General features: G+C 45.8%; 1 protein-coding gene across 1 annotated transcript; it reads left to right on the top strand.

Annotated features, from left to right (window-relative positions):
- The first annotated feature begins 7,680 nt into the window (after positions 1-7,680).
- Positions 7,681-58,653, top strand: HDGFL2 (HDGF like 2). Its single transcript, XM_070744257.1, is given in 17 exon segments — positions 7,681-7,852; positions 30,210-30,286; positions 30,390-30,528; positions 32,347-32,538; positions 39,254-39,379; positions 40,366-40,437; positions 42,123-42,270; positions 42,273-42,293; positions 43,341-43,419; positions 45,668-45,947; positions 46,964-47,046; positions 49,741-49,808; positions 51,123-51,193; positions 52,400-52,501; positions 54,957-55,167; positions 57,264-57,396; positions 58,166-58,653. Coding segments are annotated over 17 exon segments (1,968 nt in total). The 5' UTR covers positions 7,681-7,780; the 3' UTR covers positions 58,260-58,653.
- The last annotated feature ends 3,516 nt before the right edge of the window (positions 58,654-62,169 follow it).

The following is a 62,169-nucleotide window of genomic DNA, read 5'->3' as shown; positions in this document are numbered from 1 at the left end:
GTATTGTTCTTTTTTAATGTATATATTTTAATAAACATTATTTTTAAAAAAAACATTTTTGGGGGAGGGGCATATTTCCCCCTTTCCATACTTCTTTCTTTTCCCGTTTTACTTTTACATATTTGGTGAAATGTAATCCAAGATGGCAAACATACATAATATTCCTCCTTCCTCCTATTTTCCCCATAATAACGACAACCCTGTGCAGTAGGACGGGCTCAGAGAGAGGGACTAGTCCAAAGTCATCCAGCTGGCTTTCATGCCTCAAGCACAGTGGTGGGTTGTAAATCATTTTGCCACCCAATTTGCACATGTGTCCACCCCTGGGAGGTGGGTGGAGACTAACGCCGCCAGCACTACAGGTTCTAAGAACCGGTCTCACCTGAGAGCAACCCACTGCTGCTCAAGCAGGACTAGAATCCTATTTCCCAGGCCAGTACCTTAACCACTACACACAGTCCTTAACTTACAACAGTTAATTTAGTGACCGTTAACAGTTTCAAGGGCACTGAAAAATATGACTTATGAACATTTGTCATGGTTGCTACCTTTGCAGCATCTCCATGGTCGCAGGATCAAAATTCAAACATTTGGCAACTACAGTAGTTCATATTTATGACCTTTGCTGTGTCCCAGGGTCACAACAGCGACAAGCAAGGTCGTAAAATGGGGCAAAGCTTACCTAACAACTATCTCGCTTGGGAACATAAATTTTGGGCTCAGCTGTAGTCGGAAATCAAGGACTTACCTTCCCCTCGTCAAGGTGGGAAGCCAGATTCTCTAAACAACGGGGTTACTAACTTGTCAACTGCACTGTTTCACTGAACATCTGTGACAATAAAAGTCATTAAATGGCACAAATCTCACTTAACCAATGTTCCACTTAACAACAGAAACTTTGGGCTCAATTGTGGTAATAAATGCAGGACTACCTGTACATCAATTTTTCCTTTCCTTCCCAATTCGGCTACTGTTTAACAGAATAACAGAGTTGGAAGGGACCTTGGAGGTCTTCTAATCCAACCCCCTGCTTAGGCAGGAAACCCTACAGCACTTCAGACAAATTGTTATCTAATCCCTTCTTTAAAAATTCCAGTGTTGGAGTACACAATCTCTGGAGGCAAGCTGTTCCACTGATTAATTGTTCTAATTGTCAGGAAATTTCTCCTTCCTTCTAAGTTGCTTCTCTCCTTTATTAGTTTCCACCCATTGCTTCTTTACCTGCTCTCAGGTGCTTTGGAGAATAGTTTGACTCCTTCTTCTTTATTTATTATTTATTTATTTATTGGATTTGTATGCCGCCCCTCTCCGTAGACTCGGGGCGGCTAACAACAGTAATAAAAACAGCATATAACAATCCAATATTAAAACAGTTAAAAACCCTTATTATAAAACCAAACATACATACAGACATACCATGCATAAAATTGTAAAGGCCTAGGGGGGAAGAGTATCTCAGTTCCCCCATGCCTGGCGGCAGAGATGGGTTTTAAGAAGCTTACGAAAGGCAAGGAGGATGGGGACAATTCTAATCTCTGGGGGGAGTTGGTTCCAGAGGGCCAGGGCCGCCACAGAGAAGGCTCTTCTCCTCGGTCCTGCCAAGCAACATTGTTTAGTTGATGGGACCCGGAGAAGACCCACTCTGTGGGACCTAACTGATCGCTGGGATTCGTGCAGCAGAAGGCGGTCCCCGAGATATTGGAAGACTTGCATCATATCTCCCCAATCCTTCTTTTCATTAAACTAGACATTCCCAGTTCCTGCAACCGTTCTTCATATGTTTTAGCCTCCAGTCCCCTAACATAGTAGGATCTTAGCTTATAGTTTTAATTAATTAGATTTATATGCACATTATTTTTGTATTGTACCCGGTGAGAGCCCTGAGTTCTCAGACAAGGGTAGCATAGAAGTCAAATAAATAAATAAATAAATAAATAAATTGATTAATAGATTAATAGATTAATAGATTAATAGATTAATAGATTAATAGATTAATAGATTAATAGATTAATAGATTAATAGATTAATAGATTAATAGATTAATAGATTAATAATAATAATAATAATAATAATAATAATAATAATAATAATAATAATAATAATAATAATCTTTGTTGCTTTCTCTGCACTTTTTCTGGAATCTCAATATACTTTTTGCATTGTGGTGATCAAAACTGAATGTAGTATTCCAAGTGTGGCCTTACCAAGGTCTTATAAAGTGGTACTAACGCTTTGCATGATCTTGATTCTATCCCTCTGTTAATGCAGCCTAGAACTGTGATGGCTTTTTTGGCAGCTGCTGCACACGGCTGGCTCATATTTAGATGGCTGTCCACTAGGACTCCAAGATCCCTCTCGCAGTTACTACTGTTGAACAAGGTACCACATATACTATACCTGTGCATTTTGTTTTTCTTGCCTAAATGTAGAAGTTTAGTTTCCCGTTGCTAAGTTTTAAAGAGGCACAAATAGGAAGTGGGGCAGCAGGAATCTATGTGTCCATATGCCAGTCCCCCGAGGGGCCTTGTTTGATGCCCACCTGGCATGAGATCCGAGCTTAGCTGTTGCAATTCAAGTGCCAGAGAGACAGGCTCATCCCACAAACAGCAGTTTATTTAATTAGGCCGTTTTCATCCTGAGGGAAGAGGAAGTCAGGAAACCGGTTGGGTAATGCCAAAGTCAACTGTTTCCCAGGCTTAGCTGGGCTTTGTTCTTCCTCCCTTTTGTCACCTCCTGGGTAAACAAAGGGAAATGTCCTTTTCGCAGCCCTGAGCAAGTTTGCTGTGGGTGTGGAGGCCACCAGGAGAAGCCATTATCAACTTTGCACCCTTGGGGTTCATGAACAGCAAGCCCGTTCTTGCTACAGACATTGGTCAGACCCATATCATTCATGGGCCAGGATTACCGGGATGAATAGAATAGAATAGAATAGTTTATTGGCCAAGTGTGATTGGACACATAAGGAATTTAGTGCATTTGCTCTCAGTGTACATAAAGATAAATAAAATACATTAATCCTGAATCATGATACAAGATTTAGTGATAGAATACCCTACGAGATTAGACTTTCAATCTTGGGCCTTGAAAGTTTAGAACTAAGATGAGATCTAAGTATTGCCCACAAGATCATATGCTGCAACGTCCTGCCTGTCGGCGACTACTTCAGCTTCAACCACAACAACACAAGAGCACACAACAGATTTAAACTTAATATTAACCGCTCCAAACTTGACTGTAAACAATATTACTTCAGTAACCGAGTTGTCGAAGTGTGGAACTCATTACCGGACTCCATAGTGTCATCCCCAAACCCCCAACACTTTACCCTTAGATTATCTACGTTGACCAATCCAGATTCCTAAGAGGTCAGTAAGGGGCGAGTACAAGTGCACAAGAGTGCCTTCCGTCCCCTGTCCTATTGCTCTCCTATATTTCCTATACCTTTCTTCTATTCCTATATCTCTTCTTCTATTCTTTCATTGATAAGTTCTATTACTATATCTTCTTTTCTATTATTTCTTAGATATATTTTACTATGAGTATCTCCTCTATAACCTTCTTCATGTATTTTACTATGTGTATATAGATATATACCCACTAAAACCCTCATTGTGTATTGGACAAAATAAATAAATAAATAAATAAATAAATAAATAAATAAATAAATAAATAAAAATTAATAAGCAATCAAATCATACTAGGAAACAAATAAAACAATTTATATTGAAAGATACCGGTAACATGGTAGAGATAGGTACTAGGAAGGATGAGAAGAAGGATAGTAATGCAGTCTTAGTAAATTATTTGAGAGTGTTGGGGGAATTAGTTGTTTAGCAGTGATGGTGTTTGGGAAAAACTGTCCTTGTGCCTAATTCTTCTGGTGTGCAGAGCCCTATAAGCGTAGTTTTGAAGGTAGATGTTGGGGGCCATGAATTAACAACTATCATGGCAAAACCATATGAATGGTATATATGCATGTTATCTTGATTGCTTAATTATGGGTTTTTTAATCAGGGTTTTATAGTTTCAGTTTGAATATTTGACTTCTTTCTATTGTTTTTGTATTTTTATTTATTTATTTATTTATTTATCTATTTATCTATCTATCTACTTATTCATTCATTCATTCATTCATTCATTCATTCATTTATTAGATTTGTATGCTGCCCCTCTCCGTAGACTCGGGGCGGCTCACAGCAATAATAAACAATAGATAACAAATCTAATAATTTAAGAGAAACACTAAAAAACCCATTATTAAAAGCAAACATATCATACATAAACTGTATAGGCCCGGGGGAGATGTTTCAATTCCTCCATGCGTGACGGCAGAGGTGGGTTTTAAGGAGTTTACGAAAGGCGAGGAGGGTGGGGGCAGTTCTAATCTCTGGGGGGAGCTGGTTCCAGAGGGTCGGGGCCGCCACAGAGAAGGCTCTTTCCCTGGGTCCCGCCAAACGGCATTGTTTAGTTGACGGGACCCGGAGAAGGCCAACTCTGTGGGACCTAACCAGTCGCTGGGATTCATGCGGCAGAAGGCGGTCACGGAGATATTCTGGCCCGATGCCATGAAGGGCTTTATAGGTCATAACCAACACTTTGAATTGTGACCGGAAACGGATCGGCAGCCAATGCAGACTGCGGAGTGTTTGTGTAACATGGGCGTATTTAGGAAAGCCCATGATTGCTCTCACAGCTGCATTCTGCACGATCTGAAGTTTCCGAATACTCTTCAAAGGTAGCCCCATGTAGAGAGCATTACAGTAGTCGAACCTCGAGGTGATGAGGGCATGAGTGACTGTAAGCAGTGAGTCCCAGTCCAGATAGGGCCACAACTGGTATATACTAAAGCACTGTGGAGTGCTTAGTGGAGTTTGGCCCCACACTCCCTGAAGTTACCAGGTTGCGGAAGACAAGGCCTACATGCCCCACTTGGGGCAGAAAAGGTAGACTTCTCAGACTGGCCTGCCTTGCAGGGGTGTTGTGCACAGGGGGGCAGAAGATGCCCGCCCTGTTGCCTCCGTGGGATACACCCCTTCCTTACAACTGATTGTGCCAATTTGTGTGCCATAAGATTGGGGTCAAACCTTAGCAGCTGCTCAGATAAAGGTTGTCCTTGACGTACGACCACAATTTATGTTGTTGTGAGACATTTGTTAAGGGAGCTTTGCCCCATTTTATGACTTTCGTTGTGAAGTGAATCACTGTTTAGTGACAGGATTAAGTGAATCTGGCTTCCACATTGACTTTGAGTATGAATATGGACATGAAGGAAATGTATACAAATGAATGGGGACAGTGGGACAGGGACATTGGCACACTGGTGCGCTTATGCACAACCTCTTTATGGGCCTTTGAGGAATGGGGTAGGCAGTAGACAACTGTCCACAGTTGAAGGCTGAAGATGTGGAGGTTTTAGGATGCAACAACAGAGTCAGGTAGAGCATCAGATCGTGCAGAATGCAGCTGCGAGAGCAATCGTGGGCTTTCCAAAGTATGCCCATGTCACACCAACACTCCGCAGTCTGCACTGGTTGCTGATCAATTTCCGGTCACAATTCAAAGTGTTGGTTTTGACCTATAAAACCCTTCATGGGATCGGACCAGAATATCTCCGGGACCGCCTTCTGCCGCACGAATCCCAGCAACCGATTAGAGTTGGCCTTCTCCGGGTCCTGTCAACTAAACAATGTCGTCTGGTGGGTCCCAGGGGAAGAGCCTTCTCTGTGGCGGCCCCAATCCTCTGGAACCAGCTCCCCCCTGAGATTAGAATTGCCCCCACCCTCCTTGCCTTTCGTAAACTCCTTAAAACCCACCTCTGCCGTCAAGCATGGGGAAACTGAAATAACTTCCCCAGGCCTATATTGTTTATGTATGGGGTGTTGTGTGCATGTTTTTAAAGTATGGGTTTTTAGTTTAAATTATTAGATTTGTATTACATTGTTTTGCCACTTGTTGTGAGCTGCCACGAGTCTACGGAGAGGGGCGGCATACAAATTTAATAAATTAATAATAATAATAATAATAATAATAATAATAATAATAGTAATAATCTGAAGCGTTGACCACTCTGTTGCTGAACTCATATTTCCTGCAACTGAGTTTGGAGCGGTTTAACCTTGAGTTTGCATCGATTGTTTGCCCGTGTATTATTGAGGTTGAGGCTGAAGAAGTTGTTGACAGGTAAGATGTTGTAGCAGACAATTTTATGTACTATGCTTAGATCAAACCCCAGGCGGTACAGTTCCAGATTGTCCAAGCCCAAAAATGGCTAATGCCTGGTGGCATGAAGGATTCTACTGTGAGTAGAGGAGTGGAGGACTTTTATCTTGAAATACCTCTGGACCTGCTCAGCTGTATCAATGTCCGATATAGTGTGGATTCCAGGCAGACGAGCTGTATTCTAGAATTGGTCTGGCAAAGGTTTTGCATGCCCTAGTTAGCAAGGCACAGTTGCTGGAGAAGCTTTGCAAAATTAAGTTAACAATTCTTAACCTTTTTGGCAATGCTGTTACAATGAGCTTTGGGGCTTAGATCATTTGAGATGAGTACCCCTAGGTCCTTGACAGAGCGAGGGTCATCTATGAGGTCGTATCCGCCCAGTTTGTATTTGGTATTCTGATTTTGATTGTCAATGTGTAGGACAGAGCATTTGTCGGTTGAGATTTGGAGTTGCCAAACATACGACCATTCTGACACACGATCAGGGTCGTTTTGTAGGGCAGCAGCATTGTTAGTGGTGTTAAACAACTTTACATTGTCAGCAAAAAGGACGCAGCTGCTTTTAATATGATCCGCATAGGTTGTTGATGTAAAAAGCAGAAAGAGTCTGAATCCTACAATGTTGCCTTGGAGGACAGCGCTATTAGCTGGTGGATTTGATGAGGGTTCTCCCTATTTTGAGTACTTGTTTCCTGTTTGACAGGAACAAGGCTATCCATTTATGCAGGGGGCCGGAAATGGTGTTAAGAACATAGGTTTAACAGTAGTTTGTCATTTACCACTGAATCAAAGGCTTTGGCAGAAGTCTATGCAAATTGCCTCTATTGCTTTTCCCTGGTCAAGATATGTGGTCCAAATGTTTATGCAGTGTAGGAGTTGCAGATTATAGGACATTTTTTAATTAGGTGTAGGTTGTTCATCTCTTTAAGCGGGGGGGGGGGGATTGGATTGCTTGTCAGGTCACGAAAAGGGATCACATGACCCCCCTGGACACTGCAGCCCTCATAAAATAGGAGTCAGGCCCAATTTTGGTCACATGATCCAACAGGAGGGTGCAATGGTCATTAAGTGGGGCAAAATGGCCATAACTCTCTTTTTTCAGTGCCCTTGCAACTTTGAACGGTCACTAAAGAGTTTTCAGTCGTGGACCACCTGTAGAGCTCATTGCCTCCTTGCAAAAAGTGAGCATGTGCAGAGTTTCCCTCAAGTCGGCCCGCCCCCTCCGTGCCTCTCTCCTTAAGCCCCTCCCTGCCGCTCTCCCCCGCCTCTTCTAGCCAATCCCGTCTTCGTTTCCCCGCAATCTGCTCCCGCCCCGCCTTTCGTTTCCTTCCACGAGCCTCGATTGGTCGGGCGGTCAGGGGAGCGCGAGGCCGCGCGTGCCGCCACCCCGCCGGCCAATCCGGGGTGGCGTCGGCGTCCAAAAGACACCCGGGTCGGGCCAATGAGGCGCCGCCGGGCGCGCGTCCCGCCTCCCTCCCCTCTACAGGCCGGCGGCCACGCCCCTCCCGGTTGCCTGGCGAAGCCTGAGGCCTGGGCCGGGGCCTGCTCGCCCGTTGCCGCGATGCCGCACGGCTTCAAAGCCGGAGACTTGGTGTTCGCCAAGATGAAGGGCTACCCGCACTGGCCGGCTAGGGTGAGCGAGAAAGCCGCGAGGGGGGGGGGAAGCGCGGAGGGGGGGCGTGCGGGTGGGGGGGCATGGGAAGAGCCGTCGCCTAGCAACCGCGCCCTCCCCCCTCCCTCGTGACGGGGGGCGTCTCCCCTCACCCCCCACGTGACTCCATCCGGTGGGGGGAACCCCCTCTGCTGCACGGGGGGCTTCATCCTTGGGGGGGCTCTGTTAGGAGTGGGGAGGGGGGAGCTCTGGGGGCTCTGCACCCCCTCCCACCCCCACCAGGGGGCTTGGCAGCAGGAGGGGGTCCACCCCCCTTTGTAAACGTGCAGGGTTCCCTTCTTATAAATCCCCTGCGAAGCGTGCACACGTTTCGTGGGGGGGGGGGGCTGGGGGTTGCAAGAGTCAAGTCGTGCAAATGCAACCCTGCCATCCTTTCGGCGTGTCGCTGGGTCGTGTATCCGTGCAAGGATGGGGGGGGGGGGGAAGCCCCCGTGGGTGTACATGCAGGTGCAGGATACCATTGCTTGCTCTTGTATAGCTGCGAGAGGGCTCTTCCACTTGTCCTTGCCATTGTGGGTATACTTGTGTAGTTTATAGGTGCTTTGCAAGGTTTTAAAGATAATTTTTAAATTAATTATTTCTATTCTACAGTTCGGGGAGAGGGGTGGCATATGTCCAATATGGACATTATATGCCAATATATCTACCATTGGACTTATTGGACTTATATACCAATATATCTACAAAATATACCAATACAGTGATAACTCGTCTTTCGAGATACAAACCCGAGGTTTAAGATTGTTTTGCCTTCTTCCAAACTATTTTCACCTTACAAACCCAAGCCACCGCCACTGGGATGTCCCGCCTCCGGACTTCTGTTGGCAGCAAAGTGCCCGTTTTTGCGCTGCTGGGATTCCCCTGAGGCTCCCCTCCATGGGAAACACCACCTCCGGTCTTCTTTGTTTTTGCGATACTGCAGAGGAATCCCCGCAACGCAAAAACGGGCGCTTCACTGGCAACAGAAGTCCGGAGGTGGGGTTTCCCGGCGAGGGGAGCCTCAGCGAAATCGCAGCATCACCAAAAACGGATGTCCGGAGGTGGGGTTTTGAGGACTTCCGTGTTTTTGCGAAGCCCCACCTCCGGACTTCCATTGCCAGCGAAGCACCCTTTTTTGCGCTGCTGGGAATTCCCCTGCTGGGATTCCCCTGCAGCATCACAAAAACACAGAAGTCCGGAGGTGGGGTTTCCCATGGCGGGGAGCCTCAGGGTAATCCCAGCAGTGCAAAAATGGGTGCTTCGGCTGGCAAAAAGGGTGAGTTTTGGGCTTGCATGCGTTAATCGCTTTTCCATTGATTCCTATGGGAAACATTGTTTCGTCTTACAAACTTTTCACCTTACAAACCTCGTCCCGAAACCAATTAGGTTCATAAGATGAGGTATCACTGTATATCTTATTGGACTCATATGCCAATACAGTATATCTATGAAAACACACAAACACACACACATACGTATATATATATGTATATGTACATTATACATATACATACATAGACACACACATACGTATATATATATGTGTGTGCTCATGCTCACACACATGTATATATGTTTTTTCCCTTGGTACAAATGAGAGGAGGAGAACTTGTGGCATAGAGGTTAAAGCTATGCCTTACAGGCAGACTCCCCAGATTCAAATCCTGGTAAGAGTATGGCTAGCTGATGAGAGCCAAATAGTTTGAAACAGATCTATGCTAATCACTCTTCCTTTTCACTATCAGCAAAAATATGTTATAGATACATATATATAGATATACATATATACACATATACATATATAAACTACAAAAATATGATCTCTCTCTCTCTACATATACAGTACTGTATATATATATATATGTAGATTGTTCTGAGTTCAGGTTTTAACCAGTGTAATATTTTGAGTGTCTATGCGACCTTTCGGTGAAATCACATTCACCATCATCATATTTTGGCCTCATCAGCTAGCCATACCCTCACTGGGACTTGAACCTGCAACCTTTGCCTTGTAAGGCAGAGAATTAACCTCTAGGCTACAGTATCCAATCCCTTCAGCTCTGCACCAGGGAAGGGTTACATATTTTTGTGTCGAATCACCCTGGTGTATTGAAGGAACATCACAGCTCCTTTATATATATGTATACAGTATATATATGTGTGTGTATGTGTATGTATGTGTGTGTGTCACATGTTTTTGCTGAATTTGAAAATTAAAGGAGACATGTATAGTATGTATGTATGTATAAACTATTGCATTGGCATCCTTCAGTCTTGAAAGACCATGATATCATGCTCTGGATTCCCCAGAACATGAAGCCTGGGGAGGTTAGTATATCTCAGAGATGTGGAGAGTGGCGATCTGCTGCTTGGGTAACAGTCTATATATAGACTGTTAAAGACAGAGCCCCAGGTTCAAATCCCAGTAGGAGTGTGGCTACCTGATGAGGGCAAATAAGCCTGTGTGTGCTTGTTTATGTATAGGGGCTTTGTGTGTTTATTTATTTTTTATTTCGATTTCTAGGCCGGAGACTGAGGGCGACTTTTTATATAAAAAGTAAATACATAGACATAGCATATTAGAAATCGAAGTTAAAACAAGACTAATTCAAAACCTAAAACCCATTAAACATACTAAAGTCCAATTTAAGTGTGTTGTGCATGCTTAACATGCAACACATTTCGCATGTCTCTGTAGTTTATAGGTGCTTTGCATATATGTTTCTGTCTGTATATATATTATACACACACATATACACATACACAGAGAGCAAGAGGGAATATGAGAATGAGAATACTGTATTCTTTATATTTGTCAACAGGCAGTGGTTTATATGTGTACAGGATTACTAACTTATTAATTACAGTGATTCACTTAACAACTGAGGCAGGAAAGGGAATAAAATGTTGTTAAAACACATTACACAAATATCTCACATAACAACGGAAATTTTGGACTTGGTTGTGGTCGCAAATCCAGGAATACCTGTATGTATGTGCATTAAAGCCAATGTGTAGCCATTAAGTGAGTTTATTTTATTTATTTATTTATTTATTTATTTATTTATTAGATTTGTATGCCGCCCCTCTCCGTAGACTCGGGGTGGCTACAACAATTATTATTATTATTATTTATTAGATTTGTATGCCGCCCCTCTCCGTAGACTCGGGGTGGCTACAACAATTATTATTATTATTATTTATTAGATTTGTATGCCGCCCCTCTCCGTAGACTCGGGGCGGCTCACAACAATAACAAGAACAATGTAAAAAACAAATCTAATAATTTAAAAGACACTAAAAACCCCATTATTAAAAACAAGCATACACACAAACATACCATGGATAAACTGTATAGGCACGGGGGAGATGTGTCAGTTCCCCCATGCCTGACGGCAGAGATGGGTCTTAAGAACTTTATGAAAAGCAAGGAGGGTGGGGGCAGTTCTGATCTCCAGGGGGAGCTGGTTCCAGAGGGTTGGGGCCGCCACAGAGAAGGCTCTTCTCCTGGGTCCCGCCAAACGACATTGTTTAGTCGACGGGACCCCGGAGAAGGCCAACTCTGTGGGACCTAACCGGTCGCTGGGATTCGTGCGGCAGAAGGCGGTCCCGGAGATATTCTGGTCCGATGCCATGAAGGGCTTTATAGGTCGTAACAAACACAGGCACTGGCACATCACTTCCACTGCTTTGTTGACTGGACATGGGGTGGAGATGTATAACTGGGTATCATCCGCATACTGATGATACCTCACCCCATGCCTCTGGGGTTCTAGTCCTGCCTTAGGCATGAAAGCAACTGGGGAGATTTGAGCCAATCTTGGCTTGCCTATAAAGTAGTGAAGCCAGGATTAGACTATCTACAGTATACTGTGTAGACACACACACACAAAATATATACAGTGTATGTGTATACAGAGGACCAGGGGAGACATGATAGTAGCCTTCCAATATTTCAGGGGTTGCCATAAAGAATAGGGAGTCAAACTATTCTCCAAAGCACCTGGGGGTAAAACAAGAAGCAATGGGTGGAAACTAAACGAGAGAAGCAACCTGGAATTAAGGAGAAATTTCCTAACGGTGAGAACAGTTAATCAACGGAACTGCTTGCCACCAGAAGTTGTGAATGCTCCAACACTGGAAATTTCTAAGAAGATGTTGGACAACCATTTGCCTGAAGTGATGTTGGATTTCCTGCCTAAGCAAGGAGTTGGACTAGAAGACCTTCGAGGTCCTCTTCCAACTCTTTTTTCTGGTCTTAGAATATATATGATGTCCAGTACTTAATAATAGCTGTAGGTTCCTTCTGCCCCAGTATCAGGCCAGTGTTGACCCTCACGAAATGTCAAAGGCTCCTGCTTGAGCGTGGAAGAGTTACCTGCCTCTGTGTCCATGGGTAGTGTAGTCCATGGCGTTGTTATCAAAGAATTGTTGACTTTCTCTTGCATTACCCTATGATTTAATCAAGAGGAGCTAGGCTTGAGGGTTTGGGTCAGTGATGGGTGGGTTTATTTATTTATTTATTTATTCGATTTTTATGGCGTTCCTACAGGTATGGTCAGGTATGCAGAACTGGTAGAAAAATTTTGATATTTTTTTTTCTTTTTTCCCCTTTCTGGGCTCTGGGTATGTTTTTTCTATCACAGTTAATGAGGTTGAATGTATATAATTTTAGAAGAGCTCTCTCTCTCTCTCTCTCTGTGTACATACACAATACACATACACTTTATATAGTAGATAATGTATATTTTTGTGTGCCTGTGTGTAATGTGTATGTACACATATGGCATATATACATAGAATTAAATACTACTATATTTTGGATGTTTAGTAATAGTACAGTGGTACCTCTACTTATGAACTTAATTCGTTCCGTGACTGGGTTCTTAAGTAGAAAAGTTTGTAAGAAGAAGCAATTTTTCCCATAGGAATCAATGTAAAAGTAAATAATGTGTGCGATTGGGGAAACCACAGGGAGGGTGGAGGCCCTGTTTCCTCCCAGGAGATTCCTAGAGAGGCCCCATGGAGGCTTCTCCCCGCCTTTCCCGGTTACACTTTTGGAGACTTGGGTTTGTAAGTGGAAAATGGTTCTTGAGAAGAGGCAAAAAAAAAAATCTTGAACACGAGGTTCTTATCTCGAATAGTTCGTAAGTAGAGGCGTTCTTAGGTAGAGGTACCACTGTAAATAGATAGAGAAGAACCGAGGTAGCGCAGCAGGTAGAATGCAATACTGCAGGCCACTAAGGCATAGAAATCCATTAATTAATTAATGAACGAATTAATTAATTAATTAATTATTGGATTTCTACGCCGCTCCTTTCCGAAGACTTGGGGCGGCTTACAACATATAAAAAAACCTGGAAGCCGGGCCGTCACCGCCGAAGGAGGCTTGAGCCTCCCGGTCCTCCCCGCCCCTTCGCTGTACGTGTCATCCTGGGTGAAGCGCTGGGGGGAGGGACTCAGGAAGGTCCTCCTGCTCCCCCCACGCAGTCGAAAACACAATGGAGGTCTGCGGCCGGCGGCGGCTTGAGTCTCCCTTTGCTCCATGCCGCTTCACCCTGCCTGTCGTCCTAGGCGAAGCGCTGGGAGGAGGGTGTCAGGAAGGTCCTCCTGCTCCGCCCCCCAACCGAAAACCCAAAGGCGGTTTGCTGCTGCCCGCTTGAGCCAGGATGACAGGCAGGGCAAAGTGGCGTGGAGCAATGGGAAGCTGAAGCCACCGGCGGTTTGAGCCTCCCTTTGCTGCACGCCGCTTCGCCCTGCCTGTTGTCCAGCGGCAGCAGCGGCCCAACTTTTTGTTTTCAGCTGGGGGGGGGGAAGGAGAGCTGGCCTGACACCCGGCCCCCCAGCGCTTCGCTTTCTGCCGGCCAGAAGGAGGAGGAAGGGGGGCATCTTGGCCAGCCGCTGGAAAGCCAAGAGAAAATCCCAGGCGCTTCAGCTGGCAGTCAGGAGGCGGGGAATCTCGGCGGGGGCAGGAATCGAATGGGAAATCCCATCGGGTGTAGTCACAAGGCAGGGGAATCCCTGCATCAGTAAGAGAGCCCAGGGACCTGGGCTCGTGTTCGTAAGACGGAAAGGGTTTTTAATACGAGGCAAAGAAATCTTAACCCCCGGGTTCGTATCTCGAAAAGTTTGTATGACGAGGGGTTCGTAAGACAAGGTATCACTGTATTGATCAAATTGAACGGGTCCAAAGATGGGCTACAAGAAGGGTGGAAGGTCTTAAGCATAAAACGTATCAGGAAAGACTTGATGAACTCAATCTGTATAGTCTGGAGGACAGAAGGGAAAGGGGGGACATGATCGAAGCATTTAAATAAGTTAAAGGATTAAATAAGGTTCAGGAGGGAAGTGTTTTTAATAGGAAAGTGAACACAAGAACAAGGGGACACAATCTGAAGTTAGATGGGGGAAAGATCAGAAGCAACGTGAGAAAATATTTTACTGAAAGAGTCATAGATGCTTGGAACAAACTTCCAGCAGACGTGGTTGGTAAATCCACAGTCACTGAATTTAAACATCCCTGGGATAAACATATATCCATCCTAAGATAAAATACAGGAAATAGTATAAGGGCAGTCTAGATTAGTGTTTCCCAACCTTGGCAACTTGAAGATACTTGGACTTCAACTCCCAGAATTCCCCAGCCAGCGAACGCTGGCTGGGGAATTCTGGGAGTTGAAGTCCAAATATCTTCAAGTAGCCAAGCTTGGGAAACACTGGTCTAGATGGACCAGGAGGTCTTTTTCTGCCCTCAATGTTCTATGTTTTTGTGTTTCTAAGTCTGTCCACTGATTAATGGAATGATTGATTGACACCATCAGTAGCTTTTAAAAAAAATTAAAGTGCACTCAGGCCGGGTCCTTTGATGGCAGCTCTGCTTGCTGTTCTCTCTGGTTTGAAGGAACAGCCTACACACATTTCCTTACAATTACTTTCCAGCTTAACTGCCAAGCCATTGGGCTCCACACTTTAATTAGTCCGCTAAATCCTCTTGTCAGAATGCTCAGTCTGCAGGCTAGACATACTTTAAGAGTTTTACTGGCGTTATTTTCCCCAAATCTATAGGAAGTAGAACTGGATCGTAGTAGCGAGAAAAGAAAAATTTGGGGGGGAAATTTGGAGTTGGTTTGCAGTCGAAACATTTAAATATGTTAAAGGGTTAAATAAGGTCCAGGAGGGAACAAGGGGACACAAGAACAAGGGGACACAATCTGAAGTTAGTTGGGGGAAAGATCAAAAGCAACATGAGAAAATATTATTTGACTGAAAGAGTAGTAGATCCTTGGAACAAACTTCCAGCAGAGGTGGTTGGTAAATCCACAGGAACTGAATTTAAACATGCCTGGGATAAACATATATCCATCCTAAAATAAAATACAGGAAATAGTATAAGGGCAGACTAGATGGACCATGAGGTCTTTTTCTGCCGTCAGACTTCTATGTTTCTATGTTTCTTATTAGTAATTTCTGCCCTGGAATCTCCTTGAAAATCTTTGTCAGCTGGTAGTTTTCTGGATTTCTCCCCACCCACCTTTCTTCCTCTTTTTGGAAAATAAAGACAATATTTGCTCTTCTCCAGCCACCTCTTTGTTTACAAGGGGGTTTCAAGCAGTTGGGCTTGATAGTAGAGTAGAATTCTTTATTGGCCAAGTGTGATTGGACGCACAAGGAATTTATCTTTGGTACATATGCTCTCAGTGTACATAAAATAAAAGATACATTTGTCAAGAATCACGAGGTACAACACTTAATGATTGCCATAGGGGTCAAATAAGCAATGAAGAAACAGTCAATATTAATTGAAATCTTAAGAATGCAAGCAACAAGTTACAGTCATAAGTGGGAGGAGATGGGTGATAGCAATGATGAGAAAAAACTAGTACAGTGTTCCCTCGATTTTTACGGGTTCGAACTTCGCGGAAAGTCTATACCATGGTTTTTCAAAAATATTAATTAAAAAATACTTTGCGGGTTTTCCCCCCTATACCATGGTTTTTCCCATCCGATGATATCATATGTCATCGCCAAACTTTCGTCTGCCTTTAATAATTTTTTTTTAAAATAAACTTTAATAAATAAGCATGGTAAGTAATAATCTAAATGGTTGCTAAGGGAATGGAAAATTGCAATTTAGGGGTTTAAAGTCTTAAGGGAAGGCTTGTGATACTGTTCATAGCCAAAAATAGTGTATTTACTTCCACATCTCTACTTTGTGGAAATTCAACTTTCGCGGGCGGTCTCGGAAGCATCCCCCGCGAAAAGCGAGGGAACACTGTAGTAATAGTAGTGCAGACTTAGTTTGACAGTTTTGAGGGAATTATTTGTTTAGCAGAGTGATGGCGTTAGGGGAAAAACTGTTCTTGTGTGCAGTGCTCTGTAGGGACACTTTGAGGGTAGGAGTTGAAACAGTTTATGTCCAGGATGCGAGGGGTCAGTAAATATTTTCACAGCTCTCTTGTTGACTTGTGCAGTGTATAGGTCCTCAGTGGAAGGCAGGCTGGCAGCAATTGTTTTTCCCCCTGCAATTTTGATTCTCCTCTGAAGTCTACGTCGGTCTTGTTGGGTTGCAGAACCGAATCAGACAGTTATAGAGTTGCAGATGACAGACTCAGTGATTTATTTATTTATTTATTATTTATTAATTAGATTTGTATGCCGCCCCTCTCTGTAGACTCGGGGCGGCTAACAGTAAAAAGACAATATGAACAAATCTAATATTAAAAGTACTGTAATGTAAAAAACCCCAATTTAAGAAACCAATCATACATACAGACATAACATGCATAAATGTTATAAGCCTAGGGGAAGAGAATATCTCAATTCCCCCATGCCTGACGACAGAGGTGGGTTTTAAGGAGCTTATGAAAGGCAAGGAGGGTGGGGGAAACTGATATCTGGGGGGAGTTGGTTCCAGAGGGTCGGGGCCGCCACAGAGAAGGCTCTTCCCCCGGGTCCCGCCAAACGACATTGTTTAATCGACGGGACCTGGAGAAGGCCAACTCTGTGGGACCTAACTGGTCACTGGGATTCGTGCGGCGGAAGGCGGTCCCGGAGATATTTTGGTCCGATGCCATGAAAGGCTTTATAGGTCATAACCAACACTTTGAATTGTGACCGGAAATTGATCAGCAACCAATGCAGACTGCGGAGTGCTGGTGTAACATGGGCATACCTAGGGAAGCCCATGATAGCTCTCGCAGCTGCATTCTGCATGATCTGAAGTTTCCGAACACTTTTCAAAGGTAGCCCCATGTAGAGAGCATTACAGTAGTCAAGCCTCGAGGTGATGAGGGCATGAGTGACTGTGAGCAGTGAGTCCTGGTCCAGATAGGGCTGCAATGGTCACCAGGCAGACCTGGGTAAACACCCCCCTCGCCACAGGTGAAAGATGTTTCTCTAATGTGAGCTGTGGATCGAGGAGGACGCCCAAGTTGTGGACCCTCTCTGAGGGGGTCAATAATTCCCCCCCCCAGGGTAATGGACGGACAGATGGGATTGTCCTTGGGAGGCAGAACCCACAGCCACTCCGTCTTATCCGGGTTGAGTTTGAGTCTTTTGACACCCATCCAGGCCCCAACAGTCTCCAGGCACCGGCACATCACTTCCACTGCTTCACTGACTCAACTGATTCCTCTGTTGTATCATCAGCTCCTTGGGCAGTTTGAGCTTCCTGAGCTGGCGCAGAAAGAAGGCCCTAAGATGTGTGGACTTCAGTTCCCAGAATTCATTCCCTAACAGCCATCTTTGAGTCTGAATTCAAATTGAGTGTTCAAATCTGGGAATTAAAGTCCACCCCTCTTGGTTGAGAAACACTAGGCAAACCACCTCTTTCACTTACGACCACACCAGAGCCCAACCGTTATGTCGCTAAGAGAGAATTTGTGTGTTAAATGAACTTTGCTCCACTTTTACAAACTTTCTTGCCATGGTTGTTAAGTGAATCCCTGCAAGTTGGTAAGTGAATAACCTGTTTGTTGAGTGAATCTGGTTTTCCCTTGGACATTGCTTGGCAGAAGGTTGCAAAAAATATGACCTCGGGGGACATTTCAATGGTCATAAACCAGTTGCCAGTAATCCAAATTTTGATGGGATGATGATGGAGGATGTTTCAAAGGCCTGTAACTATAAAAAATGGTCGTAAGTCACATTTCTTGCTGCCGTAATAACGGTCACTAAAGGAACTGTTGTAAGTCAAGGACTTCCCATATCCTTGGGATGCCTTGATATTTTTTTTAGTACTCCTAACAAACCTCTCTGATCAATCTGATTTTTTCCTTCATGAATGATTGATATGTTTCTTAGTTGTTTTTAATAGGGGGTCATTCTTTGTCAAGTGGACCAGGTGAAATTGAAGCTTTACTTGAAAAGAAACCATCACAAAAACAACATACATGATAGAAAAAAAGTGCTCTTTCTAATGAAATTAGAAAGGAAAGACTTCATGAACTCAATCTGTAGAGTCTGGAGGACAGAAGGGAAAGGGGGGACATGATTGAAACATTTAAATATGTTAAAGGGTTAAATAAGGTCCAGGAGGGAAGTGTTTTTAATAGGAAAGTGAACACAAGAACAAGGGGGCACAATCTGAAGTTAGTTGGGGGAAAGAGCAGAAGCAACATGAGAAAATATTATTTCACTGAAAGAGTAGTAGATCCTTGGAACAAACTTCCAGCAGACGTGGTAGATAAATCCACAGTAACTGAATTTAAACATGCCTGGGATAAACATATATCCATCCTAAGATAAAATACAGGAAATAGTATAAGGGCAGACTAGATGGACCAGGAGGTCTTTTTCTGCCGTCAGACTTCTCCGTACTGAAGGAGCGGGTCCAGCAGTCACATGGGTTGCTCATGTCCAATCCGGTGGAACTGAGCCTAGTATTAAAAAAGCTTGCCGGATCCGCCCCTTCCCCAGAATTCGCTCAGTTCGCATATCCTGCGGTTGTATGTGATAGCTCGTTCAACATTCTAACACCTTCCCTTCGATCTTTCCTTCAAAAAAGTAGTAAGATTTATTGTCTTTATTGTATTACTTGCACTATTTGCGCCAGCCGTTTTAAAAGGGAAAAAAATAAAAAGCGGCTAGGCTTTTTTACTTGGGAGAAGTTGCGGTTTCGTTTTCCCCCGGCGGTTTTGCCGGTTACGATTCCTGCGGCCGCTTGTGGATTCTTCTAATCCCTTGGCCTGGAGGTCCTGGTGCAAGTATTTATTATTGGATTATTGCTTAATTATTGTATAAAAATATATTTAAGGGCTTATAAAATACCTCCTGCGGAGTGGGACGCCTTTAGTCTCCTGGACTTAGTCGATCGCTTTTCCCCTTAAGAAATTCTACGAAGCGATTTTTTGGCGCGAAGGCCTTCGCGCCCTTTCTTAAAATATCTAGGCCTCTCGTGTTGGCCTTCTGCCAGCCGCGTAGGCCTCAGTCCACCGCGTGGATCCGGGAGCGGGCCTTGGGGGTCCCAGGCTAAATTCTCCACCGGCCTAGCCTCCAACCAGAGTGCCTTGGTTTTACTTAATTGCAAAGTTTAGGGAGGCTGGCCCCGCTGGATTTGGGGGCACGAACTCTGGGTTTGCCCAGATTGTCCTCACGTTTCAGCAGCTTCGAGGCCTCGAAGCAGGATCCATTCCTCTTGGGAAGTCCTTGAAATCTTCTCCTTTTAATTTAATTATTGGCTCAGCCTTGTCTTCTGTTAATTGTCAGACTATGGCTACCTTTCCCAAGAGAGGCACAACTAAAGGTCCCAGAGAGGCCAGGCCTACAGGCGATGAGATTACTAGTATCCCCCAGGCCTCTTCCTCCTCTTCTCCAGGGGCCCGCCCCTCGACCAAGGTCACCAGGGCCGAGAAGAGAAGGGACCTAGCCCTACAAAAGATTCATGATAAATCAGCAAAACGTTTGAAAGTGCAGGCCCAAGTAATCAGTAGTCAGGACCCACCAGAGGCCTCTAGCCTGCCTCCTTCTGGGGTCCCTGTGTTATCTCTGGATGAGCCAAACCTAGACAGACCCCAACCTAACCTATGGGGCATAGGTCCAGAGGAACCAGATATTATGGAAGATTCCCCCCAGCCAGGATCCTCCCAGGCCTTTAGGGATTCTTCTGCCATTTCTGCTGATATTTCCAGCTTACCTCCTGAGTTCCAATCTATTTTTGCTGTGTTGTCCAAAGCCATTGATGCCAAACTCTCCTCCATCAATGAGCTTCCTTTACCTCTTCCTCCTTCTCGTTCCTCCCGCCCCTTGGGTTCTTCCCCAGCGGTCAGAGCTCCTATTCAGGATGACTCAGAGTCCTCCCAAGATGAATATGAGGATGTAGAGGAGGATGAAGACCCTTTCCAGGGCTTATCTGAGGACGAGGAATCCCAAATAAAGGTCCCTCCTCCTATTACTATTTTCCCTTCTCAACTATTCAAATCTCTCCTCCTCAAAGCTAGAATTTCTACGGGATTAGCGGCCCAGGAGAAACAAGCCTCCACTTCCACTGATCCCCCGGAGGAGAATTTACCTTACTTCACAGAGGAACAGGAGGATAACGAGGTAATCCCTATGCCTAAATTATTTAAAGATGCCTTACTTAAACAGTGGGAATTTCCAGCCTCTGGCCTTAATCCCTCTACCAAGGACAGAAAGTTGTATAAACTCTCCTCTTCCTATGAAGAGCTTCTATCTTTTCCCAAACCAGATGAACCTGTCAAAATTCTTCACTCGGCAGCGGCTGTGCCAGGCGAGGCGGAGGAAGTCCTCCGTCCAGAGGACAAGCGCATCGAGCAAATGCTCAAAAGAGGTTTCTCCGCTGATTCCTGGGCCATTAAAAGTTCTGCAGCAGCCTCCTTCTTCTCCAGAGCCATGCTGCTGTGGCTTCGCCAACTTCAACAGCACATTCCTCCAGATGACTTGAGAGGTCAACAAGACTTCAACAAGGTCTTTGCAGCTGCCCAGTACGTGGCTGATGCCACCTTACAATCTACTAGATTTTCTGCTAAGTCTATTGCAGCCTCTACAACGGCAAGAAGACTCCTATGGATTCGCCCTTGGCAAGCGGGAGTTCGCCAAAAGTGGCAGTTATCCCAGGGCCCCTTAAAGCGCGACCTTCTCTTCGGTGATCTTCTGGATCCTCTCCTCACGGAGACCACAGACAAGAAGAAGGTTTTGGGCCCAACCACAAAAAAGGTTACTAAAACGCAGTCCTTTCGTCGCCCAGGGCGCCAGCAAGATCAAGCGGCTTCCTATCAGAGATCTCCAGGTCAGTATTCCCCCCGCTTTCGTTCCCAAGGTAGGAACTCCAGGGGTAGAGGTTTTCGCTTCCAAAGGGGAGCTTCCTCTAACAGGGCTTCAAAAAAACCTAGATGGTAATCTTTCCTCCATTCCCATAGGGGGTCGCCTAGCTCATTTCGCTTCAAATTGGCGTCTCACCTCCAAGGACCCTTGGGTCATTGACACTGTTCAAACAGGCCTTCTTTTAGAATTTATTTCTCCTCCCCCTAAACGTTTTATTTCCTGCCCTTCGCCCAGGTCATCCTCAGATTGTAACCGTATGGAGGAGGCCATTTCTCATCTATTGTCCATTAGAGCCATTCAGCCGGTCCCTTCCGGTCAGAAGGGCCTAGGTTTTTACTCCATCCTATTTATGGTTCCAAAGTCCTCCGGAGGTTGGAGAGCCATTTTGGATTTAAAGAAACTAAACCTATTCATCAAATATAGGAAGTTTAAAATGCACTCCTTGTCTTCTATTTTGGCCGCCATTCACTCGGGAGATTTCATGGTCTCCTTAGACCTCACTGAGGCCTACCTTCACATTCCTATAGCCAAATGCCACAGAAAATTTTTACGTTTTTCCTTTCAAGGCAGGCATTTCCAGTATAGGGCGATGCCATTTGGCCTTTCCTCGGCCCCTCGGGTCTTCACAAAGCTCTTGGGGTCCCTGGCGGCCTATATCCGGGCGTCTCCCATCCACATTTTATGTTATCTTGATGATATTTTAATTCATGGGAACTCCCTAGAGAGAGTGAAATCAGACCTTTCTGTCACCATGTCAGTCCTTCAGGACCATGGGTTTTCCATCAACTTTGAAAAAAGTCACCTCCAACCTTCCACTTCCATTCCTCACCTGGGAGCCATTATTGATTCAAAATCTTCCCAGGTTTTTCTCTCTCCCGAGAGAAAACTCAGTATAGTGGAGTTAATTTCTAACATTTTATCTAATCCTTCAGTATCCATAGTTACTCTATCTTCTCTTTTGGGGAAGATGGTGTCATGCATAGGCATCATTCCCTGGGCTCGCCTTCATGCTAGGGAACTCCAGTGGCTTCTGTTGCCTTTTCAGAGATCGGGGCACAGCAACTCAAATCGACGCATTGTCATTCCACTGAGTGTTCGCAGATCCTTCAAGTGGTGGAAGTCTCCGGCCATGGACAGAGGATCCCCGTTCAGGTGCCCGGATCAATTTGTCATCACCACAGATGCCAGTCTATCGGGATGGGGCGCCCACGCCCAGGGGATGATAGCCCAGGGCACGTGGTCCCCGGAGGAAGCTTCCAGGCCAATAAATTGGCTAGAGTTAAGAGCCGTCTCCCTGGCTCTGAAGCATTTCTCTCCTCGCATCCCCAACCGGCACGTTCTCATTCTCACCGACAACATTGCCACAAAAAGCCATATCTGCAGGCAAGGGGGCACGAGATCCAAGGCTCTCATGAGGGAGGCCCTCAAGCTGGGCCTTTGGGCGGAAAAACATCTCCAGTCGCTCCTAGCCGATCACATCTCGGGGAGTCTCAACATCCAGGCGGATTGGCTATCCCGAGCAACGATAGACCCAGGAGAGTGGAACCTCCATCAAGACCTGTTCCATCAAATCACCCTCAGATTCGGCCTACCAGTCCTGGATCTCTTCGCGACCAATGCGAACGCCCAACTCCCTCGCTTCTATTCCAGATTTCCATCCCCGGGAGCGGAAGCGATCAATGCCCTCCGGAGTCCATGGCCTCCAGGCCTACTCTATGCATTTCCTCCAATTCCAATCCTCCCGGACGTGATTCACAAGGTCCTCACCGAGAGGGCCCGAGTAATCTTAATCGCCCCTCATTGGCCCCGCCGGCCCTGGTTCGCAGATCTCCAACAGCTGTCCGTCCAGGACCCTTGGCGACTCCCCGTTTCGGGGGATATGCTGCGGCAGGGGGCCTCTTTCCATCCAGACCCGGAGTGGTTCCACCTCACCGCCTGGCTGTTATCAGGAGAGATTTAGAGCTGCGTGGGCATGACCCTGATTCAGTGGAGGTCATTCTAAAGGCCAGAAGGGGCTCGACCAATCGAATCTACGACCACACGTGGTCCAAGTTTCACCAGTGGTGTCTTCAGGAAGGTCTCTCCCCTCTGTGCATCCCCATTCACAGAATTATTTCCTTCCTTATGCGAGGTTTCCATAAAGGACTCTCCACCAGCACCCTCCGGCGTCATCTGGCAGCCATTTCATCTGTCCTAGGGGGCCCCCGCAGACAGCCTCTCCGATCCTTCCCTGAAGTTCAGGAATTCCTCAAGGGCATAGCCAACCTCAGACCTTCCAAGGTCCACAGGTATCCATCCTGGGATTTGCCACGGGTTCTCCACTCCCTCACGCAGGCACCATACGAACCCCTAAAATCGGCGTCCCTCAGGTACCTATCCTTTAAGGTAGCTTTCCTGGTGGCTATTACCTCTGCCCGACGCATTTCGGAGCTGGCTGCCCTCTCAATCAGGCAGGACCTTTGCCAATTCCATCAGGACAAGGTAGTCTTGCGACTGGACCCCACCTTCTTACCCAAGGTCAGTTCCATGTTCCACAGATCTCAGGATATTGTCCTACCTTCCTTCTGCCTCCAACGAGACCATCCCTTGGCAATTAGATGGCACACCCTGGATCTCACCAGAGCGCTGAGAATATATATCCAACGCACAGGACCCTTTCGGAGGTCAGAAGCACTTTTTGTAGCCTATCATCCCAGAGTCATGGGGGCCAAAGTGTCTTCAACAGTAATAGGCCGTTGGATCAGAGGGACTATATCTAGGGCCTATGAGTCGGCCTCCCTCTCAGTTCCAAGGAACATCACTGCGCATTCCACCAGGAGCGCAGCCACCTCGGCCGCTTGGGCGACTCAAGCCCCGTTGGAGGAGGTCTGCAAAGCAGCCACTTGGGCCTCGCCAAATTCCTTCATCAGGCACTACAAAATTGATTCTTACGCTTCAGCGGACGCTGCCTTTGGCAGAAGGGTACTCCAATCCGTTATCTCACACGATAGCAAGCTAATCCCACCCTAGGGACCATCTATTGGGTATGTCCCATGTGACTGCTGGACCCGCTCCTTCAGTACGGAGAATAGGCGTTGATTGCTTACCTGAACGCCTCTTCTCGTACGGTGAGCGGGTACAGCAGTCACTTCCCGCCCTTGTATGTGTCTTCTTTACCTTTCTATTTCTTTCTTCCTCTAACAATGAGAGTTGAACACTACAGAGCTTCACAACTGAGCCTAGTCTATGGATTCGCGAATTCTGGGGAAGGGGCGGATCCGGCAAGCTTTTTTAATACTAGGCTCAGTTCCACCGGATTGGACATGAGCAACCCATGTGACTGCTGTACCCGCTCACCGTACGAGAAGAGGCGTTCAGGTAAGCAATCAACGCCTATTCTATGTTTCTATGAAATAAAAATGAAGATGATTGAAGGTGACAAAACAGAGGGGGATAGAAAAATACTTGCTCTTTCTAATGAAGGTGATTGAAGGTAAGGAAACAGAGCTCTCTGTTTTCTCACCTTCAATCATCCTGCTTTTTATTTCATTAGAAAGAGCCCTTTTTCCCCTATCATATATGTTGTTTCTGTGACGGTTTCTTTTCAAATAAGGCTGCAAAAATCAGTCAAGTGGACACCTGGTCCACTTGACAAGAATGACCCATAGATGTTTTTGATGGTTTTGATAGATGTTTTTATCTTCGTTGTGAGCTGCCCAGAGTCCTTTAGGAATTGGGCAGCATACAAGTTAAGTAAGTGAATGAATGAATGAATGAATGAATGAATGAATGAATGATATTAGCCCAAAAGTTCAGGCTTTCTCTTGGCATTGTTCTTTTGGTTGAATGGACTCTTAGCAATTCTTATTCAACGGATCAACAGATCTTTTCAATCAGACAAGGAGAAAAGTAATTTAGAACTAAAGAGAAATTTCCTGACAGTCAGAACGGTTGACCAGTGGAACAGTTTGCCTCCAGAAGTGGTGAATGCCCCAACGCTGGAAGTTTTTAAGGAGATGTAGTATAGGATTTCTTGCCTAAGCAGGGGGTTGGACTAGAAGACCTCCAAGGTCCCTTCCAACTCTGCTGCTGCTGCTGCTGCTGCTGTTATTATTATTATTATTATTATTATTATTATTATTATTATTATTATCATTATGTCAGTGCAACACAGCAAACGAGATCACTATGCTGGATTTCGTATTTCATCACCAGTCGGGCGCTTCCCAAGCACCTAGGACTGCGTGATGTAGCGGTGAATTATGTGTGCAGATCCCAGTAAAGCGGCCTTTTGCAATTGACAGATGGAGATTTTGTCAATTCTGATGGTTTTCAAATGTCCGCTGAGATCCTTTGGCAATGCGCCCAGCGTGCCAAGTACCACTGGGACCACTTTCACTGGCTTATGCCAGAGTCGTTGCAGCTCGATTTTTAGATCTTCGTATTTCACTAATTTCTCTAGCTGCTTCTCCTCAATTCTGCTGTCCCCTGGGATTGCGATGTCGATGATCCATGCTTTCTTTTTATCCACAATCAGGATGTCTGGTGTGTTATGCTTCAGAATTCGGTCAGTCAGAAGTCGGAAGTCCCACAGTAGTTTTTGCTTGCTCATTTTGGACCACTTTTTCGGGCTTATGATCCTACCAGTTCTTTGCCACTGGTAAATGGTAGTTCCGGCATAAGTTCCAGTGGATCATCTGTGCCACAGCATCATGTCTATGCTTGTAGTCAGTCTGTGTGATCTTTTTGCAGCAGCTGAGTATGTGATCGATTGTTTCATCTGTTTCTTTACAGAGTCTGTATTATTATTATTATTATTATTATTATTATTATTATTATTATTATTATTATAGATTTTAACAGGATCGGAAGGGACCCTGTAGGTCATCTAGTCCAACCCCCCACCAAAGCAGGAGGCCCTACAACATTTCTGACAGATGGCAGTCCAGTCTCTTCTTAAAAGCCTCCAGGATTAAGCTTCCCCAACTTCCGAAGGCAACTTCTGTTCCATGGATTGTTCGTTCTCACTGTCAGAAAGTTCCTCCTTATTTCCAGCTTGAATCTCTCCTTGGTCAGTTTCCATCCATTATTCCTTGTCTGGCCTTCAAGGGCTTTGGAGAATATCCACTGCAGTGATTCACTCAACAGTTGTGGCAAGAAAGGGCGTAGAAAGATGTCAAACCCACTCAACAAATTTCCCACTTAACAACACACATTTTGAGGTCAATTGTGGTCGTAAGTCGAGGACTACCCGTATAGACTTAGAACAGCTTACCCCTTGTTGTTCTTCGGGATATTTATTTAAAAGGTCCCTTTTGAGGTCTTTCCCCCCCCCCCCCCCCCCCCCAGGAAATCAGGAAATTTACTGGGCTTTGTTCAATTCCGACTTCCCTTCAAACCAAGGACTCTGTTGGGAAGGTTTTTTAAACCACAAGCCCAATTTGTCAGTTGTGACCGACAGTCTTGAGGGTTTTTTTGGACAGCTCTGTCAGATGGGTGAACCCAACTTTTCCAGCTTTTAAAGGCAGAAACTGTTGAATTATGTGTCAGATTTTGGAAGGGTTTCAAACTCAGAACAACCCAAACTGAGAGCAACGCTTGAGAAGGATTGGGGGGTGACATGATAAGTGTTTTAACAGAAGAAGAGAATAACAGAATTGGAAGGGTCTGAAGAACGGTTGCAGGAACTGGGCATGGCTAGTCTAATGAAAAGGAGGACGAGGGAAGACATGATAGCAGTCTTCCAGTATCTTTGCCACAAAGAAGAGGGAGTCAAGCTATTCTCCAAAGCACCTGAGGGTAGAACAAGAAGCAACAGGTGAAAACTAAATTAGGAGAGAAGCAACTTAGAATTAAGGAGAAATTTCCTGACAGAACAATCAACCAGTGGAACAGCTTGCCACCAGAAGTTGTGGCTGCTCCATCAGTGGAATTTTTAAAGAAGAAACTGGACAGCCTCTTGTTTGAAATAGTTCCGGGTCTCCTGCTTGAACAGGGGTTAGACTACTAGAAGACCTGTCTACCTACCATCTCTCTCTCTGTCTGTCTGTCTATCTTTGTCTCCCTACCTACCTATATACCTACCTACGTACCTCTCTCTCTCTCCCCCTCCCTCTCTATCTCAGTGATGGCAAACCTTTTTTTCCTCAGGTGCAGAAAGAGTGTGTGCGTGCTCTATTGCATATGTGCGAGTGCCCACACTCATAATTCATTGCCTGAGGAGGGTGAAAACAGCTTCCCCTGCCCCCAGAAGGCCCTCTGGAGGCCAAGAATGGCCTGTTTCCCAACTTCTGGTGGGCCCAGTAGGCTTGTGTTTTGCCCTCCCCAGGCTCCAAAGCCTCCCCTGGAAATGGGTAGCATAAAAATGCCCTCCCCCATCCCTCCGGAGGCTTTATGGAAGCCAAAAATATCCTCCAAGAGCCTCTGTGCAAGCTAAAAATCAGCTGGCCGGCACACACATGCACGTTGGAGCTGAGCCTAGGGCAAGGGCTCATGTGCCAGCATAGAAACATAGAAGATTGACGACATAAAAAGACCTCCAGGGTCCATCCATGCATTATGTTACATTTGGAAACATTAAACTGCAGTTTCCATTGCTTTGACCACTTATCTAGTAAAGCTAAATCATTTGCCATATCACAGACGCCTCCAGGAATATCAACCCTATTGCACACTTTAGAGTCATCGGCAAATGACTCTACCAAACCTTCCCCTATGTCACCCAGCAGATATGACTCTGCGTGTCATAGATTTTCCTTCACTGATCTAGACCTATCTATCTCAACATCTATTTGTTTGTTTGTTTCCCCTGTTTCCCCGAAAGTAAGACATAGGAGAGGTTTCGTAGAATTGCCTAATATAAGGCATCCCTCGAAAGTAAGACGTAGGAGACGTTTCGTTTCGCAGCATTCCCAAACAGAACATATGTAACACTGCTGTCCATAAATTGGATCCCAAAATGCTGCATCAATCAGATTTAAAACACGCGTCTGCGTGTTTGGAGGCGTTTTTGCTGCAGCAGGATGCAGGATACAATTCATTGGAAAAAAACCAAGACATCCATCCCCTGAAAATAAGACGTAGCACATCTTTGGGAGCAAAAATTAATATAAGACGTTGTCTTATTTTCGGGGAAACACAGTATCTATCTATTTGTTCTGTCTGGGTTCCCCCAGACGTCAACACCAACTAAAAAGAGTAGCCAGACACGCTGGTAAAAAGCAAAGTCATTTTATATCTTTGAAAACAAACACAGATAACAAAAACTGTTCTTACAAACTGGAATGCTATGAAGCTTCACAGAAAAGTCACGACGGCCAGACAATACAACAAGCTTCTTGCTGGCACACACACCATTGTAGATAATAAAACCCACGCCTCTCCCAGGTTTTCAGCCTTTGAGGCCACAAGCCAGAATCAGAGACGCCAAGGATCGAAGCAAGGTCACAGGACTCCCAAAAGATAACTCTCCACAATACAGGAAGGGCGGGCCTGCCTTTTCAACCTTTCTGAGGAGAACTACACCCAAACCCAGCTGTTGCCTATTAGGGATGGAAATACCTGGCTAATTGTCCCCTTCTTTGTGCTGCCCTTCTCTGCCTCATATCTATGATGGCTTGTGCGTTCTCATCTAATGACTCCAGGCTACTCGCTGGGGAGAGCTCCCCCCCGGGGGTCTCCGGCTGTTCTCCCTCCTCCTCGTCCTGACATTCCTCTTCCCCGTCTGCCTGGTCCTCCTCCTCCTCCTGTTCCTCGTCCTCCCCCTCTGAGCATGGAGCCGGCAGAGTTCCAGCCGTTCCCTGAGGAGCCTCAGACTGAATCACAACACTATCTATCTATCTATCTATCTATCTATCTATCTATCTATCTTTCTTTCTTTCTTTCTATCTATCTTTCTCTCTCTCTCTCTTTCTATCTCTCTTTCTATCTATCTTTATCTATCTTTCTATCTTTCTATCTTTCTTTCTCTCTCTCTCTCTCTCTATCTATCTATCTATCTATCTTTCTATCTATCTATATATCTATCTATCCATCTATCCACTGCCATATGGTCACCTTCATATAAATGGTTTTTTTTTTATAATTTGCTATTTATATTGACTTATTATTGCTGTTTCATTGTATTTTACTTGTTGTATGCCGCCCCGAGTCTTCGGAGAGGGGTGCCATACAAATCTAATAAATTATAATTATTATTATTATCTACCTACCTACCTACCTACCTATTTCTATGCTGACCAATACCTTGGTACTCAGGGCGGCTTAAAACAAGTAAGATACAATGCAACAGCAATAATAAGTCAATATAAATAGCAAATTATAAAAAAAAACCCATTTATATGATGGTGACCATAACTGGATACATATTCCAAGTGAGTTCTTGCTTGTCAGAAGCCAGCTAAGAAGGTCAAAGCTCTTAGCATCAGACATTTCTGGTCCCAATTATGGTTGTTAAGGAAGGACTACCCGCATAGTACCTACTTCCCCTTTTTAGCTCTCAGGCAGATATAGAACCTACGGGATTCTTTTGTGACATCATAAGCCAGTGATGGTGAATCTATTGCACAGGTGCCACAGGTGGCACGCAGAGCCATATCTGCTGGCACGTGAGCTGTTGCCCTAGCTCAGCTCCAATGCGCATGTGTGTGCTGGCTAGCTGAATTTTGGCTTGCACAAAGGCTCTGGGAGGGGTTTTTTTTGGCTTCCAGAGAGCCTCCAGGGGGATAGTGGAAGATGTTTTTAGCCTCCCCCAGCTCCAGGGAAGCCTTTGGAGCCTGGGAAGGGCAAAACAGGAGCCCGCTAGGCCAACCAGAAGCTGGGAAACAGGCTGTTTCCAGCCTCCAGAGGACTTCCGGGGGGCAGGGGAAGCTGTTTTCACCCTCCCCAGGCATTGAATTATGGGTGTGGGCACTCATACATGCGCCGTAGTGCACACCTACGCTCTTTCGGCACCCAAGGAAAAAATGGTTAGCTACCACTGCCATAAGCCATGATGTTCGGCTGGTTCTTGCTTGAAAATGGCCGGTCTTTCACTCCACCTCCAATGTTTATTGACTTTGTCTCCCCCTCTTCTTTTCAGATTGACGACATCATTGACGGGGCCGTGAAGCCTCCCCCCAACAAGTACCCCATATTCTTTTTCGGAACCCATGAGACGTAAGTGACGATTTTGGAAGGTTCTGCAAACGAGTTGGTGGCATAACCGTCCCTTTCTCTCCAAACCCTCCCATTTCGTATTTGCTCTGTCCATACCCTGCAGGGCGTTTTTGGGCCCCAAGGACCTCTTCCCTTATGAGAAGTACAAGGACAAATACGGAAAGACTAACAAACGGAAAGGTTTCAATGAAGGATTGTGGGAAATCCAGAACAACCCTCATGCCAGCTACACTGCACCACCGGTGAGTCTCACTTGACACTATTGATCGGTCATCTGTTCTGGCATCATAGAAGAAGATCTCTAAAGATCTTTAAAGATCAAAAGATCTCTAAAATGACTCTAAAGTGTGCAATAGGGTTGATATTCCTGGAGGAGTCTGTAATATGGCAAATAACTTATCTTTACTACATAAGCAGTCAAAGCAATGGAAATTGCAGTTTATTGTTTCCAAATGAGCCGGGGTGGCGCAGCAGGTAGAGTGCTGTACTGCAGGCCACTGAAGCTGACTTGTAGATCTGAAGGTCAGTGGTTCAAATCTCATCACCGGCTCAAGGTTCCATCCTTCCGATGTGGGTAAAATGAGGACCCGGATTGTGGGGGCAATAGCCTAGCTCTGTTAAAAAAGTGCTATTGCTAACATGTTGTAAGCCGCCCTGAGTCTAAGGAGAAGGGCAGCCTAAAAATTGAATGAATGAATGAATGAATGAATAAATAAATAAATAAATGTAAAATAATGCACTTGGGCAAAAGGAATCCTCAATCTGAGTATTATATTGGCATTTCTGTGTTAGCAAAAACGTCAGAAGAGAAGGATTTAAGGGTAGTGATTTCTGACAGTCTCAAAATGGGTGAGCAGTGCCGAAAGGGGGGGGGGGGACATGATCGAAACATTTAAATACGTTAAAGGGTTAAATAAGGTTCAGGAGGGAAGTGTTTTTAATAGGAAAGTGAACCCAAGAACAAGGGGGCACAATCTGAAGTTAGCTGGGGGAAAGATCAGAAGCAACGTGAGAAAATATTATTTTCCTGAAAGACTTAATACAAATATACAAATCTAATAAATACAAATCTAATTAATAATAATAATAATAATAATAATAATAATAATAATAATAAATAATAATAATCTGTGGAACAGCTTGCCTCCAGAAGTTGTGAATGCTCTAACAGTGGAAGTTTTTAAGAAGATGAAAACCATCTGTCTGACGTAGTGTAGGGTTTCCTGCCTAAGCCAGGGGTTGGACTAGAAGACCTCCATGGTTCCTTCCAACTCTATTGTTATTGTTGTTGTTGTTGTTACTACTTTTCCAGTCCCTTATACAGTAATACCTCATGATACGAACTTAATTGGTGCAAGGAAGAGGTTCGTAAGACGAAAGGTTCGTAAGACGAAACATTGTTTCCCATAGGAAACAATGTAAAGTCAATTAATCCGTGCAACCAAAAAAACCCCTGCAAAAAAAACGGCTTTCGGCGACTGCTGGAAAGCCGCGCGGCTGTTTTAAAAGGTGACAGCCGGCCTGGGGGGCTTACCAGCACCCCCCCGAACCCGGGTTCGGGGTTCGGGGGGGTGCTGGGAAGCCCCCCAGGCCGGCTGCGACCTTTTAAAACACCCGCGCCGCTTCGCAGCTGTCTCCTGAAGCCGAACGCTAAAGCCGAACTTCCGCGTTCGGCTTCGGGAGACAGCTGGGAAGTGGCGCGGGTGTTTTAAAAGGTCGCAGCCGGCCTGGGGGGCTTCCCAGCAACCTCCCGAACCGAACCCGGGGGTTCAGCAAAATTTTGCCTCTTCTTACGAACTTTGTTCCAGTTACGAACCGGCGTTCAGGAGGCTTCTGGGAAGCCCCGCCGCCCGGCTGTTACCTTTTAAAACAGCCGCGCGGCTTCCCAGCAGTCTCCGAACGCCGGTTCGTAACTCGAAAAAAGTTCGTAAGAAGAGGCAAAATTTTTCTGAACCCCGGGTTCGTATCACGAGTTGTTCGTAAGACAAGGGGTTCGTATCTTGAGGTACCTACCACTGTACTCTCCTTTTGTCCCTTTCTCTCCTTCCGTATCCTTACAGCCACCAAGCTCCTCCGACAGCGAAGTTGGCGACATCGACCCCGTCGGAGGCAGCGACGTTCCCGGGGAGGAAGACTTGACCCCAGCCGCAGATGTCGGTGCAGCAGGGCTGACTGTGGAGAAGGCCGAGAGCGAAGAGTCAGACAAAGGAAGCGATCACAGCAGCATGAAAAGGAAAACGATAGCCGCAAAAGTAAGCAATTTCCAGGTGGCGTTGGTTGGGAACAGCACCGTCGATAGTGTCAGGGTTCCAAACAGCATCCAAAATTAAATCAGAGTCCCAGCCATGGCCTTCCTCAAAGTTTCAATTTATTAGTGCACCTGTGAGAAACCTGAATCTGAACTCCCGTGGGTTTCTCCATCCAGTTTAAAATTCAATCGCTTGTTCCTAAAGTGTGTCAATCCCTTGCCTCTAAAGTGTTCAATAGGGTTGATATTCCTGGAGGCGTCTGTAATATGACAAATGATTTAGCTTTACTAGATAAGTGGTCAAAGCAATGGAAACTGCAGTTTAATGTTTCCAAATGTAAAATAATGCACTTGGGGAAAAGAAATCCTCAATCTAAATAGTGTATTGGCAGTTCTGTGTTAGCAAAAACTTCAGAGAAGGATTTAGGGGTAGTGATTTCTGAAAATGGGTGAACCAAACAGTCAGGCGGTAGGGAAAGCAACTAGAATGCTTGGCTGCATAGCTAGAGGTATAACAAGCAGGAAGAGGGAGATTTTCATCCCGCTGCATAGAGCGCTGGTGAGACCACATTTGGAATACTGTGTTCAGTTCTGGAGACCTCACCTACAAAAAGATATGGATAAAATTGAACGGGTCCAAAGACGGGCTACAAGAATGGTGGAAGGTCTTAAGCATAAAACGTATCAGGAAAGACTTCATGAACTCAATCTGTATAGTCTGGAGGACAGAAGGGAAAGGGGGGACATGATCGAAACATTTAAATATGTGAAAGGGTTAAACAAGGTTCAGGAGGGAAGTGTTTTTAATAGGAAAGTGAGCACAAGAACAGGGGGACACAATCTGAAGTTAGTTAGGGGAAAGATCAAAAGCAACATGAGAAAATATTATTTTACTGAAAGAGTAGTAGATGCTTGGAACAAACTTCCAGCAGACGTGGTTGTTAAATCCACAGTAACTGAATTTAAACATGCCTGGGATAAACATAGATCCATCCTAAGATAAAATACAGGAAATAGTATAAGGGCAGACTAGATGGACCAGGAGGTCTTTTTCTGCTAAACATCTTGCCTCTAGAAGTTGTGAATGCTCCAACACTGGAAGTTTTTAAGCAGATGTTGGATAACCATCTGTCTGAAGCAGTGTAGGGTTTCCTGCCTAAGCAGGGGGTTGGATTAGAAGACCTCCAAGGTCCCTTCCAACTCTGTTATTCTATTCTATTTTAAGCAAAAGCCTCCTGGGTTGCCAAATGGCCATTTCTGGAACACGTTTCCTTGGAGATTGGCTCAGCCTCTTTGGGGCTTTTTCTAATGCCTTTTTGATTCTCCCGCAGTGGGAATATTTGCTTGGGACCGTCCCCAGGGGTGCCTGGAGGGGGGTTTTAATTATGTATTTCTGACGCATTTTGTCTCTACCCGGTTCCTGCATGGAGTTAAGTACGCCGTGCAGAATCTCTCGTGATTTGACTAGCATATACAGGTAGGCTTTGACTTAACGTGGTGAGACCACATTTGGAATACAGTGGTCCCTCGATTTTCGCGGGTTCGGACTTCGCGAAACGGCTATACCACGGTTTTTCAAAAATATTAATTAAAAAATGCTTTGCTGTTTTTTTCCCTATACTATGGTTTTTCCCGCCCGATGATGTGATACATCATCGCCAAACTTTCGTCCGCCTTTAATAAATATTTTTTTTAATAAACTTTAATAAATAAACATGGTGAGTAATAATCTAAATGGTTGCTAAGGGAATGAGAAATAGCAGTTTAGGGGTTTAAAGTGTTAAGGGAAGGTTTGTGATACTGTTCATAACCAAAAATAGTGTATTTACTTCCACATCTCTACTTCGCGGAAATTTGACTTTCGCGGGTGGTCTCGGAACGCATCCCCCGCGAAAAGTGAGGGGACACGGTAGTAATAGTAGTGCAGACTTAGTTTGACAGTTTTGAGGGAATTATTTGTTTAGCAGAGTGATGGCGTTCGGGGGAAAAACTGTCCTTGTGTCTAGTTGTCTTGGTGTGCAGTGCTCTGTAGCGATGCTTTGAGTGTAGGAGTTGAAACAGTTTATGTCCAGGATGCGAGGGGTCAGTAAATATTTTCACTGCTCTCTTTTTGACTTGTGCAGTGTACAGGTCCTCAATGGAAAGCAGGTTGGCAGCAATTGTTTTTCCCCCCTGCAATTTTGATTCTCCTCTGAAGTCTACGTCAGTCTTGTTGGGTTGCAGAACCGAACCAGACAGTTATAGAGTTGCAGATGACAGACTCAGTGATTCCTCGGTTGAATTGCATCATCAGCTCCTTGGGCAGTTTGAGCTTCCTGAGCTGGCGCAGAAAGGAGGCTTGAAGATGTGTGGACTTCAGTTCCCAGAATTCATCCCCTAACAGCCATCTTTGAGTTTGAATTCAAATTGAGTGTTCAAATCTGCACATTATCAAAGATGAGCAAACGTGCTACTATTCCAATCCCCCCTTTTTGTTTTCTTCTGCCACCAGAATATTTAATCAGACACCTATCTGTGGTTTATTTAGCGTTATCCGACATTGGGATCCTTGTTCCATTTGTTTCGGAAGGCATCCCCCGCGAAAATCGAGGGAACACTGTACTGTGTTCAGTTCTGGAGACCTCACCTACAAAAAGATATTGACAAAATTGAACGGATCCAAAGACGGGCTACAAGAATGGTGGAAGGTCTTAAGCATAAAACGTATCAGGAAAGACTTCATGAACTCAATCCGTCTAGTCTGGAGGACAGGAGGAAAAGGGGGGACACGATCGAAACATTTAAATATGTTAAAGGGTTAAATAAGGTTCAGGAGAGAAGTGTCTTTAATAGGAACGTGAACACAAGAACAAGGGGACACAATCTGAAGTTAGTTGGGGGGGAGATCAAAAGCAACATGAGAAAATATTATTTTACTGAAAGAGTAGTAGATCCTTGGAACAAACTTCCAGCAGACTTGGTTGGTAAATCCACAGTAACTGAATTTAAACAAGCCTGGGATAAACATATAACCATCCTAAGATAAAACACAGGAAATAGTATAAGGGCAGACTAGATGGACCATGAGGTCTTTTTCTGCCGTCAGACTTCTATGTTTCTAGGTTTCTAACAACTTGCTCGTTTAGCGGCCATTTCAAGTTGCGTGAGCCCTGAAAAATAGGGACGGATGACCATTCCTCGCACTTACGACCACGTGACTGAAATTTGGACGCTTGGGCAACTGGCTCGTATTTATGAGGGTCACAGTGTCCTGAGGTCATGTGATTTATTTATTTATTATTTAGATTTGTATGCCGCCCCTCTCCGCAGACTCGGCGGCTCACAGCAAGATACAGCAAATCATGACAAATCCAAATAAATTTAAAATATTTAAAAAGATTTAAAAAGAACCCCATTTTACTAACAAACACACACACAAACATACCATGCATAAATTGTACATGCCCGGGGGAGGTATTTCAGTTCCCCCATGCCTGACGGCAAAGGTGGTTTTAAGGAGTTTACGGAAGGCAGGGAGAGTAGGGGCAGTTCTAATCTCTTGGGGGAGTTGGTTCCAGAGAGTCGGGGCCACCACAGAGAAGGCTCTTCCCCTGGGGCCCGCCAACCGACATTGTTTAGTTGACGGGACCCGGAGAAGACCCACTCTGTGGGACCTAATCGGTCGCTGGGATTCGTGCAGCAGAAGGCGGTCCCTGAGATAATCTGGTCCAGTGCCATGAAGGGCTTTATAGGTCATAACCAACACTTTGAATTGTGACCGGAAACTGATCGGCAACCAATGCAGACTGCGGAGTGTTGGTGTGACATGGGCATACTTAGAGAAGCCCATAATTGCTCTCGCAGCTGCATTCTGCACGATCTGAAGTTTCCGAACACTTTTCAAAGGTAGCCCCATGTAGAGAGTGTTACAGTAGTCGAACCTCGAGGTGATGAGGGCATGTGATGCCCTTTTGGGGAGACGTTCTTGATGAGCAAAGTACGTGGAGTGAAAACTAAGCTTCTCATAACAACCATGTCGCTTGCTTAACAACTGCAGTGATTCTCTTTACAACTCTGGAACAGAATTGAGCCCAAAATTTACATTTTATGTTATTTTATGTAATGTAAAATTTATGCTAAGAGAGGAATTTGTTAGGCGGGTTTTGCTCCATTTTACGACCTCTTGCTGCGGCCGTTAAGCGAATCACTGCAGTTTGTAAGTTACTAACACGGTCATTAAGCAAATCTGGTTTCCCCGCTGGGGAAATGGTCAGCTGGTCAGAAGGCTGCAAAAAAAGGGGGTCATGAGACTCCAGGACTCCGCAACCCCTCATAAATATGAGTCAGTTGTTAAGCATCCAAATGTAAATCAATGGAGATGCTGCAGTAGTCATAACTGTGAGAAATAATCATGTTATGCAGAGAGGGGCGGCATACAAATTTAATAAATTATTATTATTAATTATTATTATTATAATCATAACTTCAAATGGTGACTAGATGAACTGTTGTAAGGATTTAGGGGTCGTGATTTCTGACCGTCTCAAAATGGGTGAGCAGTGTGGTTGGGCAGTAGGAAAAGCAAGTAGGATGCTTGGCTGCATAGCTAGAGGTATAACAAGCAGGAAGAGGGAGGTTGTGATCCCCTTATATAGAGTGCTGTGAGACCACATTTGGAATACACTGTGTTCAGTTCTGGAGACCGCACCTACAAAAAGATATGGATAAAATTGAACGGGTCCAAAGACGGGCTACAAGAATGGTAGAAGGTCTTAAGCATAAAACGTATCAGGAAAGACTTCATAAACTCCATCTGTAGAGTCTGGAGGACAGAAGGGAAAGGGGGGACATGATCGAAACATTTAAATATGTTAAAGGGTTAAATAAGGTCCAGGAGGGAAGTGTTTTAATAGGAAAGTGAACACAAGAACAAGGGGACACAATCTGAAGTTAGTTGGGGGAAAGATCAAAAGCAACATGAGAAAATATTATTTCACTGAAAGAGTAGTAGAACCTTGGAACAAACTTCCAGCAGACGTGGTTGGTAAATCCACAGGAACTGAATTGAAACATGCTTGGGATAAACATATATCCATCTTAAGATAAAATACAGGAAATAGTTTAAGGGCAGACTAGATGGACCATGAGATCTTTTTCTGCCGTCAGTCTTCTATGTTTCTATGTTTCTAAGTCGAGGATTATAAGGGGGGGGGGGGAGTTTTGAGAGCAAATCTCAGAATTTCATTTTTTAATGTGTGCCCGTCCTCATTGTCTTTTAATGAGCCCATAATCCCGAATGGGTTGGAGTGTCTGGGCAACTGAACAGAGCTGAGTGTTGAGTGGCCGGATGCCCTCCCTCCTTGCCAGTGAGGAGTTATATCCCACGGATATAGTCTCTGTGCCCAGAGAGAGAAATAATCTGCCTCTACCTAGGATCGAACTCGCAGCCTCCTGATGGTTGAGGCGAGAGCTCCACTTCTAGGCCACCTCACCACTCTTTAAGGTGCGCCGGTCTGTTCACAGAAAAAAATGTGATCATAAAGGTGACCTAATTAAATAAATAAATGACATAAAGGAAATAAATGAATGACATTAATAAAGGATATAAATAAGGGACATAAATAAAGGAAATAAATTTAATTTAATTTATTAGATTGGTAAGCCAGCCAACTCCTTGCAGACTCAGTAAAATAATATAAAACAGTGTAAAATGTTCATACCTCTGAGCCAGAGCTAGATGTTATTGCTCTCGGCCCCCCCAGGCCTGCCGGCAAAGAGAGGTTTTTAAACACTTTCCGCCTTAAATAAAGGACAGGAAGGAAGGAAGAAAGGAAAGAAAGAAGAAAGAGAGGAAGGAAGGAAAGAAAGAAAGGGAGAAAGGAAGGAAGGAAAGAAAGGAAGAAAGAAAGAGAGGAAGGAAGGAAAGAGGAAGGAAGGAGGAAGGAAGGAAGAAAGAGAAAGAGGGAAGGAAGGAAGAAAGAAAGAAAGAGGAAGAGAGTAAGGGAGGATGGAAGGAAGGAAGGAAGGAGAAAGAGAAAGGAAGGAAGGAAGGAAAGAAAGAAAGGAGAAAGAGAGGAAGGGAGGGAGAAAGGAAAGAAAGAAAGGAGAAAGAGGAAGGGAGGAAGGAAGGAAAGAAAGAAAGGAGAAAGAGAGGAAGGGAGGAAGGAAGGAAGGAAGAAAGAGGAAGAGAGTAAGGGATGGAAGGAAGAAAGAAAGGAAAGGAGAAAGAGGAAGGGAGGATGGAAGGAAGGAAGGAAGGAGAAAGAGAAAGGAAGGGAGGAAAGAAAGAAAGAAAAAAGAGAGGAAGGAAGGAAAGAAAGAAAGGAGAAAGAGAGTAAGGGAGGAAGGAAGGAAAGAAAGAAAGGAGAAAGAGAGGAAGGGAGGAAGGAAGAAAGAGGAAGAGAGGAAGGGATGGAAGGAAGGAAAGAAAGGAAAGGAGAAAGAGAGGAAGGGAGGAAGGAAGGAAAGAAACAAAGGGGAAAGAGGAAGGGAGGAAGGAAGGAAGAAAGAGGAAGAGAGTAAGGGATGGAAGGAAGGAACAAAGGAAAGGAGAAAGAGAGTAAAGGAGGATGGAAGGAAAGAAGAAAAAAAGAAAGAAAAAAAGAATAATGGAAATAAATAAATAAATAAAGGGAATGAATAAATAAAGGGAATAAATTAAGGACATAAATAAATTAAGGACATGAATAGAAGTAGACCATCTTTGATGCACCGTCTGATTTTATTCCCTCCTATTCTAGATGCCGGCCGCAAAACGACCCAGGAAATCTTCGAGTGACCTTGAGCAAGCCAGCGGTTCTCCTTCGGAGGAGGAAGAGGAGGAGAACTCGGAAAGCTCTTCTGACTCGGAGAAGAACAGTGACCAGGTCGGGTTTGTGTGGTGGGTGGAGCCTTGATTTGTGACCTGTGGTGCAGTTGTTTTAGGCAAGGTGGAACGGTAGCAATAAGCACTGAGGTGCTTATAGACCACTTTGATGGATGAATGGATAGGTGGGTAGGGATGGATAGATAGATAGATAGATAGATAGATAGATAGATAGATAGATAGATAGATAGATAGATAATAGATAGATGATGGGTGGGTGGGTGGGTGGACAGATAGGTGGATTGATGGGTGGATAGATGTTGAATGGATGGGTAGGTAGGTAGGTAGATAGATGAGGTGGGTGGGTGGAGGAATAAATAAATAAAATCGCTCAGATCCGGATGGACCTGGAGTCCGACTGGGCAGTTTCGACTGAGGTGACAGGGAACTGTCTTAGTCTGGTTGTGTGGGAAGAGTTTGAACTGGTGACACCTGATGAAGTGGACAAGGCCATGGGAGCTGTGAGCTCCTCCACCTGTTTTTTGGACCTGTACTGCTAGAGGCCGAAATCGGGCCACAGGGGGACCTCGGGAGGTCTCTGGTGGCCCGTTTTTGGCCGGCAGAGTGCTGCTGGAGGCCCTGGAGTGCAAAATCGTTTTGGCTGGCAGAGGCACCGTAGTTCTCAACTTACAATCATTCACTTAGTTGACCATTCAAACTTATAACGGCCCTTAAAAAATGTGACCTATAACTCACAGTGACCTATCACCCAATGGCAGAAGCCAGATTCGCTTAGCGATCTCACAATTCAACAATTGCAGTGATTTGCTTAACAACTGTGGCACAATCGGGTGCAACTTACCACTGCCCTGGTTTAGTAGCCAGGAATTCTGGGCCCAATTCTGTGGTCGTAACTCTCAGACTGCCTATAGGCTTGAAAGAGGGAACGAACTCTCCTCTGCCCGTCCTTAATGCTGGGGAGGGAGGGGTGGAAATATTTTGGAACCGAGGGGGGCTTCAATGTCAATTCTGCCTCTCCCCGTGTAGGACTTCACTCCAGAGAAAAAGACACCTGCCAGGGCTCCACGGCGGGCGCCTGCTGGAGGGTGGAAGAAAAAGGTAATTTTCAAATCTCTTCCTTAATGTTCTGTCGGGCTCTCTGGTAGATTCCTCCCAAAAATTGACAGGTACAAATTTCAGACACACACACATTTGAAAATCCAAAACAATGTTCTTTATAATGAAAATTCACTTAAACTAAGCCCTCTTTTGGTATAGCAAAAGAGCACTGGCTCCAAACAAACTGGTAATTTGGACAAGTCCCTTATCAGTTCTGTGATACTTAGCTTGCAGCTGTGAGGCAATTCACAGTCCTTCTTTCACAAAGTGACACACACTTTACCCTGGTTTAGTTTCAAAGCGGGGAAAAAACAGCACACAAAAGGTCAAAGTCAGCAAAGCAGTCATGAAACACAATGATCAGATAATCCTCCACAATGGCCAAACCCACAGGCTGCTATTTATAGCAGCCTCACTAATGACCACAGCCCCACCCAACCACAGGTGGCCTCATTTTCTTTGATAATAATCTCTCAGTTGTTGTTGCCTATGCATCGCTCTCCGCATGTGTGGCTGTATCATTAACTCTTGTTCTGAATCCAAGGAGGAGCTAGAGAATTGATCTCCTTCTGAGCTGTCTGCCACACTCTCCTCCTCCCTGTCACTCCTGTCTTCTTGGTCAGAGGAGCCTTCATCAGCAGATTCCACCGATGGCAAAACCGGCCTGCAGCATGTGGATGTCTCCCCCACACCCACAGTCCTAGGGGCAGGAGCTGGGCCAGAGCTAACCACTTAAAAAAATTGATCAATTTTTATCTCCGAGACCGCCTCCTGCCGCACGAATCCCAGCGACCGATTAGGTCCCACAGAGTGGGCCTTCTCCGGATCCCGTCAACTAAACAATGTCGGTTGGCGGGCCCCAGGGGAAGAGCCTTCTCTGTGGCGGCACCGGCCCTCTGGAACCAACTCCCCCGGAGATTAGAACTGCCCCTACTCTTCCTGCCTTCCGTAAACTCCTTAAAACCCACCTTTGCCGTCAGGCATGGGGGAACTGAAACATCTCCCCCTGGGCATGTTTAATTTATATATGGTATGCTTGTGTGTATGTCTGTTAGTATATGGGGTCTTTTTAAATCTTTAATATTTTAAATTGTCAGATAATTTATGATTTGTTTCCACGTGTTGTGAGCCGCCCCGAGTCTTCGGAGAGGGGCGGCATACAAATCTAAGTAATAAATAAATAAATAAATAAATAAATAAATAAATCTCCGGGAATCCGGGGTCGGTTTAGAATCGGCGGCTTTGTAACCGATACGAGAAACAAACCTGTAGGAAGAGTCGCAGAAACGGGGGGTCGGAGTCAAGAGAGGTATCAGCCTAAACTCCCTACATAGCCGCAAACGAACTAAGTCCAACCTTCCCTTGAATCCCCTTGACCCAAGGATGACATTCAAATTTCCCCCCTGCTGGTGCTGTGCTTGGTGGGCGTGGCTTGGCAGTGTCATGTGACTGATATTGAATTCCAGACAGGGCCTGATAGGGAGCTGAGAAGATTCCTATGTAGGGGCATTTTACCAATAAATCAGTTTAATTGGACTTCCACTTGTGGCCCCGAACGTTTGCACCTGGCAATACCCGCCCGGCTGCTCGTGCACCTTAAATTCAGGTTGCCAAGGGCCCAAGTCACGCGGCTTTTCCCCCTTTTGAAACTTTCTGGCCTGCTACGGTGGTTTTTCTATCAGCAGAAAATCGAATCGGCCTCTGACTCGGAGAGCAAGGCAGACTCCGAGGAGCGAGAGGAGGAGGAGGCGGAGGCGGACAATGACCGAGAGGGCAGCCGGCCGCTCACTCCCAAGTCCGATTCTGATTCCAACTCGGATGAATCCGTCAAGAAGGCCCCCGCGGTAGGAAGCCAGGTAAGGAGCCCAAGGTGGCTGCCAGAGGTGGGCTAGTTTTTGTCTTGGGCAATGGAGCATTTCCTTCCTTCCTTCCTTCCTTCCTTCCTTCCTTCCTCCCTCCCTCCTTCCTTTTTTCCTTCCTTTTTCTGCACTTCTTCCTTTCTTCCTGCCTCCCTCCCTTCTTCCTTCACTTTCCCCCCAGCTTCCTCCCTCCCTCTTTCTTCCCTTTTCCCTCCTTTCTTCCCTTCTCCTTCCTCCCTCCCGCCCTTTTTTCTCCTTCCTTGCTTCCTCCATTACTCCTTCCTTCCACCCATTGTTCCTTCCCCCTTCCCTTCACATTTGCCCATTCTTCCCTCCTTTCCCCTCTTTCTTCCTTTTTCCTCCTTCCCTCCCTCCCTCTCTCTTACTTCCCTTCTTCCTTTCTTCCTCTCTCCCTTCTTTTTTCTCCTTGCTATCTCCCACCATCTCCCCTTCCTCCCATCCATCCTCCCTCCTTCCCTCCCCTTTTTCCTTCCCCCTCCCTTCACATTCCTCCCTCCTTCCTCTTCATTCCTCTCTTCTCCCTCCCTCCCTCCCTCTCTCTTACTTTCCTTCTCCTTCCTCTCTCCTGCCCTTTTTTCTCCTTCCTTGCTTCCTCCATCTCTCCTTCCTTTCTTCCCCCTCCCTTCACATTCTTACATTCTTCCCTCCTTCCCCCTCCTTCCTTCTGTTCCTTCCTTTCTCCACCCTCTTTCCCTCCCATTCCTCCCTCCCTCTCTCTTACTTCCCTTCTTCCTCCCTCCCTTTTCCCCTCCTTCCTTGCTTTCTCCCTCAATATCTCCTTCCTCCCATCCATCCATCCTCCCTCCCCTTTTCCCTTCCCCTCCCTTCACATTCTTCCTTCCTCCCCCTCTTGCCCCTCCCTCCTTCTCTCTTCCTTTCTCTTCCCTTTGTTTCCTTCCCTTCCTTCCCTCCCTCCCTCCCTTGTGTGAAGTCTCTCCACACTAGCCTTCTACTCTGCCTGGATTCAGGAGGGCTCTCCTTCAAGGTGCCTCTTCCCAAACTGACCATCTCCCTCCTTCCCAGCTGCCGAAAAACCTCCCCCGAAGCCCCGGGGCCGGAAACCTAAACCCGAGAGACTTCCCAGCAGCTCCAGCAGTGACAGGTAAGAGAAAGAGACCATTTGTCATGGCCAATGTTCCCCCTAATTTTTTTTTTTTTGGGGGGGGGGGGGCTGCATACGGATAAATATAGTGTCTGGGCAGCACATTTTCATGCCTGAGCCCCTGAATGTTTTTCACTCATGTCACCCGAGACAACAATGAAATCAGCGTTATTGTTTTTGCAAAACCTCCTTTGCAGAATATGTTCAGTAGAACAGCTGTATGCAGGGTGTCCAGCAAACCTGGAAAACAGGGAAATCAGGGAAATTGGCGGTGCAGGAAATATCAGGGAATTATCAGGGAATTTTGTGAAAAAAAAAACACCCCAGAATAAATCAGGGGAAAAAACCAAACTGTATTTAAATGTTTAAAAGTCAGGGGGAAATCATGTAAAAAACCAAAACAAATGGACCGTGCTACCTGGCAGAGTCAAGCAAAAATGAGCATACTCAGCTACCGATATTTCTCCACGGCTTAGCCGTTTGGTAGGACATCATCTACGGCCGTGCCTTAACTAGACCCGCACGTTACGGAGAAATGTCAAGGAATTATCAGGGAATTTCAAAATGCTTTCCCTCTGGACACCCTGTATATGGGATTTCAGTTTGGGATGGTTTTTATTTTGGTGCGTACTTCCCACATACATACATACATACATACATACAATTAGTTAATTGGATTTAGATATTTGTATTGCACATCTTATATGTTGTGAGCCGCCCTGAGTCCTCGGAAAGAGGCGGCATAGAAATCCAATAGGTAGGTAGGTAGGTAGGTAGATTGATAGATATAGATAGATAGATAGATAGATAGATAGATAGATAGATAGATAGATAGATAGATATTATGCTGATAATGAAAAAAAAAACGTGAGACTAGAGCTCTTTTGCTCTCTACATCTAGCCATACCAGGATTTGAACCTGTGGTGGTCTGCTTTGCAAGGCAGTAGCTTTAACCTCTAGACCACAGGATCTCACCAGTTTAGCTTGTTCCAGGGAAGAGCCATAGGTTTTTTTTCTGTCAAATCACCCTGGTATACCCAAATATAAGAAGGAGCACACAGCTTCCTTTTTGGGGTCCTTAAGAAATTTAAATTTAAAATTTATTCCATTTCTATGCCGCCCAATCCCGTACGACTCAGGGCGGCTTACAGCAATAGAAAACAATATAATTGATACAATACCTTCGGAACCGCCTGCTACCGCACAAATCTCAGCGACCGATAAGGTCCCACAGAGTTGGCCTTCTCCGGGTCCCGTCAACTAAACAATGTCGTTTGGCAGGCCCCAGGGGAAGAGCCTTCTCTGTGGCGGCCCCCGGCCCTCAGGAACCAACTCCCCCCCCCCGGAGATTAGAACTGCCCCCACCCTCCTTGTCTTTCGTAAACTACTCAAGATTCACTTATACCGCCAGGCATGGGGGAGTTGAGACACCTTTCCCCCAGGCTTTTTTAATACTTTGTTTTATGTTTGGTATGAATGTGCTGTTTGGTTTTTTAAATAATGATAGGGTTTTATATGTTTTTTAATATTAGATTTGTTCCATTACTATTGTGTTTTTTATTACTGTTGTGAGCCGCCCCGAGTCTTCGAAGAGGGGCGGCATACAAATCTAATTAATAATAATAATAATAATAATAATAATAATAATAATAATAATAATAATAGCAATAATTAAAACCCCAAAACCGTAACAAACCCAAATTATAAACCCTCCCCAAAACAATCTAACAAACATATCAACAAACATATTCGGGCACGTCAGGTGTAAAAATTCACGGCCCCCAGGCCTGTCGGCAAAGACAGATTTTAACAGCAAAAGCCAGTAAAGTGGAAGCAGTGCGAACATCGGGAGGGAGCTGCTTCCATAGAGCCGGGGCAGCAACAGAAAAGGCCCTCCCCTGCAGTCCCGCCAACCTACATTGTTTAGTCGACGGGACCTGGAGGAGGCTGATTCTGTGCGATCTAATAGGTCGCTGGGAGGTAGGTGGCAGGAGACGGTCCTTAAAAAAAGGTGCCATAAAAAAAATGAAAAGTGTAAAGAAATTTCCACTGTGGAACAGTGGTCGTGAACCTCCCCCATCCATCCCACCACCCCCGACTGGCCGCGAGCTCCATTTGGACGGCACCATCCATGGGAGTGGGGCGGGCGTGAGCTGAGCTTCCGTGATGACAGACCGCTGGGACTCCCCCCACGCCTTGGACTCTCCCTCCTCTTTTTCTCTTCTGCCTCCCCCCACCCCCCCGCAGCGACAGCGACGTGGACCGCATCAGCGAGTGGAAACGGCGGGACGAGGAGCGCCGGCGAGAGCTGGAGGAGAAGCGGAAGCGCGAGCAGGAGCAGGAGCTGCGCCGGTTGCGGGAGCAGGAGCGGGAGGAGAAGGAGCGGAAGCGGGAGAGAGCCGAAAAGGAGGCGGAGGCGGAGGCTGCGGAGAGCGACAGCAGCGTGGACAGCGAAGCCCCCCGGAGGGGCAAGAAGGGGCAGCCCAAGGCGCCTCCCTCTTCCTCGGACTCGGAGACGGAGAAAGAGGTGAGCTGGGAAGGGACGGTCTCCAGGGTCCGGTTTCAGCCAGAGCGCCAGTTCTGGAGCCGCTGCGGCACAAAATTACATGGTTGGCGCACATGCCTGTATTTGGAAGCCCAGCAGACCCTCAAAATAGTGCGTAGACCAGGGGTAGGGAACGTTGGCTCTTCTGTGACTTGTGGACTTCAACTCCCAGAATTCCTGAGCTAGCATGATTGGCTCAGGAATTCTGGGAGTTGAAGTCCACAAGTCATAGAAGAGGCAACGTTCCCTACCCCTGGCGTAGACAATGAGTTTTAGTGTCACATTAAGGAGCAAAACTGTCTGACTTTGGACCTACCGCCAGGGGCCTGAGAATTCTAGTTCTGTCTTAGGCATAAATAAAAGCCAGTTGGGTGGGTTTGGGCCAATCACCAGGAGCCTGAGAGTTCTAGTCCCTCCTTAGGCACGAAAGTCATCTGGGTGAGTTTGGGTCAATCACTAGGAGCCTGAAAGTTCTAGTCCCGCCTTAGGCATGAAAACTATGTGGATGAGTTTGGGCCAATCACTAGGAGCCTGAAAATTCTAGTCCCGCCTTAGGCATGAAAACCATCTGGGAGACCTTTGTTTAAGTTAGTTTGCCCCATTTTACGACCTTTTCTCGCCCCAGTTGTTTGGCGAATCACTGTGAGTGGTGAAGCCAATCCGGATCCCCCCAAATGACCTTTGCTCATCAGAAGGTCGCGAAAGGGGATCATCCTTCTATGCAACCATCATGCGTATGAACCGGTGGCCAAGCGCCCGGATTCTGACCACGTGACCCCCCCTACAAATGGTCGTAAGTGTGAAAAACCATCCTACGTCCCTTTTCTCAGTGCCGTTTTTAATGAACGGTCACTAAGTGAACCGCTGCAAGTCGAGGACTGCCCGTGTGTCTCAGCCCCCTGAGAATTTTGGATCACGTTCACCTGTCTCTAAAGGCTGGAAAGGCTGATTTTATTTTATTTTTTGCGACTGGATCTTTTCTCTCTTTCCCCCCACAGGTGAAAAAGAAAAAGCCGCCGCCCGCAGACCATTCGAAGAAATCGAGCCAAAAGGAGAAGCGAGAGGAGAAGACACGGAACAGGTGAGGCCCCACGCAGGTTGGTTTCATTCCCCGCACAACGGTGGAGAGTCTCGGTCATCCAGGTCATGGCTGCCCCAAAGGGCTTTCTTCTTTTTTCTTTTGAAGAGGTTTTGCTTCCTATCCACGAAGCTTCTTCAACTCTGAGTGGATGAGGGGAAATGGAAGGATTTATACTCCTTGCAGACAGCTGGTCATATGCGTCCTTTTCGGAGAGTCATTGAGGTTTATCCAAAACCCTAATAGTATTAGAAACATAGAAACATAGAAGACTGACGGCAGAAAAAGACCCCATGGTCCATCTAGTCTGCCCTTATACTATTTCCTGTATTTTATCTTACAATGGATATATGTTTATCCCAGGCATGTTTAAATTCAGTTCCTGTGGATTTACCAACCACGTCTGCTGGAAGTTTGTTCCAAGGATCTGCTACTCTTTCAGTGAAATAATATTTTCTCATGTTGCTTTTGATCTTTCCCCCAACTAACTTCAGATTGTGTCCCCTTGTTCTTGTGTTCACTTTCCTATTAAAAACACTTCCCTCCTGAACCTTATTTAACCCTTTAACATATTTAAATGTTTCGATCATGTCCCCCCTTTTCCTTCTGTCCTCCAGACTATACAGATTGAGTTCATTAAGTCTTTCCTGATAAGTTTTATGCTTAAGACCTTCCACCATTCTTGTAGCCCGTCTTTGGACCCGTTCAATTTTGTCAATATCTTTTTGTAGGTGAGGTCTCCAGAACTAAACACAGTATTCCAAATGTGGTCTCACCAGCGCTCTATATAAGGGGATCACAATCTCCCTCTTCCTGCTTGTTATACCTCTAACTATGCAGCCAAGTGCCGCCGCTATGTTGGTTGAGGCAGGCAGGATTCCCTTGGGTCCCATTTGTTGGAGGTCAAGGGAAAGGGAGAGTTTTGCCTTCTCTTTCTGCTCAAGATCCCCATGGACAATTGGTGGGCCACTGTGTGACACAGAATACTGGACTCGATGGGCTTTGGCCTGATTCAGCAGGGCTCTTCTTAGGTTCTTATGTTCTTGAGAAAAAAACCCTTTGGGACAACCATAACCTGGATAACGGAGAATCTTCATAGAGTTTGAGCTGGAGTCCACTGAATGTTTTTGTTTTAAGCTGCTCCTCTTTGGAATGGAATGGAATATGGACAATGGAATAGAGTGGAATGGAGTATGGACAATGGAATGGAATGGAATAACAGAGTTGGTAGGGACCTTGGAGGTCTTCTAGTCCAACTCCCTGCTTAGACAGGAAATTCTACACTACTTCAGACAGATGGTTATCCAATATCTTCTTAAAACCCTCTGCGTTGGAGCATTCACAACTTCTGGAGGCAAGCTGTTCCATTGGTTAATTGTTCTAACTGTCAGGAAATTTCTCCTTAGGTCTAAGTTGCTTCTCTCCTTGTTTATTGATTGATTGATTGATTGATTAATTGATTGATAGAGTTGAAAGGGACCATGCAGGTCATCAAGTCCAACCCGCTGCCTGAGCAGGAATCCTAAAGCACCCCAGCCAAGTGGCAGTCTGATCTCCTCTTGAAAGTGTCCAGAGTTGGGTAGTTCACAACCTCCGCAGGCAGGTTGTTCCACTGGTTGATCACTCTGACCGTCAGGAAGTTCTTCCTTACTTCTAGGTTGAATATCTCCTTGGTCAGCTTCCACCCGTTGTTCCTCGTCCGGCCCTTTGGTGCTCTGGAGAATAGAGTGACCCCTTCCTCTCTGTGGCAACCCCTCGTATACCTGTATACAGCTATCATGTCCCCCTCCTTTTCTCTAGGCTATCCATGCCCAGTTCCCGCAGTCTCTCTTCGTAAGTCTTGGTTTCTAGACCCCTGATCATTTTGGTTGCTCTTTTCTGCACCTTCTCCAGAGTTTCTATGTCTCTTTTGAAGTGTGGGGACCAGAACTGAATAGTTTCCACCCATTGCTTCTTGTTCTACCCAGTGTTCCCTCTAATTTTTTGGGTGGGTGGGTGGAAAAGTATAGTGTCTGAGCGGCAGTCCCTTCGGGACTGGGCGGCACAGAAATAATAAACAGACAAACAAACAAACAAACAAACAAACAAATATAATACCCACCCTGTTTTGCCTCAGAGAATTTCAAAATAAAATACTGTACTGTGTGTCTATAACAGTGAGCTCATAATAGGGCAACTCTATCAATATCAAAATGCCACTTAAATAGTTGAGCTAGTTTCAAACTAGATTTTGATTTTCTTTCTCTCTTCCTTACTCCCATTCTTTTTCTTTCTCTTTTCCTTCCTCTCTTTTTTCTATCTGTTTCTCTCTCTTCCTGTCTCTCTCCTTCCCTCTCACTCTTTCCCTCTCGGCTTCTGGGCAGGTTTGGAAAACTCTGAGTTGATGATGATTTTTAAGTGAGCGATTGCTCACTGCTCAGCTTAGAGGGAACTATGGTTCTGCCGTCAGGTGCTTTGGAGAATAGGTTGACTCCTTCTTCTTTGGGGCAGCCCCAGAGATATCGGAACACAGTGAGCTCTCTGAATTCAGTCCCTCGTCTGTCGTTGATGCTCCCTGCAATTTGGAGCATCCGATCGATAAGTTCTGAGCAGAGCCGGGAGCCTGCCAGTTTCCTTCAGCCTCAGGAAAAACCAGAGCAAATCTGGGGATACTTTTGTATTTCTCCACTGCCTTTTTTTTCCTCTCTCGCGCGGCAGGTCTCTGAAATCCGAACGAGGCAGGAAGAAGTCGGATCTGTCAGAAAGAAAAGTGGAGAAGAAAAAAGGTAAAAAGAAAAAAATAGCAGGAATGGGTGGCGGGGCGGCCGAAGGCCTTAATAACAATAACAACAACAGAGTTGGAACGGGACCTACACCACTTCAGACAAATGATTATCCAACATCTTCTTAAAAACTTCCAGTGTTGGGCAATGTTCCCTCTAATTTTTTTTCGGGGTGGGCGGAAAAGTATAGTGTCTGAGCGGCAGACCCCTTGGGACTGGGCAGCATAGAAGTACGAACGAATGAATGAATGAATGAATGAATGAATGAATGAATGAATGAATGAATGAATGAATGAATAGCTGCTTTCACGGAAATCTGGCTTTCCTGGCCGGCACAGGGCTTTCCCGCCACTCCCCCCCGAAAACACAATGGAGGATGACAGGCAGGGTGAAGCGGGGTGGAGCTACGGGAGGCTCAAGCAGGCAGTTCGGCGGAAGAGGAGGAGAGGGGGCGGATCGGGCGGGCTGGGGGCAGTGCCTTCTACTGCCGGCGCCTCCCCGCCCCCCCCGTGGGCTGGCAGGGAGATGGGCAGTGCGCGCCCGTGGAAAAGGGTGTGCGGGGGGGGGGTATTTTGGGGCGCGTGCTCACGCGCGCAGCTTACGGGGAACGGTGGTGTTGGGGCATTCACAACTTCTGGAGGCAAGGCGTTCCACTGATTAATTGTTCTCACCGTTAGGAAATTTCTCCTTAGTTCTAGGTTGCTTCTCTCCTTGTTTAGTTTCCACCCGTTGCTTCTTGTTCTATCCTCAGGTGCTTTGGAGAATAGGTTGGCTCCTTCTTTGTGGCCACTCCTGAGATAGGGGAAGGCTACTATCATGTCTCCCCTGTTCCTTCTTTTCATTAAACTATCTTAAGTATCATTTACTTGGGTGGTGGGGTTGCATATTGGAGATCATAGAGATGGTGGCGGCCTAGCACCCACGTTGACAGAAGGACAGGCTTGTAAGGGAACTTTAAGGTCTCCTAGTCCCAACTTCCTCCTCAACCAGGAAACCCTTATGACTTTCTGGACACATGGTTGCCCGGTTTCTGTTGCAATTGTTTTTCATTCCCTGTCTCTTGAGCAGTGTTTCCCAACCTTGGCAACTTGAAGATATTTGGACTTCAACTCCCAGAATTCCCCAGCCAGCATTCGCTGGCTGGGGAATTCTGGGAGTTGAAGTCCAAATATCTTCAAGTTGCCAAGGTTGGGAAACACTGCTCTAGAGCAGAATATACACCTAGCCTAGTAAAACACCACTGGGGAGGCAGCTGCTCTGGGAATCCCATTCAGGCCGGCAAGGCAGGCTTTTAAAACACCCTTCCTCCTGTTGCAGAGCCCTCAGTGGAAGAGAAGCTCCAAAAATTGCACAGCGAGATCAAGTTTGCCCTCAAAGTGGACAATCCGGTAAGCTGTTTGGAGCCAGTTGCGCCTAGCGGTTAAGTTACCAAGCTAGAAAGCAGGAGATGGTGAGTTCTAGGCTCTGGCCCTTAGGTGTGAAAGCTGCCTCGGTGACTTTGGGCCAGTCAACCAGGAGACAGAAAGTTCTAGTCCCATCCTAGGGATGTCACCAGGGGACAGAGAGTTCTAGACCCATCCTAGGGATGACTTTGGGCCAATCAACCAGGAGACAGAGAGTTCTAGTCCCATCCTAGGAATGAAGGCCATCTGGGTGACTTTGGGCCAATCAACCAGGAGACAGAGAGTTCTAGTCCCATCCTAGGAATGAAGGCCATCTGGGTGACTTTGGGCCAATCAACCAGGAGACAGAGAGTTCTAGTCCCATCCTAGGAATGAAGGCCATCTGGGTGACTTTGGGCCAATCAACCAGGAGACAGAGAGTTCTAGTCCCATTCTAGGGATGAAAGCCATCTAGGTGACTTTGGGCCAATCAACCAGGGGACAGAGAGTTCTAGTCCCATCCCAGGAATGAAGGCCATCTGAGTGACTTTGGGCCAGTCACCAGGAGACAGAGAGTTCTAGTCCCATCCTAGGAATGAAGGCCATCTGGGTGACTTTGGGCCAGTCACCAGGAGACAGAAAGTTCTAGTCTCCTTCTAGTAATGAAAGCCATCTGGGTGACTTTGGGCCAGTCACCAGGAGACAGAAAGTTCTAGTCCCATCCTAGGGATGAAAGCCATCTGGGTGACTTTGGGCCAATCAACCAGGAGACAGAGAGTTCTAGTCTTGCTTTATGCATGAAAGCCAGCAGGGTTACTTTGGGTTGATCACCAGAGATGGAGAATTCTAGTCTTGCCATAGGCGTGAATGCTGGTTGGTAACTTTGGGCCAATCGTCAGGAGACAGTGACCTCTGGTCTTGACTTATGCATGAAAGCCAACTAGGTGACTTTCGGCTGGTTACCAGGAGATGGAGAATTCTAGTCCCACCTTAAGGCAGAAAAGCCAGCTAGATAGTTCCTGGCCAATTGCTAGGAGGAGGGAGTTCTAGTCCCGCTGTTGGGTCGTATTGGACAGTTGCCTTGACTCTCTCTCTGCCCCTCCCTCCCTTCTTGCCCACAGTCTTAATTGGCTGCCAGAAATGCTCTTCCTGGGACTGTCAAACCAGCTTGGTCCATCCATAAGCTCACCTGACCCTCACCTTTCCCTTTAGGACATCAAGAGGTGTTTGAGCGCATTAGAAGAGTTGGGCAGCTTACAAGTCACTTCACAGATCCTGCAGAAGCACACCGACGTTGTGGCTACTCTGAAAAAGGTACATGGTGCCACTGATGGTGATAGTGGTAACAGTGGCTCTTTTATCTCCTCTCCTCCTCTCCCCCCACTTGTACAGCTCTCCCTCGGCTTCAAAAAGGGCTACAAGAATGGTGGAAGGTCTTAAGCATAAAACGGATCAGGAAAGACTTCACGAACTCAATCTGTATAGTCTGGAGGACAGAAGGGAAAGGGGGGACATGATCGAAGCATTTAAATAAGTTAAAGGATTAAATAAGGTTCAGGAGGGAAGCGTTTTTAATAGGAAAGTGAACCCAAGAACAAGGGGGCACAATCTGAGGTTAGTTGGGGGAAAGATCAAAAGCAACATGAGAAAATATTATTTTACTGAAAGAGTAGTAGATGCTTGGAACAAACTTCCAGCAGACGTGGTTGGTAAATCCACAGTCACTGAATTTAAACACGCCTGGGTTAAACATAGATCCATCCTAAGATAAAATACAGGAAATAGTATAAGGGCAGACTAGATGGATCAGGAGTTCTTTTATGATAGGTTTTATGCTTAAGACCTTCCACCATTCTTGTAGCCCGTCTTTGGACCTGTTCAATTTTGTCAGTATCTTTTTGTAGGTGAGGTCTCCAGAACTGAACACAGTATTATTCCAAATGTGGTCTCACCAGCGCTCTATACAGCGGGATCACAATCTCCTTCTTCCTAGGATATCTAGGATATCCATCGGCTTGGTGAATTCATAGGTGAAATGCTACCAGTTCGGCTGAACTTCTAGTTAAAAAATGCTACCAGTTCAGCCAACCCTGTATGAACGGGTATATCCGATGATCAGCTGTGTCGACGATCAGCTGTGCCGCGTGATCTATATTAGCTAGAAAGCAGGATTTCCTGCTTTTGGGCTCATCTAAATAACGCGGCACAGCTGATTCCCCGCTCCTCAATGTTCTACTTACCTTTGTATTCTGATGGCTTCCAAATGCTCCTTTCTCAGTGTTGTACGGTTGTGCCTTTGGCACGCATGCGCATGCGAAGCAAACTGGTAGTGCACTTCAGAGGACTTCACCCCTTCTTTACTCTTCCGAGTGATTCTTATCCAAGTTCATCTCATATTTAACAGCCTGATAACATATTCCCGCACATTTTTAAACTATCGGTGTCTCTTCTAAAATTATTGTTTTTATATCTACGGGGTCTACGGAGAGGGGCGGCATACAAATCCAATAAATAAATAATAAATAAATAAATAAATATCATTTTTATACATATAACTCTTTATTCTAGGTATATACTCTTAATCTAATTCTGCCTCCTCAAAATCTAATTTTGTCACCATTGATTTTTCATTTTCTTCTTTTCTTAAGTCATTCTGATTTTAATTTCTATATATCTTCGGAGAGGGGCGGCATACAAATCTAATAAATAATAATAATAATAATAATAATAATAATAATAATAATACTGTATACTGCTCAAAAAAACACATCCTAGATCTGAATGAATGAAATATTCTCATTGAATACTTTGTTCTGTACAAAGTTAAATGTGCTGGCAACATGTGGAATTGATTGTCAATCAGTGTTGCTTCCTAAGTGGACAGTTTGATTTCACAGATGTTTGATTTCCTTGGAGTTATATTCTGTTGTTCAAGGGTTCCCTTTATTTTTTTGAGCAGTGTATATTCATTTTCTATCCAGTCATAGAATTTCACCCATGCATTATAATATTCTGTGTCTTTCTTATCTTTAATTTTCATTGTCAGTCTATTCATCTCTGCACAGTCCAAGATTTTCTTAATTCTAATGCAATTCTAGCTGTTGTGACCACATGAACAATTAGATATGTGTCTTCCTTGTTAAATTTCTCTGGCAAAATTCCCAATGGGAATGTCACTCGTTTGAATTCTATACAGTAATACCTCGTCTTACGAACCTAATTGGTTCCGGAAGGAGGTTCGTAAGGCGAAACGTTCGTAACACGAAACAATGTTTCCCATTGGAAACAATGTAAAAGCGATTAATGTGTGCAAGAGGGGGGAAAAAAATCCCAAAATGGCGCTCCGCTGGGCGCCGCCGCCCGGCTGTCACCTTTTAAAACAGCCGGGGGGCTTCTCGGCATTCTCCCGAACCCGAACTTTTTGGGTTCGGGAGGCCGCCAAGAAGCGCCGCCGCCCGCCTGTCACCTTCTTAAACAGCAGGGGGGCTTCTTGGCGTTCTCCTGAACCCGAACCCAGAAGTTTGGGTTCGGGTTCTGGAGGCCGCCAAGAAGCGCCCGACTGTTTCAGAAGGTTACAGCCGGGCGGCGGCGCTCGGCGGAGCACCGTTTTTGCAATCGCCGGCGGCGTTTTCGGCAGATCTGGAGGCTGGAAAGGAGGTGGGGAATCCCAATAGGGAATTCCATGGGCGGAGCTTTGACGTCACGAAGACGTCCTTCCTGGTCGGCCGAAACGTGGTTGAATATTTTTCTTCTTTCGGTCACCGTTAAGATTCGACGTTACAAAGCGAACAAGGATGTGATGGGGAAAGCTGCCGAAGTCTACACGTGCCTGAAATCCCGCGTCCTGGGCCCCAAAACTGGACCCAACCAGAAGGCGCACAGGGCTGATTCGGAGAAGGAGAAGGAAGACGGGGACAAAGAGAAGGAGAAGTTGCCGGCAGGGGAAACGGAGAACGAACGGAGAGAGGAAGAGGACGCTGGTAAGGCCCTTAGCCCAGGAGGGAATTGCAGTCGCAGTAGCACCAAGTCTTATCTACTGCGTCAGGGTACTTGACAGGCTCGTCTGAGGGGTTTGCAGAGTCAGCCTCTTGCCCCAAACAATCTGGGTCCTCAAGGACAGAAGGCTGAGCTTACCTTGAGCTGGTCAGAATCGAACTGTTGGCAGTGGGCAGAATTAGCCTGCAATACTGCATTCCAATCACTGCGCCATGAGAGGGAGGGAGAAGGAGAGATTGTAGATAAATAGGAGGGAGGGAGATGGATGGAAGATAGATAGGTAGGTAGGTAGGTACATATGTACATACATAGATACATAGATGATAGACAGATGATTGATAGATGATTGATAGATGATTGTTTATTTATGACAGATGATTGATAGATAGCTTAGATAAATAGATGATAGATAGATAGACAGATATGTACGTACATACATAGATACATAGATGATAGACATAGATAGATGATAGATAGATAGATAGATGATAGATAGATGATAGATAGATAGATAGATAGATATGTATGTATGTATGTATGTATGTATGTATGTATGTATGTAGATACATAGATGATAGACAGATGATAGATTGATGATAGATGATAGATGGATAGGTAGGTAGGTACATATGTACGTACATACATAGATGATAGACAGATGATAGATAGATATGTACGTACGTAGATACATAGATGATAGATAGATAGATAGATAGATAGATAGATAGATGATAGACATAGATAGATGATAGATAGATGATAGATAGATAGATAGATAGATAGATGATAGATAGATATGTATGTACGTAGATACATAGATGATAGATAGATAGATGATAGACATAGATAGATGATAGATAGATGATAGATAGATAGATAGATAGATAGATAGATATGTATGTACGTAGATACATAGATGATAGACAGATGATAGATTGATGATAGGTAGGTAGGTACGTACATACATACATACATACATAGATGATAGATAGATAGATATGTACGTACGTAGATACATAGATGATAGACAGACAGATGATAGATAGATAGATGACAGACAGATGATAGATAGATGACAGACAGACGATAGATGGATTCGATAGATTGTTGATAGCAATAGCACTTATATAGACTTATATACCGCTTCACAGTCTTTTACAGCCCCCTCTCAGCAATTTTACAGAGTCAGCACATGGCCCTCAACAATCTGGGTCTTCACTTCACTGACCTTGGAAGGATGGATGGCTGCGTCAACCTTGAACCCATCAGGATTGAACTGCTGGGAGTGGGCAGAGTCAGCATGCAAAATTGCATTCCAACCACAGGGGGGGTGGGGGGGAGAGACTACAGCTCTCTCTAAGCGAGTCAGCCTCTTGCCCCCAACAATTGGGCTCCTCTTTTTTACCAGCCCAGAGCAACAGAAGGTCTAGTCAACCTTCAGCCGGCCAGTATCAAACTGCTGGTTACTGGCAGCCAGCAGAAGAAGCCTGCAATACTGCATTCTACCCACTGCGCCACCAGGGCTCCTAAATCCAGAGAATTTCGGGCAGTCGCACGATTCTGAAAACTCGGATTTGCGCTGTTCTTTGGAAAAAGTAGATTCTTGAGCTGCTGGGTTCTCACCTTGGCCCCTTCCTTCTGCGCCCCCCCCCCCAAGAGGACCCTATTCCTGAAAAGGCATCCCCAATATTTCCAAGCGAAAGAAATTGCCACACTATAGAAGGCCTGATGTTGATGGGAACTTGGGAGGGGGGTGATTTTCATGAGGGAACAGATGCAGCAGCCACAAAGCATTTTTTCAAGAGGTTCAAGGCCATCCGATGCCCACCACCTGGGCGGAAGCAGGAGGAGGACTGGCCACGCTGGCACAATCTGAGTGGGCAACATGACACGTTTGTGGGTGGGGGGACGAGGGAAGTGAACTTTCACCCGGGTGGGAAACTCGGATCCAGGTTTCCCAGTGTGGGTGCCAGGATGGCTCTAGAAATTATTGGGACTTTGAGGAGCGCTTGGAGTTGGGCTGTGATTAATGTTTGGATGCTTCTTGGAACTTTGACACCAAGGCCTCTTTCTTTTCCAGATCTCCCAGCGCCTGTGAATGGGGAATCAGCCGGCCAGAAGGGCGAAGGGGGAGCAGAGGACAAAGGCCAAGGGGAAGACTGGACTTTGGGAGGTGGCAAGAGGGGGACATCGCCCAAAGACACCCACAACGAGTACGTCCACCTGGGTGGTTAGCAGGCACCAGGAGGGAGGGGAGGGGAGGAGAGAAGGAAGGCAGTGAAGGGAGAAGTACAAAGGGATGGAGATGGAGGGAAGGGAAGGAAAAATGGGGGAAGGGAGGAGAAATGGAGGGCAAAGGGAAAGGGAGGGAAGGAAGAAATGGAGAGGGGGCGGAAAGAAAGGGAGGGGAGGGAGAAGGAGAGGACAGATGTAGAGGGAGGAAGGAAAGAAGGAAGGAGGGAGGGAAGGAGAAATGGAAGAAAGAAGGAAGGAAAAGGAAGGAAGAAGAAATGAGGAAAAGATGGAAGAAAAAGGAAAAAGGAAGGAAAGGAAGAAAGTGGGGGAAAGAAGGAAAGAGTAAGAGAGAAGGGAAGGAGGGAATATTTTGCAAATTACCCTTCACTTCCCCGACCTTTAAGAAGACCATTCTCAATTTAGGAAAGTCTCTGATCACTGCTTCCCTGCCTTTCCTTCTGCCCTGATCTCCCTCTCTCTCCCACTCTCCCTCTCTTTCTCCCTCTCTTTCTCCCCCTCTCTCTTTCTCTCCCCTTCACTCCCTACCTCCCTCTCTTTCTCTCCCTCTTTCTCTCTTTCTCCTTCTCCCTCCCTCCCCCTCCCTCTGTTCCCCTCTGTCCCCCTCTCCCTCCCTCTCTTTCTCCCTCCCCCTCTCCCTCTCTCTCCCTCTCTCTTCCCTTCCTCTCTTTCTCTCTCTCCCTCCCTCTCCTTATTTCTCTCTCCCTCTCTTCCTTGGGATCTCCGCAGAGCGCAAGACTATCCCGAGACGGACCGGTCAGGGACGGAGAGAAGCACAGTCCAGCCAGAGTCCGACTCGGCGGACGAAGACGACGAGAGTTGAGGGCGGACCGAGAAGGACGCCCCCCCCTCCCAACGCGAGGAAGTGGCCCTGGATTGTTTGCGACGCTGGCACCTTCCGCCTGGCGTTCCCGCGACGCTTCCCAAAAGCCAGGCAGTAGACGGCGTTCTAGGTCATGCCCTTCCCAAGAACTCTCCCCCTCCCTCCCCTCCCTCTCCCCTCTCCTCCACTCCCTCGAGAATGATGAACTTTGGGGGCACACTCGCAACCCCCCCCTTCCCGGTACGTTTGTATTGGCCTCACGTTGCCCTCCCTCCGCGCCTCCCTTTCCCGCCCTCTCTCGCCTCTTAATCTTGTGATTTCCACAGACACAAAACGAATATACAAAGGGTTGTTTTTTATTGAAAAAAGAAAAGATAAGAAAGAAAAGGCCGCCGATCTCTGTGCATCCTTCTTTTATTTATTGCCCACCAAAACCACCCCCCGCCCGCCCACCCCCCCTTTCCTCCGGGCTCGCCGGGTTGAGGGACGCGAAGAGCAGGGGTCGGCAACGGAGCTTAACACCGCGGAGTCCACGTCCAGCAGTATCTCGGCACGCAGGGACGGCTGAATCTCAGGGTGTAAATCTGAAGAGAGGAGGAATATTTGTAGCTTTGGGGTTGAGGTTTGGGGGCCGGGGGGGGGGGGGCTGGTATTCCCTGAGCTTCCTTTCCTGACCCAACTGGGGAATGCCATCAGTGGTAGAAGAGGGAGTGATTGGAGGAGGAGGAGGAGGAGGTTGGCTGTTTTCTAGCACAGTGTTTCCCAACCTTGGCCACTTGAAGATATTTGGACTTCAACTCCCAGAATTCCCCAGCCAGCGAATGCTGGCTGGGGAATTCTGGGAGTTGAAGTCCAAATATCTTCAAGTGGCCAAGATTGGGAAACACTGTTCTAGCAGATGTTTCATTGCCATACTAGGTAACGTCATCCGTGCTAGAAGGGAGTGAGGTTTGGAAGGCTATGGGGTCCTTGAGGTTCTCTCAACAGGGCGGTTTTGTTGCAGGCATTTCAAAAGCCAAGTAGGTAACGTCATCAGTGCTAGAAGGGAGTGGGCTTTGTGGTGGACGACGAGGACTTGTGCGCTCCTTGGTGCTTGTTTCCTTGCAGAACTTTCACGACCTAACTACGTAACATCATCAATTCCAGAAGGGTTTGCAGAGTGGAGGAGGAGGAAGAAGAAGAGACGGAAGGGCTAAGGAAAGGATGGTAGGGTCCTTGGTGCGCTCTGAGCTTCATTATTGATAAAATTGAACGGGTCCAAAGAAGGGCTACAAAAATGGTGGAAGGTCTTAAGCATAAAACATATCGGGAAAGACTTCATGAACTCCATCTGTAGAGTCTGGAGGACAGAAGGGAAAGTGGGGACACGATCGAAACATTTAAATATGTTAAAGCAGGGGTGGGCAAGGTTGCCTCGTCTATGGCTTGTGGACTTCAACTCCCAGAATCCCTAAGCCAATCATGCTAGCTCAGGAATTCTGGGAGTTGAAGTCCACATGTCATAGAAGAGCCAACTTTGCCTACCCCTGTGTTAAGGGGTTAAATGAGGTTCAGGAGGGAAGTGTTTTTAATAGGAAAGTGAACCCAAGAACAAGGGGACACAATCTGAAGTTTGTTGGGGAAAAGATCAGAAGCAACGTGAGAAAATATTATTTTACTGAGTAGTAGATGCTTGGAACAAATTCCCAGCAGATGTGGTTGGTAAATCCACAGTAACTGAATTTAAACATGCCTGGGATAAACATATGTCCATCCTAAGATAAAATACAGGAAATAGTATAAGGGCAGACTAGATGGACCAGGAGGTCTTTTTCAGCCGTCAATCTTTTATGTTTCTATGTTTTCTTGCAGATGTTTCATGACCCAACTACTTAACGTCACCAGCGCTCATTGGACATCAACGCTAATGACAGAAAGAAATTAAATTTAAAGGTAGTCTTTGACTCGCCACCGTAAGGGAGCCGGCCCATCGCAGTCGTAAGCTGGACGGTTGTAAATAGGTTCCGCTCCACTTTGTGACCTTTTTGTGGTGGTTGTAAGTGAAGACGGCTGTCATAAAAGGAAACAGCTGTTCATGATGGGCCAATTACCATATTTTTCGGTGTATAAGATGCACCTAGATTTTAGAGGAGGAAAACAAGGGAAAAAGTATTCTGAACTAAATGGTGTAGTATTATATTGTTTAATAAAATATCAGTGACGCAGAATACTTTTTACAACCATGTATACTGTTTAAAACCATGTATACAACCTTCAAAGCTGACAGTTTCAAGACTTGTGGACTTCAATTCCCAGAATCCCTCCACCAGTCATGCTAGCTCAGAAATGGGAGTTGAAGTCCACAAGCCTTAAACTTGCCAGGTTTGAAGACCCTTGCTCTCCTAACCTCTAACTCAGGTGTCCTCAAACGTGACAACTTGTGGACTTCAATTCCCGGAATTCCTCCACCAGACCCACTTTTCCGCCACAGACGGGCGCTTCCCCTGTGGCTCAGCCGGTCTGTGAGAATTATCTATAGAATCTAGGCATCCAAGGCCTAGATAGATACAAAACACTCTTATTAGAGTACTGAACGTCCGACCTTTTGGACAGCGGACCTTGCCAGAAAATGCAAAAGAACACAAAAACATGTTTACATCCTGTATCAGAGATGAAGAAATCCTATTTTCTAGGCCAAGAAACATTCAGAAAGGAAAAACAACAACTTGATGGATTAATCTAGAGAGTTCCGAGGAACTATGATGAAATTGGATGCAAGACAACCCTATATATGGACATATAGTGGACAGGAAGATCCCTGCAAGGACCGGGCGGAGTCGGGTGTATGGGAAGATCTCCGCCTCTGAGTAGGTCTGCCTCCCTTGCAACGCCCCAAGATCGAGAGTGGGACACGGGACTGCCCTCTAGGCGCTCAAGGAGCAGCACTGCTGATACGACGGCTCCTCTCCGCAGGCTACTTCCCTCCGAAGGGTTTGGTGTAAGGATGCTGCCGAGGGGCAAACAGCGAGCGGATGGATCAGCCTGGCCTTTGCCCATATGGAACTTTTCCCTTCGAGCAGATTTGGAGAGATATATTGACAAAATTGAACGGGTCCAAAGACGGGCTACAAGAATGGTGGAAGGTCTTAGCATAAAACGTATCAGGAAAGACTTCATGAACTCCATCTGTATAGTCTGGAGGACAGAAGGAAAAGGGGGGAAATGATTGAAACATTTAAATATGTTAAAGGGTTAAATAAGGTTCAGGAGGGAAGTGTTTTCAATAGGAAAGTGAACACAAGAACAAGGGGGCACAATCTGAAGTTAGTTGGGGGAAAGATCAAAAGCAACGTGAGAAAATATTATTTTACTGAAAGAGTAGTAGATGCTTGGGACAAACTTCCAGCAGACGTGGTTGGTAAATCCACAGTAACTGAATTTAAACATGCCTGGGATAAACATATATCCATTGTAAGATGAAATACAGGAAATAGTATAAGGGCAGACTAGATGGACCATGAGGTCTTTTTCTGCTGTCAGTCTTCTATGTTTCTATGTTTCTATTCTTATTCACACAAACACAAACACGCACAAAAATGGATTTTATCCATTTAGGGGTCTGCCAAAGGCCACTCTGCAAATAAAATGTGTTTTTTTAACCACACTTCAAATTGAATTGCAAATTCAGCAGCGATTCCTCCCGGTGAGCCGTGGGCTAGTTAGGGCTGCAGACAAGGATAGGCAGTGTCTTCCACCACCACCACCACCTCAAAAGACGCCCCCCCCCCCAAATGGTGTGTTTTTACAGGCACTGAGCTGCTCCGTTCAAAGGGGAAGTGTGGTAAAAAAAAGGCCCATTTTATTTGCAGAGTGGCCTCCAGCGGACTCCTAAATGGATAAAATCCGTTTTTGTGTGTGTGTGTATGTGAAT

This window comes from Erythrolamprus reginae, chromosome 1 (assembly GCF_031021105.1).
Source record: "Erythrolamprus reginae isolate rEryReg1 chromosome 1, rEryReg1.hap1, whole genome shotgun sequence".
NCBI classification, from domain to species: Eukaryota; Metazoa; Chordata; class Lepidosauria; order Squamata; family Dipsadidae; genus Erythrolamprus; species Erythrolamprus reginae.
This window is presented reverse-complemented; position numbering and strand designations above follow the sequence as displayed.